General features: G+C 46.0%; 1 protein-coding gene across 3 annotated transcripts; it reads right to left on the reverse strand.

Annotated features, from left to right (window-relative positions):
* Positions 1–14,209: 14,209 nt before the first annotated feature.
* Positions 14,210–40,504, reverse strand: TRIB2 (tribbles pseudokinase 2). Of its 3 annotated transcripts, none has more exons than XM_077844086.1 (4): positions 40,403–40,504; positions 38,630–39,399; positions 33,477–33,769; positions 14,210–16,684 (listed from the first exon to the last, which is right to left on the reverse strand). In XM_077844086.1, exons 2-4 carry the CDS (start codon positions 38,897–38,899, stop codon positions 16,216–16,218), a joined length of 1,032 nt encoding a protein of 343 aa, XP_077700212.1. In that variant the 5' UTR covers positions 38,900–39,399; positions 40,403–40,504; the 3' UTR covers positions 14,210–16,215. The 3 variants fall into 3 exon arrangements, with proteins under 3 accessions (XP_077700212.1, XP_077700211.1, XP_077700209.1); XM_077844085.1 differs by lacking the exon at positions 40,403–40,504 and adding an exon at positions 39,605–40,324; XM_077844083.1 differs by lacking the exon at positions 40,403–40,504 and having other exon boundaries at positions 38,630–39,520.
* Between the last annotated feature and the right edge of the window lie 31,434 nt (positions 40,505–71,938).

A 71,938-nucleotide genomic window follows, 5' to 3' on the forward strand; every position in this document is an offset into this window, starting at 1 on the left:
CTTCTAGAGTGATCAGTTGGCCCTCAGCATCGTTACCTTCTTCAACATTCTCCTGCTCTCAGTAGCCTGGCAGGCTCATTTGATACAGGTTTTTAAATGTTTTTTTAAAGATTCATATATTTATTTTAGAGAGAGAATGTGTGCATGCATGAGTCGGGGTGGGGAGGGACAGACGGAGAGACAGAGGGAGAATCTCCATGGGGCTCGATCTCATGACCCATGAGATCATGATGTGAGACAAAACCAAGAGTTGGAGGCTTAACTGAGTGAGCCACCCAGGCACCCCTGAATCATGTCTTTAAAAGATCCTGGCTCTGTGTACTTTTCACAAAGTTTAAGTAAAGAACCATCCACGGTTGTAGAGATTGGCAAGAAAGATTATCTTCTGGTAAAACAAACAAACCTACACAAATTACACAAATGTCTCCTAGATAAAAGTGTCTGGGACAAACTAAACTCAGATCTCAGTGTAAGAAAAAAGTTGGTTACATCTTGGCAACTAGATTCTAGTATTAGACTAGAGTGAAACTCATGCACCCAATCTTTTCCTCCTCTTCCCCCTTTTTTTCCTTCTTTTCCTTCTCTTCCTTCTCCTTCTTGGGTCTTCTTCTAGCTACATGATCTAGGAATAGTGTAATGGTCATTCCATTTTGCCTTTATCTTGAAATCAAGGATTTGGGTCCTAGCTTTGCTATGCTTTAGTTTGAACTGCCTGGAAGCATCTGTAGAGTTAGTTAATATTAAAAAAAAATAAGTAGAATAAGGTGATAGGTTATCAAGTAATACTATATCAACTTAGAAAAAAAGTCATGTAATAGACTGTGATACCACAGCTTTGGTCTTTCCACTTGCACATTCTCAACTTTCTTTTTTTCTATAAAATTATTCTTCCATTTTTTTTTTGTAATGTTGGTGAGACTGTCTATCATGGTGCCCAGTCCCCTCCACTGGGGTTGCCACTTGAGCAATGGTTGGCTACTAAGAGTGTCCCTTTGTCCTTGGCTCTACTGATTCATTTAGAGATAAGCAAGGGACCCAAGGAGAAAGAATAATATTCTTCCCTGACATGGCTATATGCATATAGGGAGAGAAGATATTTCTTTCTTCTGGAAGTTATAAATCTTGGGCTGTTAACAGTCATATCATCACTATTGGAGGCCAATTAGGACTAATAAGCCAAGCAGAGATAAGCAGAATGGAGAAATAAAGAGGGAAAAGAAGGGAAAGCAAATCCTGATATTCTTGGTTAAATTCTCAGACCTAGACTTATTTGAAGCCAAACAGGAGGTGACAGCCCTGTCAGTTTGAGCTCATTGACCTGCCTGAGCCTAAACCTTGATGCACCCAAAATTTTCCAATAAATCATATTGTTCCTGTTATCAAAGTAATTTGAGTAGAGTTTTTGCACTTGTGGATGAAGATTTTCTGAATAATAGAAGCAGCTTGGATCAACTTAGTGGATTAATCAAAGGAATCTTGTCTTCAAGTGAAATTTTACATAAAGTCCTAGTATCAAGAGACAAAATGTCACCTCCAAAGGTGACATGGTAATGAGTGGAGGGAGAGATGTGGAGCCCAGCTTTGATCTCCTTTGCAGCCTCATAGTAGACCTTGAGGCATTTCTGTGGAACCCAAGTGCTTGAAGTAGCCAAGTTTAAAACCATATATGTGGTGTAGACTCTAGAGCTCACTAGATTATAAATTTAGTGAGGGCATTGACCATATCTGTCTTGTTCTCTCCCATATCCCAGTGCTTAGCACTGTGGCTGGGAGTAAATGCACAAATAATTTTTTATGTAGAATGAATGATGGAGTCACTTCCTATTTTTATCTCCTTCACTAAGTGCCATATTTCCTTTCTTAAATATGAATTTCTTCCATAGCTGCTGAGAGGTTTTGCTGAAACATCATGTGCATAGAATCTAGCATGGTTCCCTTTTCACCTAGTCCTTCCAGAACTCTGTGGATGTTTGTTGCATTTAATCGATTACATATGGGACTTGGGATCAGGAGACCTGCTTCTCAGGCCCAGGTCCAGGATAGTGTGATTTTATGCACCTTCCTCTCTTCTCTGGGCCTTCATTTCCCCATCAGCAAAATGAAGGAGCTGAGTTGGATGAGCCTTGAGATTCTTTCCAAATCTACCATTCCATGGCTTAGTATAGAGCAGGATATTGATGACTCACTTAGCAGGATAAACAAGTTCTCCTAATGTGCAGTCTGCTAAAGTAATGAGCAATGAGCGGAACTCTTTCTAAACAGAAAAAAATTTTCACACCAGACAGAGTCCAAAACCTCTGAGGGTTAAATGAGGGGAACTATAATACTAAGCAGATGAATTCTCTAAAATAACATTGCAACACCTCCTGGCATTCCCATTCTTGTTTCCATAGGATCTCTCCTGAGCAGTTGAACTGCTATGCATGGGGACACCTGAGGTCACCTCCAGTCCTGGCCAGCCCCTGGTCAGCCCAGAACCCTTTGCACTGTGCAATGTGCCCTATTGGGCACACGGAGCATCTAGAGACTTCCTAGGGACACCATGGATTCATCTACTGCCAATTGGTAGTCATGTTTCCTTTCTCTCTCCTCTTAGCACATGTTTGTTTTCAGAGATTCCAAGGGTTCATAAGAAGCAAATTAAGATAGAGACTGAAACTGCCTATCTAAAAATCACAGGAAGCCATCATTGCATGCCTTGAATGATTTATCCTATGTAAATATCACAATAGACAAATGAGGTAGGTAATATCATCACTAAATTACAAATGAAGGAACTGAAAACACAGAGAAGTAAAGCAACTTAGCATTCTTTCTGCTTCAAAGAGGAAGAGCCAAAATTCAGACCAATGGCATCTTACTCCCTTCTTATGTTCTCAACTCCATTATGTCTATAGGCATGGGAAGCCTTCTAGAAAAGAAGTTCTTTTCTAGTAAATGTGAGAAAATAAGCTCTCTGAAAAACAGAATGAATCTATTTTTTTTTCCAACTGATATGATACTGGCAATATAAACTATGAGTTTTGGTGTAAGCAGATCAGTGTGTTAGACTTGGGATCCAGAAGGAAAAATGGCCCAAAAGGATAAGATATTGCCTTGAGCAATGCTATGTGAGAGGGTGATGTAGGATGGAATTTGCTCTAAACATTCCTGCACTGATCTTTCCCAATCTGGCCTGTCCCTTGTGATGTTCTACAATGTGAGCATCCTGAAACTACAGGGTGAGGCCCAGCTCTCAGCAAACCCAGTAACAAGAATTACATAATGTCTTCTGGCAGAAATTTTAATCCTAGCAAATCAAGAGAGGCTCAGACTTAGAGACATCTTTCCGGAGTGTCTTTCTAGACAACCTCAGTCCCCAGGGAATTGTCTCTCTTCATTAAGCTTCTATATTCTCTGGCAGGTTGTGCCACCATGTCAATGCCAAGCACACACTCATTGGGACTTTGAAGGGACTGTGAGATGTAATCAGATAAAATCTGTGTCTATGCCTGTGACAAAATTGATCCTGAAAACATTGCTTATTGTATTACTGTATGCTCTTTATAACACCTGAGAAAAAAAAATTGTCAGAGTTTGATGACAGGAAAAGTGTGTTTTTCATGATTAATTCATGAATTTTATTTACTCAGACACAGTGCATTTCATAACAAATTGTTTCAGCTTTGGGCAGCAGTAGTGGAGAGCATTCCGGTCTTCTACGGATAGGCCTTCTGATCACTCTATCTAAAAATACTTATCAACTTTCTTGCCTCACAAATTGTTACTCATCTTTCAGGACGTGTGGTCTGGCCATTTTTTTTTTTTTTTCCAGTGAGTCCTTCTTTACCTCCCCCTAGGCTAGGTCAAGAGGCCCCATAATGCCTCCAGCTTATCTATGTCATAGTAATTCTCAAGAAGAATTGTGACTATCTAGTTTCTTGTCAGCTTCCCCAGCATACCTTGAGTTCCTTCTGTGCAGGAATGATGTGTTCTTCGTGTATGCATTTTCTGAACAATGCATGATGCAGAAGAAGTCATCAGGGATATTTGCAGATTTAATCTCCGACTGAATGAATATACAAAGGAAGGTAGAAAGGGAGGAAATGAAGAGAGTGGGAGGTCAGAATTAAATTTATGTTCAATTCTAAAAACGATTACCCTAGAGTTTTAAGCTATTTACTTTTTCTTCCTCTATCCTTTTATTCTTTGGTTTCTTTTTCTTAATGTTGTATAAAATATTTTATTAAGAAAGGGTAGAGGCATGCCTGAGTGGCTCAGTTGGTTAAGCATCTGACTCTTGATTTCAGCTCAGGTTGTAATCTCACGGTCCTCAGATCCAGCTCCAAGTTGGGCTCTGTACTTAGTGGAGAGTATGCTTGAGATTCTCTCTGTCTCCCTCTCCATCTGCCCCTCCCACCCTGAGGGCTCTCTTTTTCTAAAACAGAGAAAAAAGCAGAGTGATAAAAGTAAATTTATAAGTATGTGTAAAATCTATCTTTGTAAGTATAGTGATTTAGCTATAATAATACCAATATAATTGACAATTCTACTAAACTCAGGACTCAGTATAGCCTAGAATCACAGAGATACGAATTGTCGGGACATCTGTGTCCTGGAAGGTGAATGGACCACAGGGAAAATGAGTCAATAATCTTTATGGATCAGAACTGCAAAACTGCACATTGTATCAAAGAGGCAACTGCAACTTCCAAGCCCTTCTCCCTGCTTCCCTGCTGGTAGGGCGAGGGGGAGGAGGGTAGTAGTTGATGCCATGGAGACTGTCCCTCAGGACATCTACAACGAAGCAGTTCTACAACTAAGAGGGGAGGCAAGCGCACTTGTCAGCCTGGCCCTCTCCCTAGTCTTGTTGTCTGCAATCCCCACCCCACCCCCATCCTTTCCAGTCTAACTCCATTCATAGAGTGTTTTAGGAATCAGCAAAACAGTTGTCAATACTCCAATTTTATAAATTACACTTGGGCCTGGAGAGTCTAAGTGATTTAGCCAAATTCACATATTGAAAGAGTTGCAGCACTGGAATTTGAGCCATGACTTTCTCATCTCTCATTCATTGTACTGCTTCTGAACTGCCAAGGGCCGCTGAAATTTCTGTGGGACTCTGTGATACGGGTTATTGAGTCCATGGTTCTACTCTTGTGATTGGATGGTTTAAGACTTAGAGAGGCATTTCCCACAGGGGAAGGTCAGAATGTCATTTGAGGAGGATGATACATGTGTGGCTTAAAAAAGCGTGTTTAATAACATAGCAAACTTATATTTAGACATGCATTCTAGAAATACATTAGTTTAATGCAGTTGAACACAAGTGTCCTTGTTAAAATAAAGTTAACAAAAGTCTCCTTACCATGAAAATAGCTGAAAATAAAGTCGTGGGGAAAATACCAGAAAATCCAGCTTGATGGAGGGGGTGCAAAGATTGCCAGGCTTTATCCAAAGAAGTACTGTCCTTCGAGAAGTTTATCTACCAGAAACGGCCTCATATTTATACTGCACTGAACATCCCCAGGCCATTACTCTACGTACCTCAATAGATTTCATACTGACACTGGTGAACATCATGAAAATCATTTAAGAGTCTTAGTCACACTGAGTCGACTTCAAGATTACATCTTGGCAAAAGGTATCCAGCTGCTTCAGCTTTGTGATGATCAATAGTATGTTAAACCCAGCGTTCGTTCTCTTTGCAAATGTTGGTTGATGGCCACTTACCAGATTCCGTGAAAGTTTAAGGATGTGACATGGTGCCTGCTTAAGATGCTCATAATGCCTAGATTTCAGTCCCTTAAATGGTATGAAGAATTCAGACATTCAATGAGATCGTGGCTGCGCTTTAGTATTTACAACTGTGTACACCACCCCAACTGCCAGCTGGATTCAATATGGTAAAACTACAAAGCTGCCTATGTCATAAAGAAAACTGTTGGTAATTTTTAGAAAGGATACTTTCTTCTACTCACTCGTTGTTCCTTACTGTCCTTCCTCCAACTGCCTCCCCACAACTGTCCTTCCTCCCTACCTTGGCATTATCATCTCAGCTGTGAGATTTAGATGGGGCTCCTGTGCTCCGAATAACTGTGTTAGACATATTTCTCTGCCTTGACTCTGAGGTTGTCTCTGATCAACCTTCAGTCACTCAGCACTCATTTGATGGATACTGACTCTGTGCTAAGACCCATGGGGCCACTGGGGACAGACACAGTTTAGGCTTAACCTTGCTCTCCAGGAGACCACTGCCCAGAGGTAGAGCAGAGCCCTTAGGTGGGTGGTAGCTTTTTCCTTCCTTGACTTTCAGCTCCTCAGCCATGCAAGAAGGGGGCCAAACTACATGATTCTTAGGTTTCTTTGTCATTCAAGTAGCAAATATTTAAAGATAGTAATTATACAGCATAAGACATATGGGTGATTTCAGATATACGCTCATTTTTTTATCACTAATAAAAATCTTATAAGGGACTCTTAATCATAAGAAACAAACTGAGGGCCACTGGAGGGGAAGAGGGATGGGGTAACTGGGTGACAGGCATTAAGGAGGGCACATGATATGATGAACACTGGGTGTTATAGACAGATGAATCACTGAACTCTACTTCTGCAACCAATAATACAGTATATGATAATTGAATTTAAGTAAAACTAAAATAATAAAATAATAAAATTCCTTTTCATGCCCTAAGTGTGGTTCAGTTAAATACTCATTATACTAGAAGTCAAAAGACCTGGCCACCAGCCCTTGCACGGTGTCTTCCTGGGAAAGGATTCTAATCAGTGTGGAGAGCTTGTCTCACAGGACAAATCTCTTCATCTCCTACTCCACTTTCCAGGCTCCTGTGGGAACAGCAGTGCTGGCAGCAAAAGGTGATGATCAGCAGTACTCATGTGGTGGTGGGGGGAAGGGGTGTCTCATCCTCAGAACATTAGTTTAATGCAGTTGAACAAAAGTGTCCTTGTTCCAGGCGCATGACCAGGAAGTCTACCCAGACCACCTCTCCAGATTCCTCTGGGGCCCCAAGCCTCTGCTGCCACAGCCAGGGGGAGGGAAAATCTGGAGCTTCAGACTCCTGCCAGGCCTCAGAGATGTCACTTCCTTCCCAGAAGAGGAAAAGCTGGCCCAAGGATGTGACCCATTGTTTCTCCTTGCTATGGGCCGGGTTGTTCCAGGGAGGATGTGCACTTCCCTTTGAAGTTGGAATTTATTACTTTTTAATGAGGAACAATCAAAGAACTGGGAATCCATAGGCTCTGAAAATGTAATGCCTTAAACTTGTGCCTGTCCAACAAGCTTATGAGCTCTCACAGTAAGAGCCACGCCTCATGCCAGTCTTACAAAAGTTGTGATCGGGGCATATTTAAATGGAGAAGCCAAATCTTCAGAGTAGAAATCACATTTCCTTAAGAGTTATCCATTTCATCTACCCTACAAATGGTGGACAGAGGTGAGGGACCCAGGAAGGCTCCCGCTTGGATCCCCTTTTCAGAGTAAGATTCTTTGGGTGTGACTGGTGTGTGGAGGGGGGGTGCTACAGCTTTTAACAATCCTGGTTCCTTCTCAGGGTGGCCCAACTGAGGACTAAGGACGGTGGCACAAGGGCCTAGCATCCAACAGTAATAATCGCTGTGGGTGGGCTGCCCAACTTTGCTACCTTCAGGTTCCTTCCACAGGAATTTCACCCCAGGAGATGTCCTGCATGTGTGATTCTGACTTTGCTTCTGCTTTGAGCAGTCCCAGTTGGCACAGTGATACCAGGGGTAAGGGGTCCGAGAAAGCGATGTTAAGATGGAGTTTAGAGATTGGATCACTCATCACCCAGCTGCATTGAAGACTCCATACCAGGTGGTACATGGAACACAGAGAGTGCCTAATACAGAGTAGTGGCCAACTACTAAAATTTCCATGAGTGGTAACTCTCAAAGAATGTGGGGTGAAGAGGCATGCCCTGGCCAGAGTGCTGATTCGGGCATTTGGAAAGTAGGGGAAAACAGGGGAGAATGGGATTACATGGCAGCACAGAGGACAGTGACAAGTCAAGGGCCAACTGGCAACGGTGTGAAGATCAGAGAACAGTGTGGAAGCTCATATCTGAGTTAGTGAGAGCACACAAAATGCTGAAGTTTGGACTCAGGATGTCATACTTAGCAGAAAGCTTCAAAGACAATTGAATGTCCAGTTAAGGTAGGCCCACGTTACTGAAGTCAGAGCCCTGGCTGGGAAACTCTGGGTCACTGAACATCTTGGTGGGTTCCCCCAAAGATTTTGGTTCTCCAGAATCCTGACATCTCATAGTCTCAAGAAGTTGCCCTTCTCTCCCATTAGGAAATAGCCTTCCTCCTGCATAGGGAGACACCTCAAGACAACCCAGCCTCCTTCAAACTGTCTTCTTTTGGAATTATCATGTCAATAAATTATTGACCCAGCTAAGGATGTACTGTCATGATCTCCTAGACATTTCAAGGACCTTTGGTCACATAGTAGGATTGATAAAGATAGCCAGAAACCCAAAGTGTCATTGTGGCTCCATATGGCATCTGATAAGGGAGACTGGGACTATACCCCAAAATAGTTATACTTACTGGCTAGCATGTATTGGGGAACCAGTGGGTATTTATGGTCCCAGAGTTAATGATTCTCAATCAGAGGGACTAGAACATAAAACTAGATAAGGGAGAGTCCATTAACTTGGGGGTATTCTCCTTGAGTATAAAGCTGACTACCTGCAGGAGGCAGAAGAGTGATCCATCCCTGAAGGTGTCCAAGTCCTAATCCCTGGAACCTCTAAATATGTCAGTTTACCTGCAACTAGGGTTGCAGATGGAATTAACGCTTAATTAGGTAGATCCTTAAAAGAAGGAGGAAGGCAAATGAAGATCAGAGAAAGAGACGTGATAATGAAAGCAGGGTCAGAAGGATGATGTGTTGCTGGAGGAGGGGAGCTACAGGCTAAGAAATGTGAAAGGTCTCTGGAAGCTGGAAAAGGCAAGAATGGATTGTCTGCCAGAGCTTCCATAAAAGAAGGCATCCCTGACCAAGTGAGTCCTATGTGTTTGATGAACCTATAGAGCTGTAATATAATGGGGTGCCTGGTTGGCTCAGTCAGAAGAGCATGCAGCTTTTCATCTCAGGGTCACAAGGTCAAGCCCCACATGACATGTAGAGATTACTAAAAATAATAAATGAACCTTAAAAAAAAAGAACTATCGCATAATAGATTTGTGTTATTTTAGGTCATTGAGTTTGTGACACTTTGTTGCAGCAGAAATAGAAAGCTCCCACACTAGCCCAGAGAGGGTCCTGGGGACGATGCAAACATGCAATTAGGGCAAGTATTCCTAGAATGCTGGAGAAAGCAAAGGCCAACAATGAGTCAAGATGCCCAGATTACTAAAGCAAACAGTAGAGACAGGGATTGAAACTACAGGGAAGAGAATATTCCAGAATGCAGGTGTTATGTGAGGCCAAGAGATCCACCAGAAGACTTTGTTTCATGGTGGCTTATAAATAAAAACAGCAGTTTGCGCTGACATGGAAGGGACAGCCATATATATTCACCAGTTTGCTCAGGGCTGTGTTAATGCTGTTTTTTTGTTTTGTTTTTTTTCTTTTCCACAGCATTTTCTGGAGAGACCTGGGCCCTCTGGGCATCCACAGAGTATCGCCTTCAGACTTTACATTGGTAACACTTTGTAATCAGGAAGAAGGAGCAAGTGTTGGTTAGCCTTAGTAGGATGCCTATAACTAAAGGATGGGAGATAAATCTCATGAAGATTCAATGGCTTGTCCCTTCACCAACATTTTTAAATATCCAATGGTCTGGGATAACATCTTCAAAATATATAAATGGCCTGATATTTCATCTGCTACTTAGAAGAAAGTACAGGTCTCTCAAGAATGCAGGTATAGGGCACCTGGGTGACTCAATGGTTGAGTGTCTGCCTTCAGCTCAGGTCATGATCCTGGAATCCTGGGATCAACTTCTGCATCAGGCTCCACGTGGAGAGCCTGCATCTCCCTCTTCCCGTGTCTCTGCCTCTCTCTCTGTGTCTCTCATGAATGAACGAACAAATGAATGAATGAATGAATGAATGAATGAATAAATAAATAAATAAATAAATAAACAGTCTAAAACAACAACAACAACAACAACAACAACAAGAATCCCGGTAGAGAGGGGCACCTGGGTGGCTCAGTTGGTTAAGCATCTGCTTTCAACTCAAGTTATGATCTCAGAGCCCTGGGATCGAGCCCCACATCAGGCTACCAGCTCCAAGGGGAGGCTGCTTCTCCCTGCCTCTGGCCTCTCTCTCTCTCTCTCTCTCTGTCTTTTATGAATAAATAAAATATTTCAAAAAAAAAAAAAGAATCCACTTAGAGGTAAGGTGTTGAGAACTGGGATAAATGAAGAAGGGTTGGGAGGTTCTTCTAAGCATGTTCTGGGCTAAGGATCTGTAAGGTTAAGGTCAGAAATGATATAGTTGGGGAGGCTCAGCCTGATGACCCAAGCTCCTTTCTTTGGGGGCCCTCCCTGAATCTCTATGTTTCAGCCTCAGTGGCAGTCTCAGAGCCTGGGCTCCTAGACGAGGAGCTCGGGGGATGTTGGAGGAGCAGCCTCATGGAGTGGCCTCTGTACCTTGGGAAGGGGAGCCTGGACTGTCCCCCACAGCTGCTTCCTCACCTGGCCGAGACCTATTTGGCCCTCCCTCTTGCATCCGGCTTAGAATTTTAATTTTAGTACCTCAAAGATGTAACATGGCTCAGGCCATCTGTCCCTGTAAAAACACGTGTAGACTACTTTACAGTTTACATAGCATGTAAAATTACAAGAAATTAGTTACCCTCATAATAACGCTTTGTTCCCATTTCACACACGAAACAGCCGAGACTCAACAATGGAGGCGACTTGCCACAGATGGCGCGGGAAGCGGGCATGAGAGCCAAGACCATCTCATTTCAAACCCTGCTGTCATTTCATTACAACTACATGCCCATGCTTTAAAAGCTTCAGCAGTCTGGAGGAAGAGAAGCTTCTCTCTGGGGAAGGAAAGAAATTCAGGTGTGCAAATGCTGCTGTCCAAATCCGGTTGAATTGTGATTCGGTTCAGGGGAAGGCGAAACCTTCCTTTAGCCTCAGTATGATACCCTCAGCTCATCTCCAGTCCTGAGCCTCTGGGAGCTGCAGAAAACACTCTCTGCAGGGCTTCGGAATGGGGGGAGGGCCGGTCTCAGCTTCTCCAGTTTTAGTATTTAGGTCTCTGTGTTGAGATGCAGCAGTGGTTCCTTCTGGCAGCATGGCATGGCTTTACAGACTGTAAAACCAGGGTTCAAGCACAAGACTCAACATTAACTACCTGGCTGGCATCCTTCAATTAATTTAATCTCCTGGAGGCTCACTACTCATTTGTAAGACTTGCCCCCTACCTTGAAAGGCTTATCAATGGATTCAGTGGGAAATGTTGAGTTCTATTTCCAACTTCCCTTCTTTTTTTTTTTTTTTCAGTCAGGTCTTTGTTTCAAAGTTGGGTTTTCTGCAGTCGCAGCAAATATGTATATATATATATATATATATATATATATATATATATATATATATATGGAGAGAGAGAGAGAGAGAGAGGCTCACTATGCACAGAAATTACCCAGGGCTGGCGGGGGTCACCTATGGGTTTGACAAGGGACTCCATCTCCAAAATTGAACTATCTGGCCCTTGTGTGTTGTTGCAACAATGAGCAACTGCCAGACTTATATAAATGGGAACATCTAAAAGGCACAGATGATGAGTAAGAACACTTTGGGTTTAGACATTGGATATATCGGCATATAACACACAATTACTGCAGATTGTCATCTGACACTCATTAAAGACCTAAAGGTCAGTCATGAGCTAGTCACCGAAGACAAAGGGATGGGTCAAGGACAAGGGCCACTATAGAAAAAGACCTACCGATGACAGTGAGAGAAGTCAGGTGAGTAGCACCCCCCCCCCAACCTTCATTTGGGTCAGCCACCTGCAAAGCTCTTTCTCACCTTGGTCCTCCAGTTCAAAGTCATACTTTCTGGATGCCTCTAGTGACGCCTTTGATTTTTCTGGACCTTGGATGCTCTATCAAAGCTCCTTTGTCCACTTTTTATCAATAGTTGGACTTGTTCAATTGCTTTCAAACCCATCTAGCCACAGAAACCTTATCTCCCTGCCTAAAAGTTCACATTGGAACTACCCATGGGAGTGTAGCTGCTTTGGCTGTCGCATGGGAGGAGTCTCAGTGGGTCCCTGTCACCTCTTCTTGATAGCCTTGGGAAAGGTTGGTAAATCCTCAACTCCAGGAGCATTCCCCAGTCAAAAGAACTCCACCTCCTCATGCCGCTGGCTGGGAATAGTAACAGCCTCACTTCTGGCCAAGCACAAGACACTCCCTGGATACACCCTAAATCAGATTCATCTTCACAACACCCTTGGTCCTTGTAAAAGTTAAGTGATGTTCTCAGTCACAGCTAATAGAGGGTAAAGCTTCAGAGCCCTGGCCTAACTACTCCCCCAACCCCTGCCCTCACTCCCAGGGGTTGCCCAGGCCCCCTTGCCCTGCTCCAGGTCCAGATTAAGTGGCAAGGTGATGAAGTACCAATGCCCAAAGGGATTAAAAAATAAATAAAAGATTTCTGCTGGCAAAGCCTTGAGACCTGGAGGGGGAGGGCGCTTGCTGATTCTGGGTGCCCAAGATGGAAGCTCAATATATAAAGGCTGGGAGTGTGTGTGCCAACATCCTCCTTCCCCCAGCAGCCACACATGCGAAGGTTTGACAGAAAACAATTCAGACAGGCACCCATTAGGCAACAGGCCCATTTCTTCTTAATCACAGGCAGTGAAAGAGCAAAGAAATTGGATCAGATTATCTGTGCCCCAGCAAAAGCCATCAGTGGGCTTCAATACTTGCAAAGTCTGTTGTCTAAGGATGTGCCTCTTAGAAACCTGGGGCTTGGGGTTGGGAGGAAATTTAGCAGCATATTTAGAGTCCGCACACAAATTATGCCCCACTTCACGGTTGTCTACTGTATACCTCCCGTGTGCCAGGTACTGGGTCAGGAGCTGCTAGGGAAAGGCACAGGAGTGACATTGCAGGATGAGAAACACTTTGCAAATTTAAAAGATGGGTCCAACTTGCTGGAAAGCCTTCCCTCAGCCATGTCCTCCCAATGCCACCAACCCCAGTCTCCACAAGACTTTGATGAGATTTAGCCGCAGCTTGGCACTAGGAGTGACACTGGTGAGCACTAGTGAGCTTGCTGCTCACTTGGGCCGGTCTCTAAAACGTTCTCCACATACAGTTTCCTCTGCTCAGTGCTACTGCTTCCATCAGTGCCCAAAGCCACTTCTTGCTGGACTCTGACTCAGCTGCCACCCCTTCCAGGCCACCTCCTGACAGACTTAGACTTACGGGCTTCCATGAATGTGTGTTGACCCACCACTCCATTCTGCCCGCCGCCTTTGTCCGCTGCTCTCAGGTCTGTCCCCCAGTCTGCACTCCAATGACAGAGGAGGCATGCACTAGACGTTCCAGGATGGAATTGACCCTCTGGGCTGTAGTTACTTCTAGTAAATGAGGTGCAAGAGAGATGGGATCACCTATGGAGCCCACTATTTTGACAATTGTGGATCTGACCGGAAGAAGGGCTGCTCGGTAGACATTAGTGCCTGGGAGGTCGGTGGTCTCCTCCTTGGAGGTTTCCGATGGGGTCTGCGGCAGATGCTGCTCTTCCTAGGGAATCGTGTGGAGGCCTGGATGATTGGAGTCCAGGAGAGCCTGGCTACTCTGGAGCTACTAGTATACCTGCCCTGAAAGCCCCTGGGCTCTAACATCATAGAAAGCATAACGAGCTTCAGGATTTAACGGAGGACGGGTTCCATGACTGACTCCATCACTTACAGGTGGTTTAACCCCAGGCAAGTTATGCATCTTTCTGGGTTTGTTTTCTGATCTGTGATAGGGACATAATTCACACCTCCGAAGGTGGTCGTGAAGATTGATTCAGTGATATTACTTCGAAATTGGCCAGCATATGCCCAACATGATGGAAGCTAGTTTTTGCTTTGTATCAACAGCTGCGGTGGCCTCACCCTAGAAGAGTGAACCCCCCAAAGGACATATGAGGTCCTGGCTGGTGCATGGTGGCCACAGATCACAGATGGCAGAGAATCAGCAATTGGCGGGACCTCAGAATTTTAGTTAAATACGCACAATTTTATTGATTGAAGAGATTAGGACAAAAACATTAAACCAAATACAGGACAAAGCACCAGAGGCCATAGATTCCCACCATGCACATCATCGATCTTTCCTCCTACGGGGTTCTGAAAAAGTAGGGGATGGGGGAGAGAAACAGGTCCTTCTCGACACAGCACCATCTTCAGAATGTAAAACAAAACAAAAACGAAAACAAAAAAACAAACCAACCCCCCCCCACCCTCAAAAACCAAAAAACTCTCTCCTTCGTATCTTCCATTATCAAAATAGAATCGAGGGCAAATCCATGGCCGCCTTGTCTCCCGACTATGAACGGTTAGCCGCCCTCCTGGGAATGTGAAGGCCGGGCTCCTGCTAAGCAGGCATAAAGCATCCAAGATCTGCACACACATGCCACATACTATAATGAAGCACAGATTCAAGTAACATTTACATACTAGAGTCCACGTGTTACCTACCCAAAAACATGACCATTTCACAAAACGTATACAGGCAGTAAAATCCAATCAACTGAGGTACTGGAAACACAAATATTTATGCCAAAAGAGTTCTGTATCATACAGCAAATAGAAAAGCCGTAATAAAAAACATTTGCCACTCGAAATCAAATAGAGCTATCTAGAAAAGCCAAACGAAAGGTTATTTCAGGGACAGAAATACTCAAACAAGGAAAAAAAATATATAGATAAATGTTAACTACAGCATGTAACATGTCATCCCAAGTCAACCCGTAATTGAAGTACTGGCTTAATACATCACAATGTGACATTTTCCTTAATAAATAGAAGAATTCTTGAAAATACAAAGGTGCGTATTGGGATAGAGAGCTGTTTTTATTTATATCATCCTAGCTTCCAGCTGATTTTTTTTCTTCCCACTTGTCTCTAACCGAGGGCTTTTGTCCAAACCAGAGGGCCTTCCAAGCCAAAAGGATCATTCTTCCTAAAGAAAAGGAAATAGCTGCCCTGTATTTCATACGTGTGGGACAACCTGCTTGGTTTCACTAGTTTCCAATAAAACAAGGACAGAATGTGTAGCTGAGACCACCAGAGTGTTGCAAAACCTTCAGATTCCAAGCACTTCCCGTGATCTCACCCGTTGCCCCCAGCCCAGCAGAGAGGACCACCTACGAGGCAGCCCTCATCGTTCGAAGGAAAAAAAAATTCAGGAGTGAATTTCTCTTTTCCTTTCCCTTCCTTTTCTTTTTCCTTTCTTTCTTTAAACTCTGATAGCAGTAATGCATCTGGACGTTTGACTTCTAATAGCTTCCTGCCACAAACCCATGGACACAGAACAGAATAGCTTGTTAAAGGACAGATTTTTTTTTTTTTTTCCCCTTCAGGGAGCAAAGCATCAACATGTCATTTCCTGACCAGGATATTAGATAGTTTATTTAAAAGAAATGACTTGAAAAGAGCAATTAAGAGACACAAAACTGGACTTCTATTCTTTTAGCTTAGCACCCAGGTTTCTGGTCAGTCTGTGTGCACCGAATTTTTTTTTTAAATGAACCCCATTAATTATCAGATAGGTGGTTATCTTGTTTAAAAAGAAAAAAAAAAATCCTTGGCCAATTGTACCTTCCCTGAATCGTGACAAGAAGTTAAAAGCTAACAGTGCGATGCCAAGATGTGCGTCTGAGGCAGAGAGTTTTGATTCTGTCGGGATCTGCAACTATTTTGGAACAAATGAAAAGTGGGGTAGGCGGAAGCAGCCCAACTGACAGGGGTGGTCTCCGGGGGGCTACATCAGGGAAGAGGAGCTCCAGGGGCACTGACCCGACCCCAGACCCCCACCCCACATCTCTCGCCCCCCCTGCTACATGTTCAGCTAGCTCCTTGAAGGTTCTCCTTCTTTGAACCGAGAAACTTGAGTGTCAGTGTCTTTCTTGCTACCAAGCCAGGCGATGCGTGTCCCCTGGAAGGACTTTCCACTGCCCTCTCTCGCTCCTGGTACCTGCTAAGTCTCTGTGGGGCATGAGCTCAGTTAAAGAAAGGGTCCAAGTTCTCTTCCATGTTGACATCCGGCACCAGCTGATCAGACACTTCCTTAGCACCATATCCTGAATTCGAGACGCTAAAATCTGTAGAAAACCAAGGATGGTCCAGAATTTCCTGCGAGGTCAGCCTCTCTGAGGGCTCCCGCCGCAGGATGCTTCGGATGAGGCACTTGGCCTTGGGTGACAGAGTCTCTGGAATGTTGAACTGGCCACGCCGGATCTTGCTGAAGAGGGAACTGGGCTCAATGTCATGGAAAGGGTACCGCCCCACCAACATGGTGTAGAGCATCACGCCCAGGCTCCACACGTCGGCTGCTTTGCCCGAGTAGCTGCCACTGGTGTTCAAGATCTCCGGGCTTACGTAAGCGGGGCAGCCGTGCTTGTCGGAGAGGGAGTCGTCATCCCCCCGCAGGATGTAGGCATCTTCCAGGCTTTCCAGCTTGACCCGAGTCCTGCAAGAGAGAGGACAGCGTGAGCTCCTACAGGTATACTGACACACATGGATCTCATCACAGCGTCATTGCTTCTGCTCTAATGTTTCCGAGATCATCCATTCATTCATTCAACCTGGTTGGCCAAACACAGCTTACTGAGGGCCTTCTAGGTGCCAGACCCTGTTCCATGGTGGGGGGGGCCCAGGAGTGAATAAGTGACAGGGAATTTGCATGAAGCTTAAGAGCTATTGGGGGACCCACACCTCCAGCAAGTAAATAGACCATAAATGACATGATTATGGCCCCATCTCAGTGATGAGGAACTAGGAGGTTCCTACTATTCTCAGATACATCTAGGGGGTGATGGGGATTCACAGGATTTGAACTCAGACCCAACCAACTGGGAAGCTCCCAGTAGCTCTTTCCATAGCCCTGGCCAGCTTCTGGTTGACATGATACATTCTAAAATGACCTTTCACTCAATGGCATTTTGGCTTTATAACAGTCCTTTTGTTAGATATCTGAGATTTTAGGATTCCAGTTTACAGGTAAGAACATCAAGGCTCATGGAGTTTAAGTAATTTGTCCAATGCCTTTTGACTAGGAAATAGAGAAGACTTGGCCCCACACCTTCCTTAGTCAACCTGTTGCTCCTTCGCCACTACCAAGCTGCCTCTCTGTAGGACATAGGCAAAGCTGGGGAATGTTCATACAGGAATGCATTACTATTAACTAAGCCCTTCCAAGGCTGACAACTTCATCGCAAGCCCCTCTTCTTCTTCTTCTTCTTCTTCTTCTTCTTCTTTTTTAAAGATTTTATTTATGAAAGGCACAGAGAGAGAGAAGAAGAGACACAGGCAGAGGGAGAAGCAGGCTCCACGCAGGAAGCCCGACGTAGGACTTGGTCCCGGCACTCTGAGATCACGCCATGAGCCGAAGGCTCAACCGCTGACCCACCCAGGGCATCCGCAAGCCCTTCTTCTTTCCAAGATTTTCTGTTGAACTTGCCTCCTGTCTGGCCCGTCACACTCCCAGGGGCTGGTCCTTGTCCTGATAACGATCTGCCTTAGTTTTACCTGTAACCTCGACCTCTAGGTGTCAAGACATAGGTGACTGGTTTCTCTTATGTGTGTACAGGGGTATGTGTGTCAATCTTCCCAGTGCCACTGAAGGACGACTGAGCTGACAGGCTCCAGGGCTCTCCCGGAGGCACGCATGAACAGAGGCAGAGAAACTCCACACCGACTTCTGAGACTCTGGGGTCCAGCACTCATCCTCACCCAGCAGGGCTTGATATGACCATTGGGCACAAAAATAAGTGCTCAGTAAATACTTAGGGACATAAGTTAAACTCGTAAAATGAACTATACTAACTTACAAGTGAACGAAGCTGAGGACTAGGACACAACGTGACTTGCTCAAGACTGAAGACTATCCCCCACCCGGTGCCAGAAGCTCCGAGACCAGCATTTCTCCTGGGCTCAGGGGCCTCCCAAGAATTCCCATTTCCCTGGTCTGCCGTCCCCTGTGTGGAAAGCTAAGTATTGCGACCCTCCAGTGCTTAAAATGGAAATCGTCCTATTCTCCTTGCTGGAAGCCTCCAACAGCAGAGCTCTAGGAGACGTTAAACCCCAGAGGCTCAGTCCCGTTCCATCACATCATGAAGGCTTGCCACGAAGATGACATGGAGCAGGGATGAGGGGCTGGAGTCAGGGTAGCCCAGAGAGTAGCAGGCCCTACAAGGGCCTATGAGGTCACTGTCATTCAGACCAGTTGATTCCATCATCTCAAAAGTGCACATCATAGCCTCTACCCTATTGTCCCAAAGTGTCACAGGGCTCCAATGGGCAGAGAATAGGAAAAGTGCTCAGAGAAACCACAATGGGGCTAAATCAGAGCTTGAGGCTCAGGTCCACTAGTTGGTCTCCCTCCTCCTCCCTCAGGCTGCAGGTCTGAGCCTTGCAGGGCCGTCACCACGGCTACTAAGCGGGCCACAGAGGAAGGCGAGGCTCCAGTTCATCAGGTTAGCTGTCTATAGGAAACAAAGGGATGAAATCCCGAGGTGACTCTTAAGATCTCAACTTAGAGTCAACTTTAAAACTTGGATTTCACAAGTGTCAAAGACTAGGGAGTGAAGATTTCCCTGTACTCATCTCTGCCAATGAGCAATAAATGGCTGTGGTCTCTGGAGAAGGTGCTGGGCTGGGAGCGAGGAGAGAGATTCCAGGCCAGACTACATCTCTCGTCTGTTGTGTGGCTGTGGGTAGGAGGTGACTCAACCTCTCTGCTTCTCAAACTTAAAGGGGAGTGTTGGACAGTCTTCTTTTTAATTTTATTTTTTTAAATTGTGGTACAATGTATATAAAATTTACCAATTTAGCCATTTTTAACTGTACAGTTCAGGAGCATTAAGTACATTCACAGTGTTGTGCGTCCATCTGGACAAGAGAGTCTGAAAGCCTCTGCCAGTTTTCACATTCTGGGATTGTGTAATATATAGCAACACGTCTTCTTTACGTGCTCACCCATGTTCTACTATAACTTGCAGCACACACGTTCTTCCCCCTGAAGCTACCGACCTACAGATGCAGGAAAGGTCTAGACGTGCTAACCTGGAACTGGATGGACTGAAAGCCAGTCTCATTCTTCCGGTTGCTCTTTCTAATCCAAGACGGTGGGTGAGGTGGACCCACACCAGCCTCACTGGATGGTCCAAGATTGGAGGGGAGTTGGGGAAACCCAGGGGGCAGAGGGGAGAGGACACAAACAGGGTCCAGGTGGGCTCTCCCAACAGCTTCCTTTGCCCGATCCTCACTGGCCACTGCTCCCCGCCCCCCAATTCAGGAGCTGGCCAGACTCCTGGCCTCCAAGGTCACAGTCATTGCAGCAGAAACATTATGGGAATAACTAGAGCTCTGGCAATGACAGCTGTGGGACAAGGGACGGTCCAGTGGGAGGAGCACCAGGCGCAGATCCAGGTCTGGAGCTGGGTTAACTCACCTCCAGCCCGCCAGCTCAGGCAGGTGCATCTGACCTCTTCCCAGAGGCTGTGGGGTGAGCCTAGGGCCTCTCCACTGCATCCCCTGCCCCGCTTCCTCTTTGTTCCTGCCTCTTCACTGCTCCTCAAACACACCGATCACCCACCACAGTCTTTCCTGGGGTCTCTGCACCTGTTCTCCCCCAGTCCCTGCCTGGAATGTGCTTCCCCCAGACACGTGGACGTCTCACACTCCCACTCACTTCTTTCGAGTCTCTGCGCAGATGAGCTTCACTACAGAGCCCTTGCCTGGCCGTCCCATAGACAGCAGCACCCGGGCCCCAGTACGCTCCTGCCCCTCGCTGCCACCCAGAATGCCACGCATTTATACTTGTCTGGGCACACATTTATGCTCTATTCCATTCTCCTGGTCGCTGCAGGGTGATCACCTCGGTCCCACCTCCACAAGCTCAGGAGCAGGTGGCTGAGGTCGTTTTGTATGTAGGGAACATCACCTCTCTTTGCTGCTCTTTCTCCGCACCAAGAGCACAGCAGACGCTCAATCTGGGAGTGAAAGGGACAGTCACACCATCAACCCCTCGGAGCTCCCGTGCGCTCGTCTATATGGGAGCAGCCCCGCTCTGCCCACCTAGCCAGGATTAAGTGGATGTCAGGTGAAGCACCCACGGGGCACAGGCTGTAAATTCCAATACCTCAGTCCCTGGAGGGGTGAGGGTGGGTGCAGATGTGCCTCCAGAGACCTGAGCTGCTGCTAGCTCGGCCCTTGCAGGAGACAGACGTCACCACCCCAAGCTCCTTATGCTAAACCACATCTGAAGCCCTTTTCCATTCTTATCCTCTTCCAAGCTATAACCCAAGACTGTGACTCTCAGCTTCACCCTGTGACCCACCCCCTCTCCCAGGCGGCAGGGACCCTACCTCCACCCTGATCCTTCTTCTAGAATCCTTCTCCAGATTAAAGAAAAACACCTTCAGAAATGGCTAAGGGTTCAATCTTGTCAATGAATGCCCTTCCCTGGCTTTTGTCTCTCTCCTCTCCCACCTCCAGGAGAGGCAAATACCAAGTCAACCCGAGAGTGCAGTAGAAAGTGCGCCCCAAGTGCTGCTGATGCTTAGCTGCCCCTGGGCTGATGCACCTGCCACTTCGGCCTCCTCCCTTCAGGAGCCAGGCTTTAGGTGGGGAGAGTCCGGATCTGTTGTCACGTTCGGCTCAGTGTCCACTGCGCCACAACAGCCCCCTATATACCAGGTCAGCTCTCAGTCTTGAAGTCAGAGAGACCTGGGTCCAAATTCAGGCTTTGAAAATTATTAGGTACCAGATACCAAACACCATCTATGTACCTAGACAGGTGTTGGGTAGCTACATATATTTCCTGTCCAAAGTTGATAAAATCAAGTTCCAAGGCCAGTATTATTACCCCTTTCAGTGGACAGGAGCCTAATGCTCAGAAAGGGTGAGGAAGCCCGTCTGGCGAGGGCAGCCTTTTAGGGGCTGGGTGCTCCTCCCTCCCTGGGCTCCGAGCAGCCAGCCCCAAGTCTGGCTCACCTGAGCAGCTGGCGCAGGAAACCAGAACTGGGCTGTCCCAGTCAATCAGGCCTCCTCAAAGTTGGCAGCACACACGCAACCGGGGTCAGGGAGAGCCGGCCTGGGGGGCACAGACATCCCAAGCAGGGGAGGTGAGAAGAAAAGAGAAGCCCAGAGAAAGATGGGGAGGACGTACTCGCAAGCGTACTTCTGACCTCGCCTCCTGCTGGGAACACCGTGACCTTGTTTACATCACTCCCAGGCAGGGGTCAAGGCAAGTGGTCTGGATTATGTCTTTACACAAGGGCCTTGCAGGGTGCGCACATGTCAGGAACCCGAGGCCACGCTGCAGCTCCAGCATCAGTCCCCAGGGACTCGCTGTCCTATTGCAGGGGCCCTCAGAAGGTCTCCGGGGCTTGGTTGTGCCCCCCTGGGGAGCAGGGCTGCCGCTGTCTCCTCCGGAAAGCACGTGTGGGGTGAGGGCCAGGAGGGGCACCTGCAGCACTTGTCAGCCTGGGACGGTATGAACGAACAGTCTTACAACTTCTCCTGTCTCCTGTGGGAATTACTGGACTTTGGATGGAATTACGTACTCCCGGGTAAAGGGCATCGGTGGTCCTAGAAATTCAAACGTCCCACTAATCATGAGGGCACTGACGCTAGGCACTGGGGATAGGACAGGACTCGTAACACCCATCCTCTCTGCTTTTTGGAGACAATGAGACAGTGTAAAGACAGCATTTGCTGAGAAGCCCAGCAAGGGAAACGTGCAGAAACCAGAGGCAACGCTAACTGAACTTGGTGGTAAGATAAAGCCCCCACCTTCAAGCCCAGGGCCTAGAGGAGACAGACGAACAAGCCCCTGGCAGATCCAAGTGGATGTGACTTCCGTGCCCACGTTCCTTCCTGGGCCTTTTGGACTTGTTTCTCCCCCTGCCTGGAATGTTCTTTCCCCACCCCCCAAAATGTGTCCAGCTCATTCTGCTCACTTCATTCAGTCCCGACTAAGGCGGTCGGCATGGGCTTTGTGGAGGCGGTGGGAATAAAGATGGTACATGGAGAACACAGGTTCCCGAAAGTGACAAGGGACGGAGGGATGGTGGAGAATTTTTGTGACCAAAGAGCTGTGAATGACGGTGATTATCTCCTGCAGCTTCTTGGAGGAAAGAGCCATCAGCCTGGGGGCAGGACTGACTTGGCCAAGAAGCTGCAACCCCGCATGCATTTTGCAACCTGTCCCTGGCACGGGCAGGAACCAGCCTGCTTTGCTTTAACTTCTGAATGAAAAAGGCTTCCACGGGGCAGCCTGTGGACTTGGCACCAGGCCCGGTGCCATTGGATCCCCAGCCAGGTGAGGAAGCCAGAACCAGCAGGACGTGCTTCTACTCCCGCCTCCGTGGAGCAGCACGCACAGGCCTTGAAAGTCCCGATGCCCCGGCCGCTCCCAGCAGAGGCCTGCCTGGGTGCTTCCCTCTGGGCCTCTATGTCGCAGGAACAGGACACCTGTCGTGAGGACCACGGGTTCCTTCGGCCTCAGTTTCTCTTCTGCAAAATGAGAACACAGCCTCATGGCCTGGAAAGGGCTCCCCTAGCTTCAAAATTCCTGATTTTTCAGTTTCCTTTGATTTTAAACTACAGGAACCGTGCAGCACTTCCTAGATGACACCCCGGTCCTAACGATCATAGCAGCCATGAGTTCGACCCCTACTGCATGCTGGGACGTGCTCAGTCAACATCTCTGTTTCTCATAACAAAACTGAAGACAAATGTTACGATGCACGCAAGCTTCTTAGCAAATAAGGAAACCAAGGCACAGAGAATTGAAGGTCCCAGGCCACCTATGGGGTACCTGAGAACACCGAGCTCTGAGTCCACATCAGGGAGACCATCATGCTGGGTGGCCTCTCCGAAACACATCCTGGCACCAGCCTCACAGGATTTACTTAGTGTCAAAGAACCCGTGAAAGAAGATTCTGGGTTTCTGGAAACAAACACGGCCCCCGGTTTATTCAGCTCTAGGCCCCATACAGAACTCTTGCACCCATGACCTAACTCCTGGAGCTCCTGAGCTGGGTAGAGGTGGCTGGACCTGCCCATTTACTAGAAGAAGAAACCGAGCTACGGAAAGCAGATGCGACTCGTCCAAGGCCACCTCGCAAGCGAGTGGCAGAGCCGGGATTCCAAATTAGCATGTCATCCAAAACGGCAAAAACGGCCTACCCCAGGTGCCCCGCTCTGCTTTTAGACCTTTAAACACCGCCCTGGGCTCCCGCAGCAGGAAGGCAGCAGGACAGGGTGGGCCAGGGTGGGGCCGGGCTGGAAGGGCAGCGAGATCAAGTGGGCCTGCCCGGGCCGGGAAGTCCGGTGGCCTGAGGTCAGTGGAATTCAGAGAAGTCACTGAAGGCCACTCCACGGGGTGGGGCCGAGCAGGCCAAGGGTCAAGCCAGCAAGGTCAGCTGCAGCCAGACCTCGCCTTGCTCTGCTCACGGCTGCAAAGCCACCCTTGGCTGTCGATTCGGTTGCACGAGCAAGGGGCCCACTGGGGGGCTACGCCGCGATGCTATTTCTGCTGCCAGAGAAATCATCACCATAATTCTGTTTCCTATGTGCATAGATTTTTTTTTTTTTCCCAGTCGTGGCCTCTGAGGACCACCGAGGCGCCAGGTGGTGTAGACTCAGTGAACAGGCCGGACACTCAGGTCAAGCGGCTTCCACATCAGCAGGTAACCCCGGGGAAACGCTGTAGCTCAGGATGAGCGAAGTCTACAGGCCGGGGCCGGCTGGTTCTATCCTGTGGTACGTATGCTCACGACCTGACGTAGTTGAGGGGTTCCAGAAAATCGCAGCTTAGCGAGATGATGCGACTTGCTGGGGAGGAGCACAGTTGGGATGAGAAGCCAGATCCAACACAAGCACCCAGATGTTTCCGCAGCACGGCGGCCCCGTCACAATAGAGAGGCCTGGGTCGTCTGCGCCCTGACTCATCCCGGCCACGGGACAGGGGGGAGGCCACCCCACCTCCCACCCCTGAGGCCTTCCCAGTGCAGGAAGGCAATGCTCCTGGAGCACGGCCTGCACCTCCCCGGGGCCGGGGGGCGGGGGGAAGGAAGGCAGTGCAGCTCCCACTCCCTCATCACTGCTCTGTTGGCCTCTTGCTCCTCTGCATGGAGACGGGATCCCCAAGGACCCCCTGACCCCAAGTGGATGGATCCAGCTTCTCAGCAAAGCTGCAGGCAGGCGAGAGCTCAGTGCTCGGCGGGCCCCCCCAGCCTGGGGTCTTCCAGGAAAAGCGAGCCACGCACACCTCGAGGTCCTGCTCCGGCCTTGGGCCTAGGCGGATCCGGGGTCCAGATCGTTCCTATCCGTGCACCACCGGCAAGGCAGGAGCAGGCTCAGCCAGGCCCTGTGACCCCACCGACCCAGGGAGCCTCGCGAGCCGCAGTCCAGCGCTGGCGTCACACAGGGATTTCCACTTGGCAGAGTGCTACCCCGGGGCTCACCCAGATGGCCCAGGCACATACTACACACGTTCCGGGAGCCAGAAAATCTGGGCTCTGCTCTGGGTCACACCACTAACACGTTCTAGAACCGTGGAGGAGGGACATTCCCTCCCCATTTCCCTATCTGTGAGGATCAAAGGGCCGGGGTCCATTCTGCCTCTTAACCATCCCTCCTTGATCCCACTGCTTGGGTCCTGGTTCAGCCTCAGCCTCCTGAAGTCGATACCCATCCCCAGGCCATCCTGCACGTCTTCCAGAATCCCAATCGGACCCTGTCCCATCCTGTCTAGGAAAAAAAAAAAAATAACCCTATAATGGCTCCTTGTGGATTTCAGGTCAAATTCAAGGTCATGAGCATGCACCCCGGGCCTACACCTTGCTTCCCTCTCTGACGCCCCACGGTGCTCTCCACCAGCACGCCCCGCCCAGGGCTCATTCGTGCCTCTTGGCCTTTACTCATCCTTTCTGGACACCCTTCTACTTCACTCCACCCAACCGGAGAAGGAGCCCATCTCCTCCTGACACCCTCATTCTCTGCACCCCACTCAGCCATTAGGATACTTTCTTCTGGATCCTGGAGACCCCACTAGTGCACACTCATTCTCTGTAACGTGGTATGAAAAGTAACTATTACACTATGTCTTCCTTTAGGCGAGGGCTCTCCGGACGGGATTCTCATTCATACCCTCAATACCTAGCGCTGCATGTAGCACATAATAGATGCTTAATAAACGTTTGCAAAATAGTGTGACTCCCATGTCGAGGAGGCTCCCATCTGCAACATGCTGTCTCGAGTTCAGGGTATGTAGGCATGATTCTACTTAAGAACCACACTCTCTAAGGTCCAAAGAATTTCAAATAGGCTTGACTCTATTTCATGCTTTAGAGAGACTCCCGAGAGTGCTGGAAAAAGGACATTTAAAACGTGTTTCCATCCATTGCCTTCTGCCATCAATATGTCTAGGGGATTTTTCTTATAATATTTATGCCTCCAGGGCATAAGGGGCTATTCACACACCCATTTAGTCAATTGCCAGACATTCAGGAAGCATTTACAAGGCTAGTCCCGGGCCAGGTAGGGAAGACAGAAAAGATAAACGGACCCCACTCTACAGTTCTGTAGAGAAAATAAAACCCACTCCATAAAATGGAACGCAGGACATCACAGGGCTGCCTGTGGGGTTGGTTAACGGGTGGCCTGTGACCGCTCAGAGAAAAGCAAGTACTGAGTTTCGAGACTCAGGGCTGGTCAGGTCCTCCTGGTGTTCACCTGTGGCCTAATTGTGTGAGACAATTCTTTCTATGGATAGGACAACAAGGGGTGCTATTTTACCTGGTGTCTATTTCCCAAAGCCAGGGTGGTATTTGAGGGCCTAGGCATGGGACCCCATGGTCCTGGGTGCAGACCCCAGGTCTGCCAGTGGTTAGCTGTGATATCCTGAGCCTCAATTTTCTCATCCGTAAAATGGTGATAATACCACCAGTTTGTTTTAAACTGGTTAATGAAAATCCAGTAGTTAAACAGGATTAAATTAGTTCTTTTAAGTGTCGTAGTTAGAACAGGGCCTGGTCCACGGTGGGTGCTAGATAATATTTTGCTGAAATGGAAGTCCCATGAGGGAAGGGTCCAGTCTCACTGGGCACTGTAGTAGCAGTGCCTGGTACATGACAGATGCTCAACACTATTTGCTGAATAAATAAATGAATCTCCAGGTTGTTCGGTGGTGAGGGCCAAGGCCATCAGCTGATGACCAAGAGCAGTCATGACAGCTGCCTTTTTTAAGGCTCTGCGGTGCATCAGGCACCATGCTGGATACTCTAGGTTCATGATGTCCAAGCCACATCAGAGAAGGGAGGCCAAGGTCAAATGGCTCAGTGAAGGACTAAGAAATCCTACTGCTGGGCCCTTGGCTCTGCTTGCCCAGGGTCTCAGACTAGTCCATCAACTAATTTATTAAGCAAAAACAGTAAATAATTCAGCCAGGAATGCTACTGAAGGATACCTACTAGTTAGCCCATTTCTAGGCAAAGAACTCTGAGGATCCTCTCCCTTCTAACTATGGTCAGGGAAGCCCTTCATAAATGAAAACACCCCACCACAGACATGGAACAGTGTCTTCAATAAATGTCGCTTCTGCATAAATCATGAAATCGAAATGGGAATGATGGGTTAATTTCTCACTTGATGCAGAACAATGAAAGTAGCTCTTTTTTGAAAAGGTGTCTCCAGAGATGTATATACGGTTTAGTTTCCTAGGGCTCCCAGGCTGGGCAAGGCCCTAGAGGCCAAAGATCTGTACTTATCCCCACCTCTCTCATTCTGTCATGAGAATCCAATCTGAGATGCCGACCCTCAATGAAGGAGATCTTCATTCATTCGATGCCACTGTGTTCCAGCAGCAGTGAACATGAGACAGCCTCTGTCCCCCAGGAGCTCTCAGGCCAGCAGGAGCTGAGGACAGCGAAGGGATGCACATGGACAATCCAAGGAGACTGTCCAGGTGCTGCAGGAAGCGGGATCACCAACCCATCCAGGGAGACGTGGGGGGAGTGAGCCTTCCCCAAGGGTTGGCAGTGCCCCAAGTACATAGAAGTGGTCAACAGAAAGAAGGGGATTCCAGGAGCTTGGCCTCTTCAAAAAGATCAGGACTTTTGCTAAAATACAATGGGCCTACCATTTCACGTAAATTGTCATTGATGAAAGAAAGCAGGGTCCGGTCTCCAGTCTGGTCTCTGTATGTATTTTGTTAGATATTGAAGCCTCAATGGAGGCTGAGGATCTACAAGAAGAGCCAGTATAGAAACAACCTGAGAGACATAGAGCAGAGACAGACAGAGCGTGCACACAGACCTCAGTCGGTGGGGGGAGGAAAACGCACCCGCCGCACGGGAGACGTAGGTCCTGTGCCTGTGCAGATGGTGGCAGGTGACACCGAGAGCCCCAGGGCTGCTGGGTTTCTACAAAGGGTCCAGCCTCCCTCCTGCAGAAGCAGGCACCGATCAGCTTCCACAAAGCAGAGGAAATGCAACCTGTGACGTCAAGAGATAAAAATCTAACCAAAGAAGAAACATGTACAGAGGCATATTTCTCCATTCACGGGGGGGTATTTCTGCGCAGGGAAATGTCAACACTGAATCGCGACTGGGGGGCGGGGAGTGGGGAGGTGGCCAGGGGCCTGGTCCCAAGGGAGAAGAGAAAGCAAGCTGGCAAAACAGGAGCTGCTGTAGGAACCCCGGGCTCACTCCTGGGGCAGCCTGAGGTTGCACCTCCTTCCAGGGCTCTTCACATCCTGACTCAGCAAGCTGCCCTATGTCACCCAGGGGGCCAGATACTATGTGCACAGGGCGGGGAGGTGAAGACAGTGGGAGCTGCCGCTTGTCCGTGGCTGATTATGTGCCAAGGCCTGGGATCAGCTGCATGAAGTCATTTAATTTCACGAGGAAAGTCTTCTGGTTATTTCCACTCTGCGGATGAAGCAATCTGGACAAGAGAGGTTATGTACCTTGTCAAGATTAAGTTTACTAATTAGCGTAGGAACAGGGGCTGAAATCCAGAGAGTGACTCGGCCTCCACACAGGAGTAATGGGTCTTCTCCCAAAGCTCAGGCCTTCCCTCAGAGGCTCAGAGTGAAACAGGGGGCCTCCTGGAAGAGGCGGCCCAGGTAGGTCAGCCTAACAGCCCAGCAAGGAGAGGGAGCCTGGGGACACGGGCACACCCTCCTGGGACCTGGGCACTGCCCTCTTTCGGGTTTGCACCCCCCCCAACACACACACACACACGCAGCCCCTCCCACTCGACAGCCCATCTCTGATTCTACTACAGGAACTGAGGATGCAAAAGGTGTGTCCACGGTGAGCACAATCGGGGTAGGGGCTTAACTTCCTCAAAAAGAAAACAAAACCACCTTAGTTCTGCCCTGCAGAAACATCCCAGGGACGGAGGAGAAGTAGCAGCACAAGGCCGGGGACAGAGTGGCCGGTCCAGGCCAGGGGAGCGGGCTCCTTCACTCCTGCACGTGCCTTGTGCGTACATCTTGTCGACCTTCTGGCCCTTCTGAGCTCACACTCTACCCTTTTGCACTCGCCCTGTTGGTCACCCTCCCAGCACTGATGATCCAATGATTGTAATTCAGCAAGAAAAGAGGGTATGGCTTAAATCCAACCCTTCACATCACAAGGGTTCCACTGCTTGTGAAATGGATCCCCTAAGAGCTGGAGCATGTTCTCCACAGGACTCAGGCGCCCTGGGAATGGCTCATTCACAACGGCACCATTTTATCAATGACCTCAGGACCAGCTGGCCATTGGCTATTTTCAGCACTTGCCCCACCTTGTGTGCTTTTGGATCATTTCACTCTCACAGCCCCCGACAGAGATGCAGTCCTAATTTCTGCCCTGAGGAATCTGCAGCTCAGGGGCATTCAATGGCTCATCCAAGACCAGACAGCTAAGGAGTGGTAGCTAAGGAGTGGTATTCTCAGAATGCGAATCTAGAACCCAAATCAAAATAAAACAGAAGCCAGAGGCCCTGCAGTGCTGCTAATTTGACACAGAAGCAGAAGGCACCCTGGCATCAGGCCCTCATGTAACATGGGGTGGCGCGTGTGCATAATGTCGTCAGCTGCTTTCGAGAAACTGGACTAATGGCCCTGACAGTTCTACCAAGAACCCTTTCATGGATGGTCCCGGATTCAGCTACAGATAGGTCCAGAATCGGAAATCCACTCATAAGGAGTCAGCTCACAGGCCGGTCTGGTTCTGCACCCAGTGGGGCTCAGCCAACTTCACTATGTAATGCTTTCACCTTCAATCCCTTACAAGAGCATCAGACAATAAGACGCACATCCTTGAGAGAGAGAAGATCATGCACAAAAGAGGGGTCTGGTGATTTGAAACTTCAATAAAATAGGGCTTCGAAAGGCCTCTTCTGAGATTTTCCCCCACAGGACCAATGCATAAAGGGTCAGAAAACAGACAGACTCCATCCTTCACCGTTTCAAAGGCCTTTCAAATTCAACCCATTGTTTTCTCACACGCTGGATGCTGGATGTTGTCAGGAGAGGCATAGGCTTCAGTCCTATTCAAATACCTATTGATGAAGTCCTGCTGATTGGGATGGATGGTGAGGGCTGCCAGGAGCCTGGTCCCCAGTGAGGTCCCTGGCTGCTGTTCCCCTCAAAAAAAACAGACGGGTCGCTCCATGCAGGCCACTGTGCAGACCAACAAAGAGGAACTCTGCCGTGAAACTCAATGACTGCTGGGACGTACAGAGGGAGAAATGCATCGAGTGACAAACCCAGAGTGTCCCACTCTGAAATCGAGACGTTAAAAAACAAAACAATAAGGAGGAAGCCTACAAGGCATTATTCCTCTTTCACAAAAGTTGACAGCTGGCTGGAGAAAAAGTTCCTGTCGGCTACTGATGAGAACATTTAGAATGTCCTTGAAAATGAGAGTGACCTTCTCAGAGCTGCCCAGACAGAGACATTTGTCAGGCTAGGAACAGCAAGTCCACCGGGACTTCAGCACGGTGTGGGGTAGAGAAAGAGCTCTGGAGTGAAACGATAGGATTTCCAGGCTGGCTCCATCATCAGCATGCTGGCTGTACGACCTTGAGCAAGGTCACTTAACTCCTGGGCAACCCAGTCACCTCGTCCATCAGACGAGGAGTTATTGTTCTCTCTGACGGTCCCTCACGGAGGCAGGGCTGCACGGGCTCAAGTCCTGTCAGATATGCTGGGGACGCGTGATGACCAGCTTCCTCCCTGTCACTGATGCTTCCTTTTTCAGAAGGAAAATGCTCTCTGAAGGTAAAAAGGATTTAGCTTTGACATGCTTACTCCAGTGAAGTGTTCTAGTTTCACATTCATACGGGATACTTTTTTCTAGATCTTTCTAGACAGGGTCCTGCTCTTTGGCAAAAGTCAAACACCACTAAACTCAGAGCCAGAGACTCACAGTCCTAGCGTTGGAAGCTTTTGACATCTTCATGTTTCTTCTCTAGGCCCTGGGACATCAAGGAGTTCAGCTTTGCCACCATGTGCTCCTGGGCACTCTTAACTTCCCATAAAGGACAAGCCAGGCCTGCAGCAGCAAATGTGAGGTGTGACTCAGCCCCTTATTTGCTTCCAGCCATCTGTGGGCACTGGGGCCAGCACCCTCACCTCTGGGGCTCTGATTCCAGGCAGGAACAGGAGACGACTGAGGGATGAGCCCTCTGGAGACCCTAGAGTCCACACCTGCTCCCATGTTCTGTGACCTGGGGAAGTCCACCTACTGTGACTCGCTTCATAAATATGTATTTACCATGTGTGTGCTATCACTGGGTGCACCACCCTGTATACTCGCTGGTGTCTGAAATTCCTCTCTAAAGAGACACAATCAGGGCACCTGGGTGGCTTAGTGGTTGAGCATCTGCCTTTGTGATCCTGGAGACCCGGGATCGAGTTCCGCATCGGGCTCCCCACATGAAGCCTGCTTCTCCGTCTGCCTGTGTCTCTGCCTCTCTCTCTGTGTCTCTCATGAATAAAAGTAAAATCTTGAAAAAAAAAAAAAAGAGAGAGAGAGATATACACACAGTCAAAGGTGATGTTTAAAAACTTGGATCCCCAGGAGAGAGGGCATTCATTTGCTCTTACTCCTCGTGGCAAGCAAATGAATTTCTTGAGAGCTGATTTAATAGAGAATATGTCCTTACTTCAGCTCTTTCTTGTCTATTAAGTTTGAGACTTCACAGAAGATTTTGGAGTCCTCCTCTATAAAATGAACATGATGATGCCCATCTCCCCATTTGCAGAGAGAATGAGGTAAGGCCAACAATAACCTGATAGCAGGACCTTAATAGTGGTCTCCAACTACCACCTCTTATTTTTGTAATTACAGTTATTACATTTCCAAGAAAGGTGGAACACACAAGGACAAAGGAACTACCTTTGTCAGCAGTCTGTTGGGGTCAGATGTGTATGTAACTTCCAGTGAGAATACTCAATGAAGCACATACCCAATGTTATAACTCAGAAGGACCTCAGAACCAGTAAAACAGAGCCAGGACAATAAAAGGATAAGAAACTTGGGGCCAGGAGGAAAGGACCAAACTAAAAGGTCACAGAGGGTATTAAAGGCAAACCCGGGACAAGAACCTGAGTCTCCAGACTGCAAGAGCAGAGGCAGCTGAGCTGAAGAAGAGAAAATGTAAATGTCGCCCCACACTCGAGATCTTAGGCGAGCTCCCTATTCTTCTGTTTGTTAGTAAGAGTCAAAACCATGCACTATCAGAGTATCAGAGACCAGGCTATTAGCTGCCATGAATGCCTAAGACACCTGTTTATGGGTAAAATATATGGAATAATAACCACTCGGCTGCATGATAAACTGTCACAAGATTATTGCATTCGGTTTAAGTAACCACAGGCCCTTTATCTTTGCTCATCCCCAAATGCTTCCCATTTACTTCCCAATGAGCTCAGACCATAAAGATGAACAAAACCGAAGGAGACATCACTAGATCTCATTCTAGATCTGTCACGTAGGACATCAACAGACACCTATAAGCAGTAACCTAAAATATCATACGCCTCTGGGTACACGGCAGGCTAACTGGCAGGAAGAATGGGTGAAAAGCCAGATCTGCACCAGACACATAAAAGATATTCCAGATTAAAAAAAAAAAAATAATCCTCCAGATATGTTTGTTGAGGGAGGTATGCGCGAGCTCTGCACTCAGATGGTCCTCAGTGGCTTTGTGACAATGGGATCTCTGCTTTGCCAACCACTTTTCTAGTAGGAGCTGAGGAAGCCCAAGGTCATTATGGTAGAAATTCTGGAGCAATTTCTGGAATAGTCAGCAATGATTATAAATCACTTGCCTCCATCCCTCTACAACAGTATACTCTTCAAAAGAAAAAAAAAAAAAAGTGGCTCAGAAGAGTTGTACAATCGAAGAGAAAGCAGGCCCCAAGTGGCTTTGCCCAACAGAATGTCACGAGCCAATGGAAGAACAATGAATGGAACCCAGATGCCCAGCGTCCTGCCCAGCTGTCCCCCACAATAACCCAGACCTTCACTTCGCTTTGCATGTGTATTGGCAACTTCCTTACCTGGCATGCCGGTCCTTCGCACACTGGAACATACTCATCTTTCAGGTGAGCTCCAAAATCACCTCTCTGATAAGAACTCTCTTGACTTCCAAGTCCTAGTGAGAACTGACATCCCAGCCCCCAGTTCCCATCTGACCCATATATAATTTTCATTTAGGGCTTGGAACATTCCTTTGTAGGTGAGTTGACCAACTAACGCACGCTGATATTCACATTACTGAGATTTGTGATGAATAACACACGCGCTGTATCAATGCACACGTATACACTTAGGAAACATCTACTGAGTGGGGGAATCAATGAATGGATTCTAAATGACTGATGCCAGGCACTGAGCCGATCGGAAGGCAGGATTATTTCAAAAGCAAAACTCGTGCTTTATGCACACTGAAAAGGCCACAGAGGCTTCCAGCCACCTTCAGAGTTCACGACACCAAAACAAAATTAATTAGCAGGTCGCAGACCGTCCTGGCGCCTGACCTCTGAGCATTCAGTAACACCGCTGGAGCAGCAGCAGCCCGTCTTCCCAGGGCACTTAAGTCACTGCAATATTCATTCACCTCCTTCGCCCTCCCACCCTGCCTTCTCGCCGGGACAGCGGCCAGCACGATAATGTCCACTGCAACCTCTCAAGCGAGCCGCTCCTGAGCAGCCCGTGAGAGTTCCAGGTCCGGACAGGAATGACACTCACCTTTCTTCGTCCTTAAAGATGAACTTCCGCAGCTTCAGGTCCCGTAGCACCAGCCCCCCGTCGTGGCAGTGGGCCACGGCCGATGCAATCTGATAGAACAGTCTGGCCGCCTCCTCCTCCCTCAGCTTCTTGCAGGTGCGGACAAATGAATGCATGTCCCCATAGCTTCGCTCAAAGAACACATAGGCTTTGGTCTCCCCCAGGATAATTTCGGTGATTTGGTTGATGTTGCTGTGGGCAGACAGGCAAAAGCACGGGGCCAGGGATTCCTGGTAGCAGCTGATATCGAACACCTAGGACGGGATTCACAACAAGACCAAGAGTCAGAGGTGCCCCTTCTAGAGCCAACTGCCAGCATGCAGACCCCTCCCAAGGCATTGGCTGTTGATGGGGACGAAAGGCAGACCGAACCTGGATGCACACCACACTGGCCCTGACTGCTCCCAGCTGTCCTTTATCTTTGCTCATCCCCAAATGCTCCCTTGACCAAATGCTCTGAGCTTCCGAACCTCCATGTAGAAAATGGGCAAACAACACTTGACTCTCAGTGTTGGGAAGATTATATGATAAATAAATAAATAAATAAATAAATAAATAAACATATATATATTACATGATAACGGAGGTAAAAAGGCTTTGCAAGACGTAAAACAGTGCATAAATGAGACATCTTAGCATTTTTTCCTCTCTACCCCCATCACTGGTTTACAGAAATAAGGCAAAATCTGCAAGTGACCCCCTGCTAAGTTGCGCAGACAGCGTCTTATTTTCCTCCCAAAAATGAAACGGAAGAAAAAAAACGTACATCACTATCCAACCGTGGCAATTGTGAGCAACATAGTTTGTGCTGTGCCAGTTGCGTTGTATAGGACCCTACAACATACTAGCAATTAGCAGAGTAAATACGTAGACGTTGCCTCAGGGTCCTCTAATTCCATACCTTCATTTTACAGACGTGGCTATGGAGGCTCAGAGAGCAAGGCGAATAGAGCCCCAGCGGCAGAGCTAGGAATAGGACACACAGTCCTTAATAGGAAAGCAGACACGCTCCTCGACTCCCTCCACAGCTATCTAGCTCAATGAATCAGTTATGCAATGATTTTCTATGAATCAAAATTAGCCTGTGAAATGCCACCTCATTGTGGGGTTATTTAAAAAGAAAATCCATCCTCAATACCTTTTTGAAACCACCCTAAGAGGAATTAAGACTACAGAGAATCGTTGAGGTTATAAGAAAAAGCTTTCATTCATTTCAAGACCTCCAGTAAATCAGGAATACAAATCCCTGGGTTTGGAATGTGGTTTTACTATCTGCCTGGGAATGTGGGCACATGACTCCATTCTGCGCCTGCAGGAGTGAGGGGCAGGCGCGAGGTGCTCTGCTGGAGAGCACTGCAGGCCAAGAATGCTCCAGCAACAACCATTTAGCTTCTTAAATCTTTTTCATTAGTTAGAACACCCTCTCCTTGATCCTCGTTTTGCAGCGTGGCCTAGAAATCACCCGTCTGAGGCTCTAATCCTGGCTTGGCCACCAGTAATCTGGATAAGATGGATAAAGCACTCAGGGTCACCGGGCCTCCCTCCTCTTCCTAAACTGAAGACGTTGATTTAGAACCCCGCTGACCTTTTTGGGGTCCGGATCCCACGTGAGAACCCGATCAAAGCCCTGTCCCCTCCTGGCTGACAATGCCCATTCTCCCATGCGTGCAGAATAATACTGGATTCATTTTAAGGGGATTCGCAGGCCTTCGAAACCCCATCCAGGGACACAGGCTGCCACTTAAGAATCCATGATTTAAGTTAAATCGCCCTCAGGTTCAAAAAATCGTAAGAAATCTGTGAGTCAAACAAGGATAGAAAGAACCTCAGGAGGGCTGGTGCTAACCCAGGGCGAGGAAGCAAAGTAACGTTGTGAATGAACCATAATGAGGCATCTCAGGAAGGCGGCACAGCTGCCGCCACTATAACCTAGAATTTAAGAATGAATACTTGAACATCTCCAGAGACCACAAATCACACCCTGATACTGTCAAATGATGACCTACGAGCAGTGACCTCAGAGGTCCGTTCAATTAGGAATCTGAAATGCCTGAGTCAACTTTAACACCCAGACTGCGGGCAGCAGAAACCTAGGAAACCCTCAAAAATTTCACAGAGAGTAATAAACGTCTTGCAGTGGCTAATGTAAACACTCCGTGTTATATAACGGGGGGCGATGTGTCCTGGAGCACCAGGCTGCAGGCTCTGTCGCCAGTGCTCATGGAGTCACAATGATTTGTAATACCCTCCTCCCTCAAGTTGCATTTCTAGAAAAAAAAAAAAAAAATACATGGTGATTTCTGCTCCACACCTTCATTCTGTTAATCCTGTCCCACTGATGATGGACACAGAAATTTAAACAAACAAACAAGACAACATATTCATGGCAGCTTCAAGGACTAGCCAATACCCTCTGGAGGAGATCAAATTCCAAGATGGTGGACAGAGGATGAAAAATAAAACAAACACCTCTGTTCTCCCAAATGGGTAAGAACCAAACTTTTAGTAGCAGCTATAATAGGCATTTATAGGGTGGGACTGGTATTTAAACCATCACCTTCAAATGCAAAACCCAGCCATAAGCCTGGCTGCCAGCTTCTTTTAAATGTTTAATTTGGAGCCTTACTTATATAATGTGACAGTTGAGATAAGGCAGTGAGATCAGGCCATCATTAGTAGCATTTGCAAAAAAAAAAAAAAAAAGTGCCCATTATTCCAAGATAGTAATTATGTCAATCTGCACAGTAGCTACCAGCATTTCCATGAAAATGATAAGGTAAAGACCCCCTAAAGCTGCCTTCCTTCATTTGGCTAGCTTAAAGTAGGCTCAGGGAGACAATAAACAGGCTTGATTATTTTGGTCAAATGATCCCAAAGAGGGTCCTGTAGAATTCTCTCTGCAGTCCTCTCTAGTCATGGCATCTTTACATTTGGTCTGGTCTTGCAAAGACTTTTTCCTTGGGTCAACAAGGAGCTGGAAGACATGAACTCTTTACTCTGAGACACGAAACGGAACTTGATTCAATGTGCAGATTTCACAGTGCCCTGCGGTAAACTGAGTTCACACCGTGTATCTGGGGGTAGCTCGTGGAAGCAGCCTTATAAAAACCACTTGGGGCTTCCTAGGACACATACAACTCTGCTTGCATAAAAAGTCTTGCAGCCTTTGCAGGAAACCGGGCTGCCGTGTCTTAAAGGGATGACCTGTGTCAAGCAGAACAATGATACTGCACTTAAATCCACTTGCAGCCACACAGTAATTGCTGAGGGGCCGATTCAATCTTTGCAAGAACTAAACCAGCCGATTAAGTACAGTTTCAAGCCAAAGAGCAAGTCTATGAATGACACCGAAAGGTCAGCCCAAAGGGAAATAACGTCTTGAGGAGTCTGGAGGGAGAAAGAAAGAACAGGGGCAAGTCCCCTCTGCCTTTAAACAAAGAAATAACAGCAAGATGCTCCTGCAGACTTTGAAGGCAGAGTCCCTTTACTTACAAGCGTCTCCAGCCTTTGAAAAATATTAAAATGTTGTACCGAAGTTGAGCAAAGGGAGTGAACACTCTCACTGCTGGGCGATTGTGCATATTTCACAGGAGAGTGGCAGCTCTGTGGAATTCATTCATTTCAAAGGATGACTCCCCTATTGTGCAACCTTGCCGGTCTTCTGAGAATTCAATCCAGCCCTGAATAGCCTACCGAATTTTGGTTAACCGGGCACAGTTGCTCTGGGTCTCAATAACTTGGGAGGAGATGCAAAATACCAAATGCTCCCTAGAAGCAGAGAGCTCTATTTAAAGAGTCTCTGATTTTCCCCCTGAGATCTGGACTGAGCAATTGCAAAACTGACTGAAGACCTCCACAAAACCCATATTTACAATGAAAAGGCTCCAGTCCGCTACGAAATAAGGCAATCTGTGGTTAATGGTAGAGAAGCGCGATGTTTTATTCGTAGCACAGCTCTGCAGAGTGCCCATCTCAAAGAGAGCAGAGGTCCTCACTCCTCACCACCCCCTTACCCGCCGCCCCCCTCCCAAGAAAAACCAAGAGTGACCGAATATAAAATTAAGTGACAATGAATTCCTGATCTATGTCCCAATGCCCGGGGTAGCAGTATGCTCTATTCTATTTTTTTTTTTTTTTTTTTTTGCAACTGTTCCCCTTCTCATCCCCTCCTCTGGAGCGCACACAAAGACACACAGACACCCCAGTCACTGTTGGGGGTCAAAGACAAAAAGGAAACTGAAGTGCCCATCTCTGTATTAGCAGTGAGAATCCCAGGGGCTCCAGAAGCCGGCCTGTAAACCCTACAGGCAAAGGTGTGTTGGTGGGGGGGGGGTGTCGGAGGGGGGTGTCGGGGTGGGGGGGTGTTCAGGCACGGAAGTCCGGAGGATGAGCAGAAAGGAGACCACAGAGAAGGAGCCAAGGACTCACTATTTCCTACACCCAAAGGTGCGCCTGCGGCTTTGATTTCAACCCCCAGCCCTCCTCTCCAGGCTGCAGGCAGCAGGGAGCTCTTTGTAAACTCCTTCCCCGCGCGCTGGGCCCCTGGCTCAGCCAGAGGGGACACCTTTGTGTGTCTCCTTTAAAGGGCACCTTCGGAACAAAGGTTTAACACCTGCACGCTTCTAAGAACAATGGCTGCGAAAGGAACCCGGTCATCAGTGCCCTAAAATGAGCGGGGGATTCCCTACTCCACGGCGGGAGGGGAAGGGGGGGGAGGGCGGCAGTCGGGGAGACAGCCCTGGGGCGGCCGCGGGCCCCGACCCCGCGCAGGGGCGCCCCACGGGCCTTGGGGAGCGCGCGTGTTCGCGGCGCCCGCGACCCCGGGGCTCTCCCCGGGACGCCCCCGCCGCGGCCCGCCCCATTGTCTGCAACGCTCTAAAAACTTCGCAACTAGTCGAACGTGAACAAATAAATAAAGCCCCTTTTTAACGAGGCCACGGAGAATTATCCCGCGCGCCTCCCTCCTCCGGGGGCTCCGGAGCTTGGCGACCTCCCGCCCTCCAAACGGGCCCGGGGAATCTTTTGAAAAGACAATAAGCAAAACAAAAAAGCACCCCCCAAAAAACAAAAACAACAAAAAAAAACCCCAAACCAGCAAACCCCGGGCTCTTTACCTTGCACACCAGCTCCTCCCCACTGTGCAGATGCACGGCACGAAAAACGTGGTCTCCCTCCAGAGGTTCCAACAATAAGTATTTCCCGATGCAAGAAACGCAATGCGACAAGTTCGGAGTCTCGGGCGGGCTCGGGGAGCCGAGGTTCGGGCTGAAACTCTGGCTGGGCTCGGCGGACCTTATAGACGACAACTCTTCGAAATCCTGGGTTTTGTTCCGCGATCTCCCATATCTTGCTATTGTGATGGGGGTAGACCTGTGTATGTTCATGAGTGTGGGGATCGCACTCGGCAGACAGACAGACAGACAGACAAAAAAAAAAAAAGCACCCCCGCTGGAGAGATGATGATGAGTCGCTGGCGAGCGCGGCTGCAGGCGCCTCCGTGCCACGGATTTTAAAAGGATTCGCGAGGGGAGGGGACGGGAAGGGGGCTACGTGGAGAGAGAGGGAGAAGCCCCCAGATGGGCGCCGCCGGGCACCTGGTCGGCTCCGAGCCCCGGCTCCCGGGGGCGCTCAGTCCGCAGCAACTCCGAGTCCTTTTGTTACCCCAAAGCAGCCGGCGATTTTGCAGAGTCTCCGCACTTTTAGTTTCTTTCTCTCTCTGTCTCCTTCCAACGTGGGTCTAGACGAGCCACCCGATTGCTACGGCGGGGAGCCGCAGCGCCAGGTCTCCCGAGGCGATCCCCACGCAGGCTTCCGAAGCGCGGACGGGGCGGAGGAGCCCTGCTGTCTAGTTTGTGCAATCTTGGAGGAGCGCGCACGGCAGCCGCTGGGTCTCGACGCGTTAGAAACCAAACAAAAAGGGAAAAAGAAAAAAAAAAAAAAAGGAAATAAGCACGGGTCTACCGGCTCGCGCTGCACGGCAGACACAATCCGCGCTGCAAACCCCCCCCCCTTTTTTTTTTTTTTTTGGTGGAAAGGGTGGGGGGCGTGGAAGGGGGGGGCGGAGGCCGGCGGAGCGAGGAGCTACCTACGTTTTAACTGTAGATGGCGTGTGAGGCTTTTCCAAGATCGCAAGAGCTCTCCAAAATTTAAACAAACAGACAAAAAAAGAAAAAGGAAAGAAAAGAAAGAAAGAAAAAAGAATGGCAAAGGAGCATTTAACTTGGAGCGGTCAGCGCTGCCAACAAAAGGTCGCAGAAGCTGTGGGGCAGAGAGTGGCGGCGCGGGGCGCGGGGCGCGCGCAGGGACCGCGACAAAGCCCGGGTCGGCCCGCCGGGCGGAGGTCAGCACAGGCTCATGCTGTCGCCGCTCGCTCGCTCCCTCGCTCGCGCTGCAGCCCGTCCTCCGAATAAAGCGAGAAGTGCAGGCAGGGACGAGGGTAGATCAATGGTCTCCGGTTCCCCCGGCACGAGCTTCCGGGGGGAGGGCGAGCTGGAGAGGGGCGGGGGGGGCGTCCTGCGGGCGCTGGAAGGGGATGCGCCCCCGGCCAACCTGCCGCGCGCTCCTTTCCCGCTGGATAACTGGATCTTGCCTTGGAGCAATTTGCAACCACTCCGCCTCCCCCGGACCCTAAACCCAAATTGCCCGGTGGGGTTTGTTTTGGAGGAAATTGATGGCTTTTCTTCTTCGTCTTTTATTATTATTATTATTTTTTTCTTTCTTTCTTCTTTCTTCTTTCTTTCTTCCCCGGAGGTAAGAGGAATGTGTATTTAAAATTGAAGGGGGGGATGGGCGCGCGGGGTGGGGGGGGTGGCCGACGGTGCCCGAGGCCGGTCCCCGAGCTCAGCACGCCCGCAACTCCCGGCGACGCGGTATTAATAGTTACTTACGTGGCCGGGGATCTCGGAGCGAGCGGGGCCCCGTGTGCGCGCGTGTGTGCGCGTGTGTGCGCGTGTGTGCGCGCGCGCGCCGGGCTCGCGCTCAGTCTCCCCATTCAATGTCACCGACACATTTCCACGGAGCCCCCGCCCCCGCGGCCCCCGCGGCCCCCGCGACTGGCTCAGCCCGGGCCGGCCCCGCCCCGCCCCCGCCCGGGCCCCCCTCATTGCGCCGGGCGCCCATCAATCAGCCCCGCCGCTGCCAGTCCTCGGGCGGCTCCCCGCGCCCGCCGGCCGCGGCCACTGCCATTGCCGAGCTCCGGGCCCCGGCGCCCTCCGGCTCGGCCCCCAGCGCGATATCCTTCCGCGGCCCGGGCGGGAGCGCACCCGCGCGGGGGACCCAGGAGGCTCGCGGCGCCCCCGGGGTACCCACGCGGTACCCACGCGTCTCCCCGGAGCAGCTCGGTGGCGCGCGGTGTGGACTTGCGCGTACCGAGCGCATCCTCCCCGCGCTCCCCCCACCCCCCAACCCCGGAGAGCCGGGCGTCCTGTGAGCATCGGGCCACCGCGCTCCAGATGCTGCTCGGCGCCAGGAGCTCTTCCTCCCTGTCTCGGGGATCGCTTGCACAAGTGGTGCCGCGTGTAGTTTCAAAAATTTAGTTTCGTTATCTTCCCCCCACGCAGCACCCTAGTCCTCGTTTAAAGAGAAAACAATTGCTTGCCTTGCGCTGGTGTCCACCTGCCCTCCAGTCACCGCCTCCCTGCCCCTCCACGCCCCACCACCCCATCACCCGGGCTTTGAGAGGTTTCAGCTGAAGACAACCTTTTGGCTTGGACCAAATTCGATCACTAGTTCTTCCCCTCTGGGGGCGGGAAGGAAGCACCTTCCTCGGTGGTGGTGAGCAGGTGAAACAGACACCTGCTTGCACTTATTCAAGTGCTCTGGACTCCCCCACACCGGAGTGCTGGCCGCATAGGCGCTCCTTGACATTGAGAATCAGGTGCAGTTTCGCAGCCCGCCCCTCCCCGCCAATTCTCAACTTGCTAGGGAGCCTCCAGTCCTCTGGCTTGGGCAGGAGCACACCGGGCAAGAGGGCTTGAACTCCTAAAAAGACCTGGAACTCCGGGCATTCATCTAGTGTATCTTGGTAAAGCAGAAGCAATCTGGTTGAGGAATGACATCTTAAAAAAAAAAAAAAAAAAAAAAAAAAAAAATCTTTTTTTTTTTTTTTTATTTAAAAAAGCAAGGGACTGGGAAAAGTGAATTTAAAGTCTCTTGGAGCTTTCTGAGCTTTCCATGGGATGGATGAATATTTCCTAGTAGGGAGGGAAAGAGGACCAGACGATTTATTGTCCACAGTAGGACACTTCTGAGTAGACAGGGGACCTATTTATAATTATGCACAACCCAGTTAATCTAGTGATAAGAAGTTCCTGGGAAGCTGGCCAGAGAGGACACTGACTGACCGTACAGCAGGCCACCACAGGGCCACAGCTTGAAAAGAAGGTCAAGAAGTGGCCCCACGGGTCCTGGCACATCTCACCATCTTGCTGCTTGAAAGCCTGCCTAGGACTGGGTCCCCGACCCCAGGGGAATTCACGAGTTCTCCGGGACTATCACCAGGACTGCTAAGCAGAGTCCTTGAATCCAGTTCTGTCCCCGGAAGACATGCAAGTGCTTGTGCCCATCTCAGGAGCAGACCTGAGTAGCCTCTGCAGATGGGTCAGAAAGACACTGGCCTCCTCTGTTCGGTGGCCACCAACAGTGCTTTATACCTAGGGGTTGGGAGGACTTGTCCCCAGGCCTGTGTGGGCCTCTGATTTCAAATGAAAATTGAGTCAAGACTTTTTTTCCTCCCTGGGTCCCTGTTTCTTCAACTGTAAAATGAGAAGCATAACACCCGCCCTGCTCAGCTCACGTGATTGCTTTAGAATTACATTTTCAATTCCAGGAAATCTATGAAGGCTTACTATAAGCCAGGCCCTGTGCTGGTTGTTAAGGGCCCATGTATGAGTAAGATTTGGTCTCTGCCACCCAGGAGCTCAGAGTCTAGCCCCAGAGAAAGGCATGGGAATATGTCATTTCATTGCATAACAATGTGGCAATCAGAATATCAAGGCATCAATGGAACATACTGGAAGAAGCAACTTTTCCTGGACTTCAGGGAGTTTTCCCAGAAAATGTTATTTTATTTTTTTATTTTTTATTTTTTTACCTCAAATTAATCCAGAGCAAATATTTGCTGAAACCTACTATGTGCCAGACACTGGGTATGGAGATACAATGATTTTTAAAAAATACATTTCCTGTCTTTGTGGAGCCATGAAATAACACGAATAAGAGAATAAGAGATCTTCGTTGGCATTTCAGGGACAAAGAAAGAATGTGCAAAAACAAAGGAGTGGGATTCTCTGAAATTTCTAGTAATTCGCCATGGTTCCAGGATTGACAGTTTGAGAGCAGTGGCCAGGCCTGTGGCTGGGCCAAATGAGTCGGAATTCGAATGGGAAGGGATTCAAAGACCAGCTAGAGATCGTGGTCTTCTTGGTAGAGGAGATGTAGCATCTAGGCTGGTGTTAAACCAGGAAGTGGCAGGGTCAGATTGGGGTTTTAGAAAAATCAGGCTGGAGGTCATGTGCATGCTTTCCAGAACATTCCAGTGAGTTTACAAGGAGGGAGGGAGAGCCCTATATCCGGAGAGATCAAGAAAATTATAAGCTGATAGTGGTGTGTAACCGATGCTTACATGATTGATGGTGTATTTATTACTTCTGATGTAAAATATGCAGTGGCTACTTCTTCCTCATTCTCAAAGGCCAGATTCACGTCCTTTGGAAGCCACTGCAGCACAGGATAAATTAGATAATTATACCAAGTGCCTTCAACATTTTTATGCTTATTAACAGTCATCGTGCTTGGATTGAAAAAAAGCCAGTAGTAGGAAGATCTGGGTGGGACTCTTCATTCATTCACTGTGTAGCCATATGACCATGGATGAATTTAGAATATCTTAATTATAAAGTGACATTATAATCTGAATTTTACTTGACACATGAAAATTATGAACGATGTGTATAAAGCAACCAGCACAATGTCTTGCACGTAATAGAAATAGTTACTATTACTATTACTACTATTATTATTGGGGTACACATCCATAGAGCAATCCAGCATAGTAATAATGGATAGGAGTGCCTGGGTGGCTCAGTCGGGTAAGTGTCTGACTTTGGCTCAGGTCATGGTCCCAGGGTCCTGAGATCAAGTCCTGCTTAGGGTTCCCTGCTCAGGGGGCAGTCTGCTCCTCCTTTCCCCCTGCTTGAGGTCTCTCTCACTCTCTCTTTCAAATAAATCAATAAAATCTTTCAAAAATAATGATAATAGATAAAATAGATAAAATGCTTACGGTATCAGTAAGATGGGTGGGAGTAGTTAACCATACAGTGGTGGGAATGGCTACATACGTACGCAGCTATGATAAAATATGTGGCAGTTAGAGAAGGGAGGCACATTTTAACCCAGCCACTTTAATCCAGACTGGATCAAATCCAGTCGCCTTAGTTAACCAGTCTGCTGTGTGTGATTTCCAGAACATTCTCTGTTTTGAAATGGATTTAACTGCTCTCTCCTTTACGTCGGTACTGTTTCTTTCATTCATTTAGCAAGCATGTAGTAGTAAGTACCTGCTAAGCGTGAAGTCCTAAGCTAAGGGCTGTGTTTATTGGTTGGATAAATGGGTTTTGAAAAGAATTCCTAAGACAACTGTATTGCTTTAAGGCTAACATCTACCGAAGGTGATGACATTCATCTTTCTTAAGCAGCTCTTACAGCAAACCCTACCTAGGCTCAAAACTCTGTGACTAACTCGCAGGACAAATTGTAGAGAATGCCACCTTATGCAGATGTGCAGACCATGGACCCAACTCCAGAACAATCCATTCCCACTGAGATCTCTGTGAATGGCATCCCTGGCGGCCTACGGAACGGTTTTCTCAGCCACACGTGGAGTGTCAAGTTTAGACTCATGGGGCTGGAATTCAAGGAGTGAACAACTTCATCTCCCACTCTTACAAGTGACAACCTCCCTCCTCCCGCACCTGCTTACTGGAGCTCTGTGCACTGCAGGTTCCCACCGCTGTGCTGATGTCTGGGGTTATACCTTCTTCCATATTTGGTGCCTCCATGGTTCCCAGGAATTACTTCCTGCCAAGATGTTCCCTCCACCTCACTCAACTCTTCCCATCCGTGTTCCCAGCTCTAGCTGGCTCTGTGGATTCCTCAGCCTTCGCATGATGTGTTTGACATCAAGGGGGGCAGGGCTGTGCTTGGCCAATAACGGGGAGATTTGTGGTCTTCATGTATGAGTTGCAATCGAGATACTCCTGATAGGGTCTCCAGATGGCTTAGCCTTGAAGGTCAGTAAAAATAACCAAGATCAATGCCCCTAACTACTCCTCCACGCAAGATTTAACTAGCCAGTGTTGGCAAGACCATATCAGGATGCCATATCCACACCCTGCTCTGCAGTGGTTCCAGGAGGTCTCCTGTCTTACACTGACTTCTTCGCTGTCTCCCCAGGTTCCATTAGCACTATTTCATTATTCCATGTTCAACTTCATATCCCTTGTTGCCATCCTTAAACATCCTGTCAACTCTAGAAAGGGTTTCTGTCCTCCCTTTGTGTAAGGAGGAAGGAAAAGATCCACGGAAGAAGCTGCCCACCTACGCTGTGGCAGCCACTGGAGATGCACTTGGTCAGGTTCCTGGTGATCCTGGGGTTTAAGGATAGTCAGGACCCGGAGATACATTTCCAGTGGCGATGAGGCCTGTTTCTAGGTTTCATGCCATAAATGGCCCCATTACTTTGGAATCTTCTCTATTACTAACTTTTATATTAGTTATGTTTAATTATGCCTTTGGGTACCACTTTCTTTCTCTCTGATTCTTACACAACACTCAAAATAAGTATCATTACTCTCACTTTATAAATGAAGGAACCAGGACCCAGATATATTAATTAATTTTTTCCATGGTGGCCTATTATTGCTCAATGGCTGTGCAAGGGTGTGTGTGTGTGTGCGCACACGCACTCGTGTGTGTGTCTAGAGGAAGAAGAGGGGCAGGGGAATGAGTTTCTTCTGGAACTCTATGATGTTTTACTATATCACATTGCCTGTCATCAGGCTTTCTAGAGTTCCAACCCTTTGGGTACAATCACCAATTCAAAACCTTCCCTTAACAGTGAGTTCTTTTCTCAATTTTTTTTTTAACCACCCATGCTTGGAAATCAGTTGTTTATTTACAAGTTGACTCCCAGTAGTAGCTATTAAAAAGTGACTTCTTGGGGTACCAGGGTGGCTCAGTAGGTTAAGGTCCAACTCGATCTCAGCTCAGGTCTTGATCTCAGGGTCATGAGTTCAAAAGCCACATTGGGATCCATGCCCAATTATTAAAATAAATAAACAAACAAATAAAAGGTTTGTTTGTTTGTTTTATCATGGCTAGGTAGGGATATGTTTTTCTTTTTTGCATAAATGGTCCACTGGGAAAAGTCCAGGGTATGAATACAAAAGAAATTGCCATGTAGGAACCATTTTCACCCCACAGTCCTGGTTTTGTAGCTGGGCTGTAGTTTGTGTTTGTTTTTGTGTAGTTGTGTAGTTTGTGTTTGTTTTTGTGTGTTGTTTTGTGTGTTTTCCCATGGTTTTGTCTTTGTTTCTTACACAGGAAAATAGTTTTGAGTACTCACCAGTGAAATGAGTAGAAGAGAATTTCTGTTGTTACTCAAATTAAGAGGAGGGCAGGAACTCCAGCATCTGGGAATCTTCTGGGTCTTGCAGATGGTCTATGCTCTTATTACCTGTCGCTGAGCAGCTAGTAGAAAAGTAAAAGTGGGTAAAATGAACCAGCTAGTCTGGGAGGTGGTCCTGATTTACAAGTCATTAGAGTGCTAGGTTTCTGTCCAGACAAACTCTGCCTGAAGCTACTCTGGTAAATCCAGTGTGTTTCCATACCTGGCACACAGACCCAGTCTGCAGGAGAAGCCCCCACCGGCTGTAGGGCCCTGAACGGTACTTTCCTCTCCTTCCTTTCCTGGTGTGGAGATAGTAGCACTTTGCTGAGAGAGGGAAGAGGAAAAATCAAATGATCGCCTCAGCCCCCTTTCAGCTTCTAAGATCCAAACTTCAGGATGGGGAAAAGGGCTCATCACCAGTAGATCAATGTCTGAACCATGGTGCATTGAGTTTTCAGCCCATTTGGGCCCCCGGGCAGCCAATTAGTAGCAACAAGGCCTTGGGAAGCCCTGATTGCTCGGATTAAGGTTTCTACGAATTAATATGTGCAACAGGCTTGCCAACTTACAGAGTGCTGGTGCATATTTGTCCCCTGTAATCCTCACAGTAGCTCTACAAGGAGGCTTCATTATCAGCTTCAGAAAAAGAAACTGAGTCTCCAGGAAGTGAAATTGCCAGCTAATGAGCACAGAACCAGTCCATCTGATAGCACAGCCCGTGTGCACTTTGTAATACAGTTCTGCTTCCTACCCCCACTCTTTCGTGTCCTTGGTCCTCTTGTCCCTCTTCTTCCTCTGTGTCTCCCCTCTCTCTTCTTCCACCTGTATCGACCCACCATCTTAAATTTCAAACCATTTTTGGATCATATGTTGGGGGTCCTTGCATAGGATTTCATTTGAGTACAACTCTAAAGTTGCAAACGAGGGAAGTAGGTCTGAACAGAAAGGTAATATCTATAGAATAGCAGTTTCCACCTCGGGAGCCCTGGATGCCCAGGTGGGCTTGGAGCAGAGCACGCACAGCGAAGGTGGCTCAGCTCCACATAGGGCAGCCCACTCGGCAGACACCTGCGGGGGGCTGGGGGAGCACATGGAGTGTCTCACCCTTGCCTGTGAGATTCGCTTTCAAATATGCCTACATGCTTTTGTGGTTAATAAAATACAATATGTAAACAAATCACCCATTTCATAATACATTTTCCCCATTTAGGCAATTAAAAATATATCTAAGTATAATTGCAAACCCTGGAGACAACATAAAATTTCATTTCATTCTCATTGTGTCCCAAGACTCAAAGGTTGAGGCTTGTTTGGTACTGGATGGATGGTTCCTAGCAATTCATCCAACACTTTAGAAAATGTGTCCTTCTGTAGGTGTGGGCCTGGGGGATGGTGCAGGGTCCTGAGTGTGTAAATTGGAGGAGAGGTTGCTGGAATAAAATCCCTTGTCATACGGCTCCTGGGTGGCTCCGTGGTTGAGCTACTGGGATGGAATCCTGTATTGGGCTCCCTATAGGGAGCCTGCTTCTCCTGATGCCTGTGTCTCTGCCTCTCTCTCTGTGTCTCATGAATAAATAAATACAATCTAGATAAAATAAATAAAATATAATAATATAAAATAATTCCTTGTTGCAAGTGAGAGATGCCCCAGGGCCCAGGGATCATTCTTTTCATTTGCATAATAAAAGAATCTACTAACAAATATGACTTTTAGGGGTTTTTGCCACAGGGAAGTAAGTCCCTTTCTCTATGGCCTGCGGCACAGTTGCTCAGTGACCACAGGGCTTGATCGCAGACAAACTTAAGGAAATGGCATCTGGGAAAGAGCTCGGTGCAAAAGTCAAATAGCCATCACTCAACAAGTCAAGGGGACATTTAGTGAGCCCTTATCCTCAACGGTGGCTCTGTGACCTTAGGTGAGTTCCCTTAGTTTCTGCTTCTTTAAAATGGTACAAAAATAAAAAAATAAAAAAATAAATTAATTAAATGGCACAATAACACTGCAGACCTGGCAGGTGTCATGAGGGTTCAATGATGTAGGTGAAGCACTCAGGTTGGCCCTCACTTACTGCAGGGCCGCCACTGCCACCACTACCCAGCACTGCCAGGACTCATTTCTCCTCCTCCCTCTCCTCCCCAGCCTCCTGGTCCACCTCCTTCACTACCTGCCTCCTCCTTTTTGATCTCCTAGCTGATCCTGCACCGGACAATAAAGTTGTAGGTACACTAGGTACACTAAGGTCCCCTGCCTCCCCTTGAGCCCGGGGAGGAGAAACAGCACCCTAGAGATAGGTATAAAGACCTAAGAAACTGCTGGGAATCCCAGCCAGAAATTCAGTTCAGATTCCATCAGGAGCTTGGACCTCTTCCTTTTCTCAAAGTTCACTAAAATTCCCAGGTTAAAATCTGCAGAAGATCACATTTTGAAAACCCTTTACTTAGCTCATCATCTACCCTCCTTGCAGGGCCTTGTCCTATGTCCTCTCATGGAAAAAAAAAAAAAAAATGCCCTGACACAAGTAAGGAGACCTCATCCCCAGCTGCTGGCACAGTCAGCCTTTACTACAGCCCTTGGTGCTGTTCACACAGCCTGCCAGAGTCAGGTGCAGGGGGCTATCTCACAGGTAGGGACGATCCAAAAATAATCTTAATCCACCTTCTACTCAGGCTAAAGGAGGTTTTCTTTATGAGTTATGTAGCCAGGGTCCAAACTAAGGAGAGTAAAGCACTCGTCTCAGGTACAAAATTTTGAGGAATACCAAAAACCTCAGAACTCAAGAGGATGATATTTTAATGCAATTATTTAAAAAAAAATGAAAATCAAGGCAAAAAAAAATACATGGTGAAAATTGTATCCAGATTTTAAATAAAGAGTAAATCAGGGATGCCTGGATGGCTCAGTGGTTGAGGGTCTCCCTTCGGTTCAGGGCGTGACCCTGGGGTCCTGGACTCGAGTCCCACATTGGGCTCCCCGCAAGGAGCCTGCTTCTCCCTCTGCCTGTGTCTCTGCATCTCCCTGTGTGTCTCTCGTGAATGAATGAATAAATAAGATCAGAATTTGTGATGTTTCCTTTTTTTTTTAAGATTTTATTTATTTATTTATGAGAAACAGAGACAGAGAGAGAGAGGCAGAGACACAGGCAGAGGGAGAAGCAGGCTCCATGCAGGGAGCCCGATGTGGGACTCGATCCCGGGTCTCCAGGATCACGCCCTGGGCCGAAGGCAGGTGCTAAAGTGCTGAGCCACCCAGGGATCCCCGTTTCCTTTTGTCTTAGGCTCCAAAAGGCCCCTGTGGCCCTCTTGCTGACCCTGGCTGTCCCCACGAGAGGGAAGAAAAGAAAGAAGGCATTGAGGTTTTTGTTTTTGTTTTTGTTTTTGTTTTTGTTTTTTTTTCTGCATTTAGTTTATGACAAGCACTTTGGAAACATTGCCTCCTATCTTCCTCAAGATCCCAGAGTAAAATAGATACGATTGGCCACACTTAGAGGAAAGGAAAGAATGAGTTGCTCTTGTTGGCTGGTACAAGGTAGAAAGAGAATTCAGATTCCGCTGAGTCTGAGTCCACTGCTTCTGACTTTTTCACTCCAGTAGGGATCTACTCAGCCTCCCGAGGCGCCTGGCTGAGTTCTTGTCAACAGTGTATTCATCTGCTCGGACCACCATAAAAAAATTCCACAGGCTGGGTGGCTTCAGCAACAGAATTTTGTTTATCTTGGGATCCCTGGGTGGTGCAGCGGTTTGGCGCCTGCCTTTGGCCCGGGGCGTGATCCTGGAGACCTGGGATCGAATCCCACGTCGGGCTCCCAGTGCATGGAGCCTGCTTCTCCCTCTGCCTGTGTCTCTGCCTCTCTGTCTCTCTCTGTGTGACTATCATGAATAAATAAATAAAATCTTTAAAAAAAAAAAAAGAATTTTGTTTATCTCACAGTTTTAGAGGCTAGAAGTCCAAGATCAAGGTGTCTGCAGGGTTGATTTCTCCTGAGACCTCTCCTTACCTCGCAGATGGTCACTTTCCTCCTGTGTCTTCTTGTGGCCTCTTCTCAGTGTATGTACACTCCTGGTGTCTCTTTCTCTTCTTTCTATTTCTTTCTTTTTCTTAACTTTTTAAAAGATTTATTTATTTATTTTAGAGAGAGATAGAGTGAGTACGGGTAGTGGCAGAGAGAGAGAGAGAGAGAGAGAGAGAGAGAGAATCTTCAGCAGACTCCCGGCTGAGCATGGAGCCAGATACAGAATTCGATCTCGTGACCCTGAGACCATGACTGGAGCCAAAACCAAGAGCTGGTCACTTAACCAACTGAGCCACCCAGGCACCCTCCTTCTCTTCTTATAAGGGCACCAGTCATATTGGACTAGTGCCTCACTCTTATGACCTCATCCCCTTTACTAGTCCTCTCTGCAAATATACTTGTACTAGGGTTCTGAACTTCAACATATGGATTGGGTGGGGGATAGGGACACAGTTTTAGTCCATAGCAGGCAGTTTTGATGCTCTGGGATTTGGTTACTATAAACATCACAGAGATTACTAGATCATATCTCTGCCTTCCAAATTAATAATTGAGTCGAGGCATGCAAGATTTATATAAATTATACTATAAAATCAGTCATAAAGCTATAATTGTAAAATATAGACTAGAGAAAAACAGGGGATTTTGTGCGCCCACTGCATCCCCTGGAGAATTCCTTGGCACAAAGTAGGGGATACATACGTATATAAAATTCTGGAGAAGAAGAAGAATCTCTCCAACCAGGAAACAAAGTAAGGAAAGCATTTGAGCTGGCCTTGACGTCTGAGCAGAATGTCAGCAGGTCAAGATGGAATAGTGTGTCTAGGAAAAGGCACCATGACAAGTCCTAGGGGTAGGAAGGCATAGGCAGCCAGGTCTGCTTGAGGCCAAAGTAGAGGCTACAGGGAGGGAGACAAGGCTGCTGTCAGACCATGGAGGAATAAGAGTGTTGAGCTAAAAGGGTTGGAATTTGTTTCACTGGCCAGATGTTTCACTGGCCTCTGGATGAAAGATCCTTCTTAGTCAGAAATTGCATGGTGTAGTAGGAAGTACACTAGGTTCGGAGCTGACCTAGTTGAATTTTCTTCTTCTTTTATATACTTGTATTATCTATTGCTGCTTTAGAAATAGCGACCCAAAGCTTCTGCTTCCAAGGTCACTCATGGAATTACTGGCAGGAATCAGACCCTTGTATATTGTTGGCCTGAGGGTCTTGTGTCTTCCATGGATGCTGACTGGAAACCACTCTCAGCTCTGGGCCACTGGCTTCTCCATAGGGTAGCTCAGAGTATGGCAGCTTGCTTCGTTAGAGTAAACATTTGAGAGGGGCTGGAGAGAGGGGATAAGCTGGATACAAGTCACAACATTTTTTAACCTAATCTTGGAAGTGACATCACATATCATTTTGCTATATTCTGCTCATTAGAAGTAAGCCACCAGGGCCACCTCAAAGTGACAGGAGAGGATTACACAAGAATATGAATACCAGGGAGCAGGGCTGATTGGGAGCCATTTTAAAAGTTTTCTTTATATCAGAATCTTGGGATGAAGATTATTATATTTAACTGGAAAGAGTGAAAGCTAAAAGTTGTCTGTCCACATTGACAGAATTGATATCCCTCTGACACCCTTCAAGGATTTTTCCCTCTAACATGGCAGCCTCGTGTCTAGACATTGGGATATCTCGGCTTCCCTGCTCCTCTACTATTTTGGTCTACCTCATGACACCCAAACATTTCCTTGGATTCTAAGAATGGACAGAGAATGCCCTAATCTGGAGATAGAGGTATCCTTGAGACTTAGGGCCATATTTTATTTCCCTCCATGGTTACAGTGCTAGGACAGTGATGGACACCTGTTGGTTGTTGGTTGTTGATAAGTCAATTCACAAGTGATGTTCTTTTAAAAGCCTGGTGTTATGAAAAGAGCCTGCACCACAGAGTGGGCCAGAAGGGTCTGGGAAAGACCCAAATCTGTCTGTGCCTCTGTACTTTTGTGCCCACTCAGTACTCCCTATTTGTGCTCCAGTGAAAGGGGCTGCATGGTGTCATCCAGTTTTCAAATACTTTTTGGATGTTTCTAAATGATTACTTTTTAATTCTACATTTCACAACTAAAATGATTCCATTGTGCTCTGAAAATCTCCTTAATTGAATGTTCTCTTTGTCAACCCAATAAACTGCTAGTTTTGCAATAAGATTCCCCTGGCACCTTTCCTAGGAGGTTTAGTGTGAGAAATTCACTCACAGAACAAGAAATAGTAACAAATGTCTGTCTATTAGCTCAGTTCTGTTGATGGATCACCTTCTTGTCAAGCACCGTCCTAGGTGCTGGGCTGAACGTAGTGGTTCGTATAGGAACTCACAATGTAGTGACAGGAGCTTCTCATATACCTTCCCTGTTTTCCCATCTGAGATTTTTCATTTTTTTTCCTATCACATTTTTACTTGAGCCATAAATCACCAAGATTTCCTTACACACATGAAGTAACACAGTAGAAAGATAAATGTATCAGTTAAAGATGGCCACACATTTTTGACACTCCTCCCATTGAGAGGTAGAGTTCATTCCCCTCCCCTTGAATATGGACTGGTATGAGACTATTTAGATCAATCAAGAATGATGGATATTATGCATGACCAGATCCAGATTTTGCCTTTGAGAAGACTGGAGTCTTCCTTCTTGGGCTCTTGCAGCCCTGAGCAACCATGTATGTAGTCCAATCGACTATCCTGCTGAAGAAACAGTCCAGAAAGACCCTAAAGACTACTTGGGGAGGAAGGAGGCCCAACAGAACCAAACCTTCCAATCAAACCATGACAAGGCTCCAGACACAAGAATCAAACCAACTTGACTCCTCCACACCAGAGCAGTACCCAAGAGAGTGCCACAGAAATGGCCCAGTTACGCCATCTTTCCAAATCCTTGCCCCATAAAATCATGATCTAATAAAGTTGTGGTTGTTTTACAGCATTGAGTATCAGGTTAGTTTTTTACTCAGTAATAGAAAGCTAGAACAACGCAGTCTATTCGTCTTACTCAGTCAGCTAAGCAATTCCTCTGGAAGACTCATCCAGAAGAGTAAAAAGAAAAAAATACCTATAATGAGAGAATATTTCATAAGCATAGGCTGAATGAATCTCAAGCCCTCTTTCTTCTGACAAATTTGCTATGGAAATTTCTTCTTTCCTGATGTGCACAGCGTCATTAGACAATGATTTTGCAATGAATTCTGATTAATCTGTCATGACTGTGTGAAGTGAACATGATTTTCTCAGGGGATCAGGAGATCTCTGAGGGCAAGGACCAATCTTCTCTTCTCTCCTCTGTTCTGCACTTGTCAGAGTGTTGGGTACCTACACATGCCAAGAGAATGCAAATCCATCAAGAGCACCACGATTGCTTTGGTCTAGAGGTTTTAGAATTCCTCTAGTCCTTGGAGGAGTCTTGACATCATTCAGGGGACTTCATATCTGCTCTTGCTCTGCCACTAATCTGTCAGGTGCTTATGATCTAGATGATTTTTCTCACTAGAGCTAGGTCATCTCATCTGTAACATAAAGACAGATTAAATGATACTCAAGTCCCTTCTATCTCTAACAGTCTGTATTCCAACAAGGAGTTTTTTAAATCACCCAAGTTTCAAACATTGGTACCCCAGTTGCCATAGAAAACCTTACTACAAAAAAAAAAAAAAAAGAAAAAGAAAACTTTACTACATCATGGAAAGCAACACATGTTTCTCTGAGAATGAAGATAGTGGGTTCCTTTCTCTAGGGATTTGCACACTAGGGATAATCTAGATAAAGTAGAATGATTCCTTTCCCTTAATTCTAGTAAGTTTAATATTTTACAGCAAACAATTTCCCATGGAGATGGGCACAATAGTTGCCATGGGGGTTGGGGGAGGTGAGCTGTGACTGCCATAGTATGAAGACTCTCTCCAAAATCCCCTTTTGGATTTTCAGAAAATACTGATGTTTGTAGTAATAACTAATATTTTTCCAATAGCAATAAACATGGCTGTTAGAAATCATTCTATGCAATGCAATATACTTCTTAGTAACTGATGCTCATGGTCTTGACTTAATGGAATTCTCTTCTCATCTCCATGATTCTTGCCAGGATTCATCTTGAGCACCATCTCAGGAATTCTCAGGTAGAGCTCCAAGTCTCTCCACTGTGCACAGCTCTATCTTAGCCAAGCCAGATTTTGTTGAGATGACTTCTGCATATATTCCTATTTTCGCCTCGTCAGTTCCTTGAAAGCATGGATTGCATCTTACTCATGGTTGCATTTATAAGGCTTAGACAGCGCCTGCACATTACAATTGACGGACCCAGCACTTGCATATTGTTACGGTGCATGGAAGGTGTTCTTTATTATCTCTCTTAAACAATTGAACTGTGGCTCAAAGAGGAAAGTGACTTTCTTAAGATCACCTCGCCACACACGGTGGTGCCCCCACACAGAGGCTTGCTAATATTCTTCCCCACATCCTGAGAATTTGGGACTTCTCCCTGGTGGGAGGGAGAGACCTCGAGCCCTGTCCTCCCCATGGATACATAGCCTTTGTTTTCAGCGTCTGGGAAATGCCCCAGGATTCCCTGCTGCGTTACCCCGGGAGACTATTGCTCAATCCCAGCAGCTGTTCTGGAGGAAAAGAAAAAAGCAGACATTCTGAATGTATCATACATACAATGCAATATTGAATTGAAGATCGCTAATGAGCAAGAACTCTTTTATTGTGCAGTCTACTTTCAGTGAGGTCTAGCTCTTAATTTTCAGTGGGTGTAGCAGGAAGTACTAGTGTAAAAAAAATAAAACATATATATTACTAATACTGTTGCTATATAAAACAATATTTGGCCAAGATGGTTAAGATATGATTCAGTCCTTGTTCATCAAGTTGCTAAATATTATTCAGTGAGTGGAGTCACCATATGGCATAACTGAGTTTCCTCGGGAGGCTGGGTAAAATATTGTGTTGGCTATAGAATTCGGACTTGGGCAGGTCTCTGGTGGATCAGGTCTGGATCAAGCTGCAGACTGCTAATTCCATTAAGACTAAAGACACGCAGAGACTAAAATGCACATGCAAATGGAAAAAACATAGCCCAGCACGGATCCCTCCAAGAGGCCGTTTCTCTCAGACACTGATCAAGAGTGGGCAGAGCCACACATCTAGACACAGATGCAATCTTGAAAGAAAAATGTGTGTGGGCAAGCACAGTACCAGCTGGGAAAGTCTAAATGACTGAAATCTATGACTCAGAAATCTTAAATTGCCTTAAAATTAATGAAGCTCGGTGGGGATGACTCAGTTCATTCATGTCCTTAGCTTGCAAGCTTAAAAGCTTGCAGAAGGGGCCATTGTCTAAAGTTGGGAGGATCAGACCCCAGAGAGGAAAACAGCCTCACACCGGGAGGTGGCCTGGGATGCAGGTCCAGGAAGGCGGGCTGGAGAGGCCCGTGAGCCGGTGCTCATTCTTCCCGCGGGCTGAGTGACCTCAGGCAAGTGGAGCCCTCTCGGGATCTTGATTTCTGTCCCTGTAAAATGAGAAGGAGAGATCAGATGATTTCCAAATATTCATCAGCTTTGATATTCTGATCAGCCACGGTCCCAGTAAGGAATGGATTTTGCTCCAGATGGTTCACATGGAGAGATTTTCTTTTAGTACAGGGAACCCCGTGTAGATGTGCATGCCAGGTTAAGAGATCAAATAAAGAAGAGTTAGTTAGGCGCCCAGAGACCAGTGAGAGACCACTAGAGAGTAGGCGGAGGCAGTTACCCCTCCCATGGCCAAAGGACAAAAGGAAAACAGGGTTACTGGAACCCCATGAGAATTGGAACTCTGGGGGAGACCCACCCAGAGCTCGAGCGGAGGCTGCTCGGTGGGAGCCCCGGTCCAGAGGGCCACGCAGCCCTTCCCACGCATGCAATAGTGAGGCAAGGAGGGAATAGAGAAGAAATAACCCTAACTGCTTCTTAACCCCCTCCTCCTTCCCCTCCAGCTTGTCACTCGTGCCTCTCCTGGGTCAGACCTGATGACATCAGGCAAGGGAGCTCAGATTAAGCAGGCCACAGGAATCGGCAACCCCGTGGCACAGAGAAATGAAAAGAAGGGTAGAGAATACCTCCGGAGGGGGTGAAAACAAAAATACCAGCACATTTTCTGTGACTTTATACATGTTATTATGCTTCTACAATAGAGAAAAGGGCAGAACAAATTTCTTCCTCCTGGAGCGATTGAAGAATGATTCTCAAGTGACAGGGTTCTGGAGGGCAGGGACCAGGTTTTGCTTCATTTTTTTTTAACCCAGTGGAGTCTACCACATTGTTTGGCACGTAGTGGACCATCAGGAAATGTTTGTTGAATTAAAGACAGGTCACAAGTCAGCATTTAGAAACAGCTACGAATGCACAGGGCACCATGCGCGGTGGATGCTCCGTCCTGTTAATATCTGTTGAATGAATAATGAATGTGTAGGTTCAAAACAAATTACGTAATCTTTCAGATGAAAGGCTCTGCAAACCTCAGGCAAACCCTTGGTATTTTTGTTCTCAGAGCTGTTTCGACTATGATTTATGGTTGTCATTGCACAATCCGTGTAAATTTCCTGGGCTGTGAAAATGGGCGCCACCGTGTGAGGCCCAGTGATGTAATCAATTAATAAGCAAGAGTGGGCTTAAAGGAGACATCTTCTGCTTACCACCAGTGTTGAGGCTTTCCAGCAGGAGTGCTTGGAAGAGAAGGGTGTTTGGCACATTCAGACACGCGTGACATCACCTCTAGACACGGGGATTGTCGAACGGAGGGATGCTCTTCAGAGTCGCACAAGCCAGAGATGAACACCAGGCTACCCCATCTGTCGCCTCTCTGACCTGAGACAAGTACTTGACCCAGGGAGCCATCAAATTTCCATCAAATGAGGTCAGTGTAACAACAGAGTGACAGGACGTGTGACAGGCATCTAGTAAAGAGCCTGCGTGGAATAGATGTTCCCCTCTTCTCACTTCCAGCTTTCTGGTAGAGTCCGTGATTTCCTTGGAGTGGATGTAAGGTATCGACCAAGGAAGAGAAAAGGGGTTTCCTGCATTGCTATGAATAGGATGTTTAAAAGAAAGGCCCTTCTTTTATTATGGGGACAGCTCTGTGCATAAAAGAAGCGTGAAGAAATCATAGAAGTTATAGACCTGTTATTGCTCCTTCTTCATATTTAGGAACTGATGTTCCCATGTGTGAGCATCATCACAGCGACGGGCAATACTTGTTAGTATTTGTTCAGCTCAGGTGCAGACTCAATTGTCTGCCCGGCCAACAGCCTTTATCCCACTCTTCTTCTAGAGTTCGTTCTCTGGAGGCTGGAATGCCAGATGCTTTTTCCCCAGCCTTCCTTGCAACAAGCAAGACCATATGAAATAATCCTGACCTGGGGAACCGAGGGAAATATACTTGAGAAAACTTCCAGAAAGGTTTCCCTCTCCCCTTGGCAAGAAAGAGTGCTTCACAAGGAGAAGCCCTTCTCTTATCCTGAAATAGCTGTGTGAGGACATGATGCTTGAGGCTTTAACAGCATCTTGGGACCAGAGAGGAAAAGCCAGGATGGGATAATGTGACTTATAATAAGAAATGGACATTTGGTCTTCCTCCGCTCTTCCTGGCACACAGCTCCTAAAACCCTTGTAAGCTCCTATGTAAGAGCCAAAGGGGCATCTTCTGTTAGAAGATTTTGTTTTGCCCTCCATTCCTGAAATAGCTCCAAGAACAATAAAGGTGAAGCGGGTGATTTTTGTCATTTGTAACAAGCCCCTTTCAATTACACCTGGGTTTTTGTTACCGAGGTGACTTTTGGAAGGCCCCTGAGATTGGGGGGCTGTTTGCCAGGGGAACTAACCAGCCTGGGTGAGAGGCTTGGAACTTGCAGCCCCACCCCCAACCTCTTGGGCATCACCAATAACCTATGTAATAAAGCCTCTATAAAAACCCAGAAAGGTGGATTCAGGGAGTTCCAGGTTGGTGAACCATTTGCATACTAGAGGGTGATGCATGACCCCAAATTTCATGAGGACCGAAACTCCTGTGCTCAGGGCCCTTGTAGTCCCTGCCCTATGTATCTTTCCATCTAGCTGGTCATCGGTATCCTTTAATACCCTTTGTCATACACAGGTAATCTAGTAACTAAACTCTTTCCCCAAGTTCTGTGAGTTGTCCGGCAAATTAAATTGAACCCTAGCAGCGGGTTGTAGGAACCTCTGATTTATAGTCTATCTGTCAGAAACACTGGTGACAACTGGACTTGTGACTGGCATCTGAAGCATGGTGTGGTGTGTGTGTGTGTGTGTGTGTGTGTGTGTGTGTGTTGGGCAGTCAGGGGGCAATCTTGGGGGACAGCCCTGAACTGTGGAATCTGACACTCTCTCCAGGTCAGAACTGAGTTAAATAGTAGGACACCCAGTTAGAGTCACAGAATTAATTGCCCAGTGGATGGAAAATCTACACCTCCAGTGTCAGAAGTGGAGCGGCGTAGGGGTAGAGTCCTGTGAGCAAAAGAAACAAGCCCCATGGGTGTTGTTTTTTCCTGTCCAGAAGAACTGAAGAGAATTTGCCCAGAGGCCTGGTCTAATTGAGCTGTGAAATAACCAAACTCCTATCTCGCGCATTCATGTGCCTAGAGGTTCATTTACAAACACTTACAGTTTATGCCCTGCTTCAGTCATGTGTTCTGTTCCACGCTGCCAAAAGCACTCTGACAGAGAAGCTCTCTTTGGGTTTGTCCTGGAGGAATAATTGAGTTCCTGTGCTTCTGTTTCTTTTCTCCAGTGGGGAATTAAAAGCCTAGAGGTCAGACATCACATGTTAGGTGTTGTTGATTCCTCCATTCATTTACTATTGATCTATTCAATGGACCATTCATTGTTTATTCAATCAATTCAGTGTGCTCTTATTCAATATGTACCGAGTCTTTATTCCCGTGGTTGACTTCTGCTGGCCTTCTTTGCTCCAGCATCATCACCTTGAGGAAGTCTTCTTGGGATGCCCACACTCAGTTAATGCCCTTCCTCGATCATCCTTGGCAGTCAGCCATGCCATCCTTTTCAGCATTTGTCATATTATATTGAAATAATTTGTAAACCTTTCCAACTGAAATACACTTTTCCAAAATGCAGGAACTAATCTTCACCCCCTCCCTCCCATTCTTCATTCCTCCCTCCCTGGTTTCTTTCCTTTTCTCCTCCTCCTCCTCTTCATTTTTCTTCTACTCTATGCTCAGAGTATTGCAAAGTTCTTGGCCATATCAATGAGTATTCAAACCTCTTTGTAGATCAGAATTGAACTGGATACTGTGAAAAACACAGTTGGCAATTAAGGGCAGAGACTGTGCTTTTCAACTTTGTAATCCAATTGCATGACCCAGGAGAAGTGCTTAGTACATGTTGGCTGAATGAAAAAAAAATGGGACTCCAGGGGAATTGCCATAACAAAACTTATATAGGAACCATTTTGGGTAGGAGTTAACACTGCCTTGTGTAGCATTAGGTAATAGTGATGTTTCATAAATATGTATGACACAAATAATGTACGTCTTTAATGCAGCCAGAATTTAAAATTAAAAATTTTATGTGTTGTGAAGTATCATTCTATCCTGATAGCTAATATCTTTGTCTTATTTTGTGGATAGTTTATTCTTTCTCTGGTGATTTGAATTATTAGCTTCACCATATACCAAGTACTCCTGTGTAATGCGGATCATTTTCTGAAATCCTTATTTTACCTCCTTGCACCTTACCACACTGTTTTCAACTGTGTGGGTCTGTGAACATGTGTATCCTACAGTCGTCTTCCTTTAATTTCTGGCGTTTTTCAGGAATTCTTAGACATTCAAGGATCCAGATAAACTTTGGGCTCTAAGATTAAGCTCCATCAACATTTCAAAATGATTTCCTAAAGTTGAGATAGCACTAAATTTAGAGATTATGAAATGCAATATGGCACAGTGAGTAAAAGCACAGCTTTGAATTCCAGTGCCTGGAATTAAAAGAATGGCTTTGCAACTTTCTAACCTGTGGGATTTGACAAGTCAGTGAATCTGTTTCTTCATCTGTAAAATAATAATAATAATATTACCTACACATATAGTTGTTAGATAGATAGAATAAGAAAATGCATAAAAAATTTTTATCCCAGTGTCTGGCACATAGAAATTGTTAACAGATAATAATTAGATACTTAACTTTCCAACATTTTTCAAAAACTTCCCACATCCCCATCCATGGCTGATTGGGTAGGGGTGACACTCTAACCCAAGGGAGCCGGGTCACAGGAAGGGTTGAGTCATTCAGATTTTCTATGTTTTTAGGAGACCCTGAAAATTCTTAGATGATGGTGGTGGATTGAGGACAATGCAGTTGGATAGGGAGCTAGGAGCTGCCAGCCATGGTGGATCCCGAGGAAATCAAATCAGCCAAATAAAAGCCAAAGCAAAGCAGAAATTAAAAAAAAAAAAATCAAGGTGACCTGTGGTGGGGAGAGAGGACAGTCTTCCTCTGGCTGGTGGGATGCTGTTACTTGTCATGTGAGTTGGAAAGGTGATCCTTACAATAAATTTCCCTTTCAACTGATCAAATTTGCAAGATGTTACTTTCACCTCCAACAGCCTTGGGCAGAGAGGGGATCTAATTTTTATGCTGACTTTCTCATCAGATTGATTTCAGGATCAAATGAAGCAATGTAAACAACTTTAAAAAAGGGGAATAAAAAAATTTTAAAAAGGGAAATCAGGCTTTTAAATTTTTCCATAGAAATATAAGAGAATTGTAGCATTAGTCTATCCTCATAGTTGATTTCATAAATCCAATGAAATGACGTATGAAGAAGTATCATCTAAAGTGAAAAGGAGGGCACCCTGGGTGGCTCAGTAGTTTAGTGCCACCTTCAGCCCAGGGTGTGGTCCTGGAGACCCGGGATTGAGTCCCACATCAGGCTCACTGCATGGAATGGAGCCTGCTTCTCCTTCTGCCTGTGTCTCTGCCTCTCTCTCTCTCTCTCTCTCTCTCTTTCTCTCTCTCTCTCTTTCTCTCTCATGAATAAATAAATAAAATCTTAAAAAAAAATAAAGTGAAAAGGATCACAGCCATGTGAGAACGGTGATTATACCACTCACATGTGCCAAAGCTGTATCTAGAATGTTCTGAGGATTACATGAATGATTGCTATTGGATTGCTTCAGGTTGCCTTCATTTTAGGTGCAAAGTTCTTCCAAATTTCTATGACCTTTGGGACGTGTGTGTTTTATAACTAGGAAATACATTCTGGGATCCAAAGACACATGCATTATGACTTACACATTGTCACTTTAAAATGGCCTCAACATTCTTATCTGAGCTATTTTTAAGTGGTATTAACCCTAAGGCATTACTGGTTAAGCCTCCAATAAAGATAGAAATGACTAATAGAAATATGCTGTAGGGCAGTACACTCTTGTACCATACATGATTCATGGTGTATAGGAAACACTTTGTAATGCATTTGTTTGCTCTGAAAACTCAGGTTCACTTTGAACAATAAGGAAACTCTGAAGTCTCTTGGTCTGTGCCAAAAGCTAATCATAATATTCTCTAAAACCCTTTGTGACCATTTTATTCTGACATTCTGTGGCCACATGCCGTAGCAAAGACCCCGGAACATGTCCTTCTTCCGCTAATCCAATGCCACAGACATGACACAGAGTTGTCCCTTGAGATATTATTTTATAGATAGCACATTGGTAATGATTTGGCCTTAACATAAGGATTTTAAAACTTTTTTGGCTTGTGACAACAAAAGAGCATCTTGTTTTTAACCATATCATTGACATTTCTCACTATTTAAAAGAAAGAGGGGTTCTCCTAAGTAAACATGAGTAGTGATTTTTAAGGACACTTAAAGGAATGCAAGTACTACCTTAAAAGAACATCAGGATCTTGCATTACCACAATTGTCTTTAAATATATTTACCCAGAATTTTCTTGGCCCCAAATCCTGGATTTTTCATCCAGAGGTATCTGTCATTTAGGATGACTGGGCCCAATGTGTCAGGATACTGAAATACTGTTCTGTGATCTTTACTTCTGCACAATTTAAATGGGACTTTTGAGGAGCTCGTTGATTGCTTTACTTAAAAAACAAACAAAAATAAATAAATAAAAAATAAACAAACAACAATATCACACTGAAAGGGACCTGGAAATACAGTGACTTTTCAATTTAATGTTGAAGCCAGGATATATTTTGAGACTGAAAGAATTGAAATTAAATATATTTTTTAAATGCATTTTTTTTGGGCATCTGAGTGGCTCCATCAGTTAAGCATCTGCCTTCAGGTCATGATCTCAGAGTCCTGGGATTGAGCCTTGAGTCAGGCTCCCTGCTTAGCGGAGAGCCTGCTTCTCCCTCTCCCTCTGCCACTCTCCCTCCTTTGCTCTTTCTCTCTGTCAAATAGGTAAATAAAATCTTATAAAAATATTTTTTAAAGATTTTATTTTTTTGAGAATAGAGAGTGCACGTGAGGGTGAGAACAGGGCGGGGGCAGAGGGAGAGGGAAAAAAATCACACTGAGGCAGAGCCCCATGCAATATTGATGATCTATAACCTATTCTACCCAAAATTATTTTAAAAAATAATTTTTAAATTAAAATGTTTAATTTAAATGAAATTAATTTTTATAATTTTATTAATTATAATCTAATATAATCAATGATTTAAATAAAAATAATGTTTAAATAAAAAAATCACATAAACAATATTTATCCATATACATTAAACCAAACATCAAAACTTCTTTTATACTGATTATCTCAACAAAAATAATCTAAGTTGAACAAATAAACTTACAGTATATACATTTTAAAGTTTTAAAACCATTGATTTTGTATCTTGCCACATTGCCCAATTGCTGCATGAGTTCTAACAATTTGGAGTGGAGTCTTTTGGGTTTTCTATTTACAGTATCATGTCATCTGTGAAGACGGAGAGTTTGACTTCTTCTTTGCCAATTTGAGTGCCTTTTACTTCTTTCTGTCGTCTGATTGCTGATGCTAGGACTTCTAGCACTATGTTGAATAGCAGTGGTGAGAGTGTACATCCCTGTCATGTTCCTGATCTTAGGGGAAAGGCTCTCAGTGTTTCCCCAGTGAGAATGATATTTGCTGTGGGCTTTTCATAGATGGCTTTTAAGATACTGAGGAATCTTCCCTCTATCCCTACACTCTGAAGAGTTTTGATCAGGAATGGATGCTGTATTTTGTACACTAACAATGAGACTGAAGAAAGAGAAGTTAAGGAGTCAATCCCATTTACAATTGCACCCAAAAGCATAAGATGCCTAGGAATAAACCTAACCAAAGAGGCAAAGGATCTATACCCTAAAAACTACAGAAAACTTCTGAAAGAAATTGAGGAAGACACAAAAAGATGGAAAAATATTCCATGCTCATGGATTGGAAGAATTAATATTGTGAAAATATCTATGCTACCCAGGGCAATTTACATATCTAATGTAATCCCTATCAAAATACCATGGACTTTCTTCAGAGAGTTGGAACAAATAATCTTAACATTTGTGTGGAATCAGAAAAGACACTGAATAGCCAGGGAAATATTGAAAAAGAAAAAGCCAGGGCATCACAATGCTGGGTTTCAAGTTGTACTACAAAGGTGTGATCATCAAGATAGTACTGCATTGGCACAAAAACAGACACAAAGATAAATGGAACAGAATTCAGAACCCAGAAATGGTCCTCGACTCTATGGTCAACTAATTTTTGACAAAGGAGGAAAGACTATCCACTGGGGAAAGGACAGTCTCTTCAACAAATGGTGCTGGGAAAATTGGACAGCCATATGCAGAAGAATGAAACTAGACCACTCTCTTGCACCATACACAAAGATAAACTCTAAAATGGATGACAGATCTAAATGGGAGACAATAATCCATCAAAATCCTAGAGGAGAACACAGGCAACACCCTTTTTGAACTTGGCCACAGCAACTTCTTGCAAGATATATCTATGAAAGCAAAGGAAAGAAAAGCAAAAATGAACTATTGGTACTTAATCAAGACAAAAAGCTTCTGCACAGCAAAAGAAACAATCAACAAAACTAAAAGACAGCCTACAGAATGGGAGAAGATATTTGCAAATGACGTATCAGATAAAGGGCTAGTATCCAAGATTTATAAAGAACTTATTGAACTCAACAGCAAAGAAACAATCCAATCATGAAATGGGCAAATGACATGAACAGAAATTTCACAGAGGAAGACATAGACATGGCCAACAAGCACCTGAGAAAATGCTCCATATCCCTTGCCATCAGGGAAATACAAATCAAAACCACAATGAGATCCCACCTCACACCAGTGAGAATGGTGAAAATTAGCAAGACAGGAAATGACAAATGTTGGAGAGAATGTGGAGAAAGGGGAACCCTCTTGCACAGTTGGTGGGAATGTGACCTGGTGCAGCCACTCTGGAAAACTGTGTGGAGGTTCCTCAGAGTTAAAAATAGACCTGCCCTATGACCCAGCAATTGGACTACAGGGTATTTACCTCAAAGATACAGATGTAGTGAAAAGCTGGGACACCTACATTCCAAAGCAGCAATGTCCACAATAGCCAAACTGTGGAAGGAGCCTTGGTGTCCATCAAAAGATGATGGATAAAGAAGATGTGGTCTATGTATACAGTGGAATATTACTCAGCCATTAGAAACGACAAATACCCACCATTTGCTTCGACACGGATGGAATTGGAGGGTATTATGCTGAGTGAAGTAAGTCAATTGGAGAAGGACAAACATTATATGGTTTCACTCATATGGGGAATACAAAAAATAGTGAAAGGGATTATAGGGGCAAGGAGAGAAAATGAGTGGGAAAAATTAGAGAGGGTGACAAAACCTGAGAGACTCCTAACTCTGGGAAATGAACAAGGGGCAGTGGAAGGGGAGGCAGGCGGGAGGATGGGGTGACTGAGTGATGGGCACTGAGGGGGGCACCTGATAGGATGAGCACTGGGTATTGTACTATATGTTGGCAAATCAAACTTCAATAATAAAAATATGTATATTCAATAATATATATATTCAGTAATAAAATATATATTCAATAATACATATATTCAATAATAAATATATATATATGTATATATATATATATAAATAAATAAAGTTTTAAAACCATTTATGTCAGGCAGCCCCAGTGGTGCAGGGGTTTAGCGCCGCCTGCAGCCCGGGGTATGATCCTGGACATCCGGAATAGAGTCCCAGGTCGGGCTTCCTGCTTCTCCCTCTGCCTGTGTCTCTGCCTTCTCTCGCTCTCTCTGAAAAAATAAAAAAATAATAAATAAATAAATAAATAAATAAATAAATAAATAAATAAATCTTAAAAAAAATTTATGTCTTTAAAAATATGTAGGTATTTTCCTGAAAATTTTATTCAATAGTCTTATCTTTCATTTTAATAAAATTGTCTTTAATCTTCTTCAAGGTTTTATTTTAAAATTTAAAAATTTGACAATTGACACTTCAAACTGACTCATTTCTCTAGAACACACTTTAAAAAGTTCCCTTCGTACTGAAAAGTCGAAGTATTTCACTCCAAAGTTTGTCCCTGGGCCTAATTTTGTCTTGTTCAGAGTACCATTCTCTTCCTCAGGTGCAGTAGTAGACAACACTCTTCAAATATGTTATTTCTGTTTGTAATATTTTGTTAAACATATTAAGAAATTTCAGAATGCAAACTTATAAATTACACTTTCAACATTATTAATTTTTACCCTCGCTTTTGGAGCAATATTTCAAAATCTTTAAAATCTTTGTTTTAATAATTGCAACTTATTAAGAGTTCCAAAAGCTGTAGGAGTTATTTTGTTTATTTTGGACAATGGGTAACATGCATGCCACTTGTTAAATACTTTGATTAAAGATTTCCATCTAGTTTTGAACAGAATGTAACCAAAGCATACAGATCTTTTTGCAAAATTTTAATGGCATGGTAGGACATTTGGGTTGAGTTACAGAGTAGCTCTGAAAAACTCAGACACTTCTAAAATCTGATTAAAGAAAGGCAACAAACAATGTAGACATACATTGATTTTTTTAAAAAAATATTCAACATTAGCTCTGTCAACAATTTTGTGGCTTAGCTACTTGGGATGTTTGTTTGTGTACATATAATGTGTGTGTATTTATTTTTTACATTTTGACAACTACAGCTTTTATTTTGATTGGTAGATCACTACGGTTTATCTGAATGGCTTTATTATTATTATTATTGAGGCACAATTGACATAAAACATTGTGTACCTCATAGCCAATTCCAAGTCAGGCTCTGTCATACAGGTTTCTTAATCTTATAATTACATTACATTGTAAAGACAAATAATTTGATCCTTAATGTTGAACTTCTAAACTGAATTTGCAGTAACATTTAAATAGCTCTACCTTGATTTTATGAATTTAAAAAATGATTAATTATTGAAATAATCCAACTTTCCATTTGAAGTATTTTTTATATAATAAAACTGAATTAATGAATACTGTGAAGTTACTCTGCTAATAGAGACAACACATAAACCATCATAGTTTCGTGTTTGGTATGTGCAAAGGACAACTCAGAATGAAACATGAGTCAGCTTAATTTGAATAGTGATTTGATCTAAATTCAAAGTCATGCTTCACAAGGGATTACAAACATACACACACCTTCTGCCCCTTTGTGTGTTAAATTATGATTGGCAGACATTGTCTTATTAAATAATTTTGAAATGGATACTAATGCTTCTTCAGTACAATTTGTCTCTTAGTTTCCCTGTGGTTGGTGACATCACAAGAGCCCTTCATAGTGAAAAGTATATGTTTGGAAGCATTTTGTGACATATCATAATTAGCTTTCTCAAAAACAGAAATTCATACTGTATGTTTCATTAATTACGCACTTGTTTTGGTTCTTTGTGCCAACGTAATTAATAGCAAAAGAAAAAATACGTCCAATAAAATCACTAAAAATAGTTGTAGATTTATATTACCTAGTAGGTGACATCTTCCTCTCCTTAAACATTCTAAAGGAGGCTTCTCAAACTATTTCCTGCACATACTTCATCTACATCTAACCTGTATTAGACTGGTTCCTATACACCCCTCTGACTGGTGACCTAACAGCTCTGTGAAGCTTGCGAGCTTCCTTGTGGCCCTGCCACAGCTGGATGGTATACCAGCTGACTGGCAGCAACAGCTTCCACTTCTTCCCCATTGCCGCTCAAGGATGGAAAGAGTCAGCTGTCCTTAGCGGCTAGTGCTTGAGCACATTTTGTTTTATTTGCAAGTCCCTTGCATGTTGTCACTGTAAGAGAGGTGTTAGTTACATTCTGTCTGAGAAGGTTGAGAAAAGAGAGAAGTGTTATTTTAGCCACCTTTCAGGTTTAATCAGATGTTAACATGGGTCTCTCTTGAATGCACTTATTTCAACTCCAGTATATAGATCATGCTGAAGGGTCGAGTGCAAAGTCAAGGTCTACCAAACCCATCTAAGCTTATTTCAGTACAACAAAATAGTAATACTTTGTTTAAAGGAAAGAGGAGGGACACCTGGCTGTCTCAGAGCATGGTCCTGGGGTCCCCGGATGGAGTCCTGCATTGGGGTCCCCGCAGGAAACTGCTTCTCCCTCTGCTTAAGTCTCTTCCTCTCTATCTGTGTCTCTCATGAATAAATAAACAGAATCTTTAATTTTTTTTTAAATAGAAGAAAGATGGAAGGAAAGAAAGACAGATGGACTTAGGAAAATGTAAAAGAAAGACGCTAAAACAGGTACAAACCAAGGCTGTTTGTGCAAATGGAGATATTTGGTCATCCTATGCAGAGGGAGGATAAGTTGGTTCATGTCACCAAATGACTGCAAACAGACCCCTCTCAAACTCAGTGGCCTCAAATAACAATTGCTTATTCTCACAGTTCCATGGGTCAGCTGAGGGTCTTATTTCTGCTGGGCCTCCACACGCTCTTAACAGTCAAGTGAGATCAGCTCACTGTGGCTGGACTCTGATCCATGCTTCTTTGTCCTCCGCTCCTCCCACCCCCCACCCCTAGGCAGCTCTGCCTGCAGGAGTTTTGCTCAGGGCAACAACACAACCAGGGAAAGACAAGAACAACCCTGCAACTCTTCTTCAAGCTTACGTCACACCAACTAACATCTCATTGTCCAAAGCAGGTCACGCGGTCAATTTCAGAGTCAAGAGGTGAAGAGGTAGTTTGCTCTTGGAACCAAAGAGAACATTTTTAATATTTTTGAATAGTAACCCAGTATCCCAACCAGGGAATTGCTGGGGAGCCCCGGTTAAGAGTTTTCATCTTTCATTTCATGAATATTTGTGATGAATACACACCATCTTCAGTGGTCTATTTTACCATATATGTAGCAAATGTATCGCTCGTCCAATTATCACAATTATGTGTGATACTGTAGCATCATTTCTAATTTACAAAGAAGAGAACTAAGGCTTCTGAGACTCAAGTCTTGACTGGTGGATGACAGAGGCAAAATTCCTCAGGTCTGAGTGAGCTCACAGCCTTTCCTCCTAATTTTTTTTTTTTTCTAAAATGCTCTACTTAATTATTTGGCACAAAGAAATTGCTTTCCTGATGGTTGCTAGAGGTCCTGCTAGCAGCTTGGAACACACTCATTCTCATCTGAGCAGAATATAATTATTGATATAATTTTGAGCTGCTGTAATTTCATTCCACTAAAAAATCACAGCATGAATCTGAAATATCGGGAAGACTTTGGGGCTAAAGGAAACAAAGTGCCTGGAAAAAGGCTGCCATATGTACAGGATTCAAGTGGCATCTGTGTGTGCTCATTACAGCCCACCACCCGGTATCCGTTCAATTTGTTCACCAGGTAACGCAAACGGCTCATGGGGTTGGTGCTAGGATTTACCGATGGCCCTATGCCTCCAGTTTTTGCCTAATAAGGCAGTTTACCATTTTATTTTGTATCATACAAAGGAGACAGTGTTTCTTCTCTCAAACAACTGGGTAGATGCCTTCCCCATATTTCTTTCTATTAAGAGTAGCATGTTTATTTATGATATACATCAAGACTTTCTACCCCATGACTCTGGGATCAATGGTGTGAACTTAGAAGTGTGCATGAGGAGTGAGTGGGCTCAAGGATGGAAATTTCAGGATTGATAGTAACATAGGGGGCAGGTGTCCTGAAGGAAGAGGAGCACATCAGTTACCTAGAATCTACATAGCAGATTTTCAGAGCTGCTGGGATTTTTGAGTCTGCTCCAAACTTTTCATTTTATGGTTGAGGAAATGAAAGGCGATATGAGTTGGTAGTGATTCCAAGGCAGTTATTGGTAAAGGCAAAACTTAACCACGACTCCTAGCCCTATGTGAGGGTAATTTTGTGTGTCAGCTTGATTAGGCTTTCGTGCCAGTTGTTTGATCAAACACTCGTCTAGATACTGCTGCGAGGATATTTTGTAGATGTGGTTAACAGTTGACTTTAAGTACAGCAATTACCCCTCAAAGATGTGGGTGGGCCTCATCCAGTCACTTGAAGACCTCTAGGAATGAAAACAGGCTTCCTGGAGAAGCAGAAAATCTGCTTCCAGACTGTGACATAGAAATCCTGCCTTTGTTTCCAACCTTCCAACCTGTGTTACAAATTTCATACTTGCCAGCCCTATCACTGCATGTACTAGTGCCTCGAGATATCTATCTATCTATCTATCTATCTATCTATCTATCTATCTATCTATCTATCATCTATGTATCTATGTATCTATCATCTATCTGTGTATTTACACATACACACATATCCTATTAGTTCTTTTTTTTCTCCCCACCACCACTGTGGCTACCACCACCCAGACCGCATTATTGGTTCTTTTTCTCTAGAAAATCCTGACTCACAGATTTTGGTATCAAGAGTGAGGTGCTCTGTAACAAATACCTAAAAACATGAATGTGCCTTTGGAATTGGGTAATGAATGAGTAGAAGTGGGAAGAATTTTGAGGTTCATGCCAGAAAAAGACCAGATTGCCTTGAAGAGACTATTGGTAGAAATATTGATGTGCAGGCCGATTCTGGTGAGGACTCAGACAGAAGCACACACAGAGGGAGTGCTTGTGGTAACAAAGGCAGAGGTGATGCTGACTCAAGCCAAGGAGTTTTGGGGGTCACCCAAAAGCTGGAAGAGACAAGGAAAGATCCTCCCTTTTAGCTCTAGAGAAAGTATGGCCTGGCCAGCACCTTGATTTTGGAACTCTAGCCTCCAGAATGGGAGAGAATACCCTTCTGCTGTTGTAAGTCATCCGATTCATGGTTCCTTGTTACAGCAGCCCTGAGAAATGAACACACCGGGATTCTGCTATGATTCTGGACCGGTGCTAGACTCTCAGACTACAAGGCAGAATGGTCCCACCTCTGAATAAACCTCTACTAATTATAGTATTTATAATTAGTATAACCGCGGGCTGCTCTATCATGACCATGGAGTAGTGGGTTGTGGGGAGAACAGTCGAAACATCACCCCGCTGCCATTCTTGGATATCAGGATATTAGTAACTTTCTATAATCTTCTAAATGGGTGCTTTGGACAACATGGATGTGAATCAGGAATTCTGGGCCCGTATGAGTTGAAAAGAACATGGAAGTTTTCTGGAGTGATTATTGCCTTAGTCTGGCCTGGAAAGATAAATGGGATTTAGATAGACTAGAAATGAACACATTTAAGAGGAGCACAGTCTACAGGCAAAGACTTCAAGGCTGAGATGAAGAAGCCACTATTGAGTTCCTACTGTGTATTGCAAACTGTAGATTTTGCCTCTTGTAGCTCTCAAGTGTCTTAGCAAAGTGGGTATTAGTTTTCCCATTTCAAGACTATTTCTTTTCCTTATGTTTGCACCATGTACTCTCCTTTTTATTTTTTTTAAAGATTTTATCTATTTGTTCATGAGAGACACACAGAGAGAGAGAGGCAAAGACACAGGCAGAGGGAGAAGCAGGCTCCCACCGGGATTGATGGATTGATGTAGGACTCAACCCCCGGGACCCCCAGATCATGCCCTGAGCTGAAGGCAGATGCTCAACTGCTGAGCCACCCAGGAATCCAACCGTTTGCACCATGGACTCCCTTGGTAGATTAAGTTAGTGTGGTAGATTATCTAAGGACAGAGAGAGGAAAAAAAGGTAACATCGATTTCTAGACTATCTGCTCAACATTTTTCTAGTGTAAGGACTGCGTCTATAATATATGTTGCTATAAATGGGGCAAACAAGGGTATTGTAGCCATCCATGATGATTATCACCCACACATCAGTGGGAACACCTGCCTCATTTCATAGACATGGTTGTAAATTCACGTAAAGGTGTGCCTAGAGCTGGGCGGTAAGCCTGGGCTTGGTGCCACCTGGGGGGCCAGGAACACCTTCAGAGTCCGACTCATCTCCCTACTAGGCAGGGGCATGGTGGGGCTGTGCTTTCATCAGGGGAAGCCGGGAGCAGAGCCAGGCAGACTTGGCCTTGGATGTGCTGGAGGCACAGGTGGTGCGGTGGGATGGGGCGGGCGGTGGTCACTGAGACAGCTAGCCGGAAACCAAGTGTGGGTCCATGCAGGTTGACTCAGAATTGGAGCCAAAAGGGGATGAAGCTAAGAGAGTGGTGTGAATCCTGGAAAGAAAGCAGCATGGAAG

Source organism: Canis aureus, chromosome 12 (genome assembly GCF_053574225.1).
Source record: "Canis aureus isolate CA01 chromosome 12, VMU_Caureus_v.1.0, whole genome shotgun sequence".
Lineage (NCBI taxonomy): Eukaryota > Metazoa > Chordata > Mammalia > Carnivora > Canidae > Canis > Canis aureus.

Excerpts from the sequence above, each read along its gene's own strand:
- TRIB2 (XM_077844086.1), bottom strand. The coding sequence starts at position 38,899 with ATGAACATACACAGGTCTACCCCCATCACAATAGCAAGATATGGGAGA. Across the intron at positions 33,770-38,629 it reads GGGAGGAGCTGGTGTGCAAG|GTGTTCGATATCAGCTGCTA; the intron begins GTAAAGAGCCCG and ends ATCCCGTCCTAG. Across the intron at positions 16,685-33,476 it reads ATCTTTAAGGACGAAGAAAG|GACTCGGGTCAAGCTGGAAA; the intron begins GTGAGTGTCATT and ends TCTCTCTTGCAG.